The 72,089-nt window shown below is 37.2% G+C and overlaps 2 protein-coding genes and 1 long non-coding RNA gene across 4 annotated transcripts; 2 read left to right on the forward strand and 1 right to left on the reverse strand.

Annotated features, from left to right (window-relative positions):
• Positions 1-7,991: 7,991 nt before the first annotated feature.
• Positions 7,992-11,016, forward strand: LOC107780768 (uncharacterized). 2 transcript variants are annotated; one of them, XR_001646891.2, is made up of 4 exons: positions 7,992-8,537; positions 8,660-8,737; positions 8,858-8,943; positions 9,819-11,016. It is a non-coding gene; the product is annotated as an uncharacterized LOC107780768 (long non-coding RNA). The 2 variants fall into 2 exon arrangements; XR_001646890.2 differs by lacking the exon at positions 9,819-11,016 and having other exon boundaries at positions 8,000-8,537; positions 8,858-9,808.
• Positions 11,017-35,462: 24,446 nt separating this feature from the next.
• On the forward strand, positions 35,463-39,380 carry LOC107780770 (NAC domain-containing protein 67-like). The gene is made up of 3 exons (XM_016601351.2): positions 35,463-35,838; positions 36,750-37,030; positions 38,745-39,380. The coding sequence occupies exons 1-3, from the start codon at positions 35,523-35,525 to the stop codon at positions 39,216-39,218; spliced, it is 1,071 nt and encodes a 356-aa protein (XP_016456837.1). The 5' UTR covers positions 35,463-35,522; the 3' UTR covers positions 39,219-39,380.
• Positions 39,381-41,098: 1,718 nt separating this feature from the next.
• On the reverse strand, positions 41,099-49,275 carry LOC107780769 (uncharacterized). Its single transcript, XM_016601350.2, has 7 exons — positions 49,094-49,275; positions 45,631-45,949; positions 45,488-45,538; positions 43,449-43,500; positions 42,875-42,933; positions 42,401-42,446; positions 41,099-41,547 (listed from the first exon to the last, which is right to left on the reverse strand). The coding sequence occupies exons 2-7, from the start codon at positions 45,736-45,738 to the stop codon at positions 41,417-41,419; spliced, it is 447 nt and encodes a 148-aa protein (XP_016456836.1). The 5' UTR covers positions 45,739-45,949; positions 49,094-49,275; the 3' UTR covers positions 41,099-41,416.
• Positions 49,276-72,089: the final 22,814 nt, after the last annotated feature.

Consider the following 72,089-nt stretch of genomic DNA (forward strand, 5'->3'; position numbering starts at 1 on the left):
GACGGAAAATCCGAGGCTCTAAATAAGTGTGTTGAACAGTATTTACGGTGTTTCATGGCTGATGCACCTCATAAATGGGTAGCAATGCTACCATGGGCTGAGTATTGGTACAATACTTCCTATCACACATCAGCAGGGATGACCCCTTTCGAGGCGTTTTATGGTAGAGATCCACCAACTGTAGCGCGCTATATTATAAGGAGTAGTTCAAATGACTTGGTAGAGGCTTATCTGGTTGATCGGGATGATATTATTTCCTTGCTCAAGCAGAATTTGATCAAAGCCCAAAATCGCATGAAAGAGGTTGCTGACAGAAAACGAGTTGAGGTCTCCTTCAAATAGGATGACTGGGTCTTTGTCAGACTCAAACCGTATCATCAAAATACTGTGCGCCATCAACAACATCCAAAATTGGGCAGACGCTATTTTGGTCCATTTCGTGTTCTCAAACGCGTTGGAGAAGTAGCATACAAGTTGGAACTTCCTGAAGCAGCCCACACTCATCCTGTTTTCCATGTATCTATGCTCAGGCGCTGCTTAGGCGAACCAGACCAGCAGATTACACCATTGTAGTTCACAGACTTTGAACAACTAGAAATTGCATCACCACAGAACCTTGTGGACAAGGTTCTTCTGCAGGAAGTGATATGCTGACAAAGGTGGTGACTGCGGTCAAGTTTCAACATTGTTTGGATTTGATCAACATTGTTGAACATTGAAGATTGAAGATGAAGACACAACCAAAATTTGTTATTGAGAGAGAATTGAAAATGTGGAATTTTGCCAAGGTGGAGATTTGTTGAAGTTTGGCAAAATGCCAAAGTCCCACATTGGTTGGGAGTTAAGTTTGGGGGGATTTTTCCCCTATAAAAGAAGGCCTAATGTTTAGGATTGAAACACACCTCTCATTTGCCTTCTCATCTGTTTAAGGCATTTGTATCTTCTCTCTTTAGTATTATTTCACTTGTATTTTTGGAGTGGAATAAAATATTTGGTTGTGTCCGAGGAGTAGGCGAAATTAGCCGAACCTCGTAAATTCTGGTGTTCCCTTTATTATTGCTTTATTGTCTTATTTATTATTTGGTGGTTGTCATAATTTTTGGTATAGTAGTTGTGACTTATTCACACTCTATACATTTGGCTTCCGCAACAATTGGTATCAGAGCCAAGGTACTGTCTAAGTATGCTCTGTGGTGGCAGCATAGTCTGATCTTCCACATCAGAAAAGATTTATCTTGGTAACTGAGTCAAGGTTCTGTCTGAGTATGCTCTGTGGTTGCAGCTTAGTCTGATCTTCCACACCAGAAAGGAAATAATCTTGATTTGTGTCGTCAGCTATTAAATAATATTTGTGTCAAAGAAGGGAAGATCCAAGTCAAGATCCAGACCCAGCAAAGATGAATGTGCCTTTTGTCGAGAAAAAGGGCACTGGAAGAAAGACTGTCCGAAGTTGAAGAATAAGGCCAAACATAACAATGGAAAGGCCATTATGGATTCAAATGTAGCTGATTGTGATGATTCAGACTTCTCATTAGTTACAACAGAGTCATCAACATCTTCAGACATATGGTTGATGGACTCGGCTTGTAGCTATCATATGTGTCCCAACAGGGACTGGTTCGTGGAATTTCAAGAAGGAGAATATGGAGTCGTCCACACAGCGGATAACAGCCCTCTTACCTCATATGGCATTGGTTCAATACGATTAAGGAACCATGATGGAATGATCAGAACATTGATAGATGTTCGATATGTACCGGATTTGAAGAAGAATCTCATCTCTGTGGGAGCCCTAGAATCAAAAGGGTTCAAAATCATTGCAGAAAATGGAGTGATGAGAGTATGCTCCGGTGCACTAGTGGTAATGAAGGCTAATCGGAAGAATAATAATATGTACCGCTATCGTGGCAGTACAGTTATTGGGACAGCGACAGTGACATCCAGTGACGACAAAGAGGCAGAAGCAACCAAGCTATGACACATGCGCTTGGGACATGCTGGAGGAAAATCCTTGAAAACTCTATCAGATCAAGGATTGTTAAAAGGAGTAAAGGCTTGCAACTTGGAGTTTTGTGAGCATTGTGTCAAAGGGAAACAGACAAGGGTTAAATTTGGTACAGCGATCCATAATACTAAAGGCATTTTGGATTATGTACACTCTGATGTTTGGGGTCCTTCCAAAACACCTTCATTGGGTGGGAAGCACTATTTTGTAACCTTTGTTGATGATTTTTCTCGAAGAGTGTGGGTGTATACAATGAAAAACAAAGATGAAGTGCTGGGAATTTTTCTCAAATGGAAGACGATGGTGGAGAATCAAACAGGCAGGAGGATCAAGTGTATTCGCACAGACAATGGAGGTGAATACAAAAATGATCATTTCAATAAGGTCTGAGAAAATGATGGCATCGTCCGACACTTCACTGTTAGACATACACCACAACAGAATGGAGTGGCAGAACGTATGAACCGGACCTTGCTGGAGAAGGTACGGTGTATGTTGTCCAATGCTGGCTTGGGCAAAGAATTTTGGGCTGAGGCAATTACATATGCATGTCACCTCATTAATCGTCTACCATCTGCTGCTATTGATGGCAAAACACCATTTGAAAAATGGTACGGAAAACCTGCTGTAGATTATAACTCTTTGCACATGTTTGGCTCAACTGCATATTATCATGTGACGGAGTCAAAATTGGATCCAAGGGCAAAGAAGGCTATTTTTATGGGAATTACTTCTGGAGTCAAAGGATATCGCTTATGGTGCCCTATGACAAAGAAAGTAATATTCAGCAGAGATGTTACCTTTGATGAATTTGCTATGGTAAATAAGGTAACAGAAGATACCAAACAAAATGAAGGTGCTTCTAAGCAGGTGGAGTTTGAGGGAAAATTTATTTTTCCTACACAAGAAGCAGAGGAGGAAACAAATGAAGATTACCCTCTGGAAGGAGAGCCAGTAGAGGAGATTCCAACTCAGGAATCTCAACAACAACTTGAATCAATAGCAACCAGCAGGCCAAAAAGAATAATAACGAAACCTGTTCGTCTCATAGAGACGGTTGCTTGTGCAACCTCAATTGTAGCTGATGATGTTCCTACTACTTATAAAGACGCTGTTCAAAGTTCAGAAGAAGATAAGTGGAGGATTGCCATGAATGATGAGATACAGTCCCTTCATCAGAATCATACATGGAGATTGGCCAATCTCCCGAAGGGAAAGAAAGCAATTGGGTGCAAATGGGTATTTGCAAAGAAGGAAGGATTTCCTAACCAAGTAGATGTTCGCTACAAAGCAAGATTGGTGGCCAAAGGATATGCTCAAAAGGAGGGAATTGATTACAATGAAGTGTTTTCTCCAGTTGTAAAACATTCCTCCATTAGAATTATGTTGGCTTTGGTAGCACAATTGGATTTGGAACTAGTTCAGATGGATGTAAAAACTGCGTTTTTACATGGAAACTTGGAGGAGGAAATCTACATGACTCAGCCAGAAGGATTCAAAGTTGCTGGAAAAGAAAATATGGTGTGCAAACTTGAAAAATCGTTGTACGGATTGAAACAATCTTCTAGACAATGGTACAAGTGATTTGACGAGTTTATGTTGCGGCAAGGGTACAAGAGAAGCAAATACGATCATTGTGTGTATTTGCACAAGCTTAAAGATGGTTCCTTTGTATATCTTCTCCTATATGTTGATGATATGTTGATAGCTTCCAAGAATTCGGAAGAAATTGATAAGTTGAAGATTCAACTGAAGAAGGAGTTCGAGATGAAGGATTTGGGTGAGGCAAAGAAAATTCTTGGCATGGAGATAATTAGAGATAGACGTTCAAAGAAACTCTGTTTATCTCAAAAGGAATATTTGAAGAGAGTACTTCAACGTTTTGGCATAGATGACAAGACTAAGCCAGTTAGTACTCCACTTGCTTCCCATTTTAAGCTAAGTACTACTATGTCGCCAATGGATGAAGCTGAACGAGAGTATATGTCAAAGGTACCATACGCAAATGCTGTTGGTAGCTTGATGTATGCAATGGTTTGCACAAGGCCTGACATTTCACAAGCTGTTGGAGTTATTAGCAGATATATGCACAATCCAGGGAAGGAGCATTGGCAAGCTGTGAAGTGGATTCTACGGTATATTCATAATACTGTAGATGTCGGGTTAGTTTTTGAGCAGGAAGACAATCAGTTTGTAGTTGGATATTGTGACTCAGATTTTGCGGGTGATATGGACAAACGAAGATCAACTACTGGTTATGTGTTTACTTTTGCAAAGGCACCAGTTAGTTGGAAGTCTACTTTGCAGTCAACAGTTGCTTTGTCTACAACAGAGGCAGAGTACATGGCTATTACAGATGCTGTGAAAGAGGCAATTTGGCTTCAAGGATTGCTAAAGGAGCTTGGTGTTGAACAAAAAGGTATCACAATTTTTTGTGATAGTCAAAGTGCTATTCAATTAGCGAAGAACCAAGTTTATCATGCAAGGACGAAGCACATTGATGTTCGGTATCATTTCGTACGAGAAATCATAGAAGAAGGTGGAGTCACGGTGAAGAAAATTCATACTATAGAGAATCCTGCTGATATGCTGACAAAGGTGGTGACTGCGGTCAAGTTTCAACATTGTTTGGATTTGATCAACATTGTTGAACACTGAAGATTGAAGATGAAGACACAACCAAAATTTGTTATTGAGAGAGAATTGAAAATGTGGAATTTTGCCAAGGTGGAGATTTGTTGAAGTTTGGCAAAATGCCAAAGTCCCACATTGGTTGGGAGTTAAGTTTGGGGGGATTTTTCCCCTATAAAAGAAGGCCTAATGTTTAGGATTGAAACACACCTCTCATTTGCCTTCTCATCTGTTTAAGGCATTTGTATCTTCTCTCTTTAGTATTATTTCACTTGTATTTTTGGAGTGGAATAAAATATTTGGTTGTGTCCGAGGAGTAGGCAAAATTAGCCGAACCTCGTAAATTCTGGTGTTCCCTTTATTATTGCTTTATTGTCTTATTTATTATTTGGTGGTTGTCATAATTTTTGGTATAGTAGTTGTGACTTATTCACACTCTATACATTTGGCTTCCGCAACAGAACCTTCCTAAAAGTGACTATTCAGCTTCCATATTTTTTGAGTGAACAAGGGTTATTGGTCTTAGGCGTGGATGTACACAACTAGGCTCCATATTCAATGTAAATTTAGTTTACAAGTTAATGCAGTAAACCCACTATTCTATTGTTGTAAAATCCTATTTGTTTCAATGTGCAATATTTTTTTTTCCAACTATACGTGCAGTATATCACATTGGCCTTTTTGCCGCAAAGATCTTGAAATCCACTTTCCTAGTGCCGTGGATTCCAAAAAGTGATACGGAAAAATCAAGGAACGAAGGATCCTTTCAACTACCAAACAGATGAGTTGATAAATAGAGGAAAAAATGATTTAGTTGAAAAATATCAACTGAAATTTCTTTGTATGCTCATGTAGCTATGCGAAGAACTGAAGAGACAAATCGGAGTCCAAGATTGGCTACTTAGAAGAGTTAATTATATACACAAGCTAAGGTCTTTATATTTTAATTGTAGGACCGTCATATGTTTCCCCTAACACCACGAACTGCTCGTTTCTTTCTTCAAGCCATGCATATCTTGTGCCATCTTCTTCCACCTTCACTTCTTTAACATCTGCAATTCCATTCACAAATTAAATTTAATAGTCTATAAGCAAACTATTGTAGCTTAACAGACACAGGTACCTTCTGTCATACCAGAAAAACAGTCATAAGTGAAATCTTGATAGTATGTACAATGACGGCCTACAGATTCCGAGTATGGTGGCCCTAAAAAAAATTGTATATTAGCCTTCAAACACTTTGCATCAATTGTCTTAAGATTCAGAGAGAATAACCTATTCTTAGCTATATGCACTTGAGCAATTAGAATTTCACTTGAATCTCTAAGCCAAAGATGCATATTTTTCATGTGGATGTCATATTCCTTTTCAAGAAGTTGGCCCAAACTCAAAATATTACTTTTTAATTTTGGCACATAATAAACATCTTGAATTAACTTGTGACTACCATCTTTACAGGAGATCAGAATCGTACCTATCCCTTCGATTTGAATCTTTGAGGTATTTCCAAAGGACACATTACCTCTCACCGTTTTATGGATCTCCACAAACTTCTCTTTGCATCCACACATATGATTGCTTGCTCCATTGTCCAAATACCATGAGCTTCAATCATCTCTATCTTCTTCCTTGAGTGCCATCAACAACGTTGACTCAACTTCTTCTTTCCTGTCATCAACAAGGTTAGCTTTTTCTGCAATATTGCTATGACATTCCCCAGAGTAATGGCCAAATTTATGATAATTATAACACTCAAATTTTGATTTGTCATACCTTTGTCCATTATTTTCTTGGTAGTAGCCACGTCCTCTTCCTCCTCTATGTTCACGACCATGACCTCTGAATGTGTGGTAGATTTTAACTTCATTGTTGAAGTTGTTACCATTACTTCTTCCTCTTCCATGACCGCCACGGCCTCGGCCGTTTCCTCGATAGCTCTTTTCACCTCCATAATCCTTGAAGGATGCCTGAGTTTTAAGAAGTTGCTCCAATGGCACTTCTTATCTCCTTTTGATCTTTTCTTCGTGGGCTTGTAAAGAACCTTCCAATTGCTCCACCATCATAGAGTCTAAATCTTTATACTCATCAATAGCACACACCACAAAATCAAATTTAGATGTTAAAGTGCGAAGGATCTTTTCTACCACACAAACATCTTTTATGTCCTCCCCGTATCTTCTTAGTTGATTTACAACAGCCTTCACTTTTGAAAAATAATCCGAGATGCATTCGGATTCTTTCATTTTTGAAACATCAGCCTTTAGTGTTTGAAGTTTTACCTTCCTCGCCTTGTCAACTCCTTGAAGAGAATTTTGTAAAATCCCCCAAGCTTCCTTTGAGGTGGTAACCGGTTTTGCATGCCCTCTGTCTACGATTTCCCATACATCCAGAGAGCCAAGAATGACTTTCATACGTAGACACCATTTCTCTTAATTATCTTTTGTGAGACGGGGGCACTAAAAAGATAGCGGACCATTATTTGCCATGGTTCTGATACCACGATGTTGGGAAAAATAATAATCCCGCCCAGGAATAATATCCATGACAAATGATAATAACACAAGAGAGTAACAGCGACACCAACTCTTTTTAGTCGGGGTAAAATACAATACCCTAGCGGAGCAATATAACCACTATAATATTACAACTTAGTAGTGTCAAGAGACTACTACAACTTTGAAAGAAATAACACTCCTTATTTCAAATACCTCACTACTATATTACTCACTATTTATCTCATGACTGTGGATTACTCTCTCTAACTTCTATTGTTTCTCTTTATTTCGATGTGATTGAAATGAAGAATGGATGCATCTATTTATAGTAAGAGTTTCCATCCAACTACTACAAATAAGATGGCTTGTTGTTGATTTAGTCACATAATTTTTCAACAAAGTTAGGCACCTCCCATCCCATTTTTCTTTTTGTTTTCTTCAAAATGAGCCCCACAATGCATACAATTTTTTCACTTTTTTATGTTTGCTCTTGGATCAGGTAGCCCTAACCCGGTGACGACACTTGTGCGAGTTATGGAAGCTATTTCGATACATGAAAAGTGGCCGCTGATTAGTTTATTTCGTGCTTCTCATATCATAGTTTTTAAATGTAGTTGTTAGTAATTTGCAAAAGTATGGAAGAGACAATATGATGTAGTAGATTATTTCAATTAAAAGAGTACATGCTCTTCACTGATTATGATTATCCTGTTGATAACTGGGAAAAAGATAAAAAATGAGATGCATTTTGCATATTTGTACCAAAAGGTAGCAACTGAGAGTTTCCCTGTTCTCTATTTACAGTTAAGTTGTTTGAGAGTCTCAGATATAAAAAGAATAAAGAAAAAGGAATATCCACATCTTTATAGATGAGCCAAAGTACCTAAACAATGAGGTTACATGAACCGACAATTGGTTTGCGAAGGTTTTAATGTGGCGGTTACTATAACCTCCGCAATCTATATCAAATTGTGGGGTTTATTTACTCCCGCAAATATTTTTTATTTACGGCGGTCGGTAACCTCCGCAATCATTTAAAAAATAGCGCCCACTAATCCCTATATGTTTCCCTTATTTTTTAATCTTTTCCCTCTCTTTTTTTCCCAAATCCCTTTCTTATTTTCGCTTTTTTCATTTTCAGAAACTCTCACCCACTCTCACTTAATCAAAACCCATAGCAATATTCCATTTCTTCTTCACTTAATCAAAACCGCGGATCTCTTTTCCTTCACTTAATCTCTTCCATTTCTTCTTCATTTTCTCCGATTTCAAGCCCGTGTAGTTGCAAAATTCCAAATACAATAGTTCTCTGCTTTTCTTCAACGGCTCCTCTTTCTTCAGCGCCTCCTCTGTTGCAAAATAAAAGAGATATGAAAGAAAACTTTAGATCTATCAATCAATTGGATGTAAGTTTATTTGATTTTGCTCTTTCATACAAATTCCTCTTCGATTTTGCTTTGATTTTGCTTTTTGTCTTTGTTTCTTCGTGCATGTGGGTTTTAAGTTTATTTTCTTTGTTAATTTGTAGAATCGGTGTATTTTGAAGAAATTTGGTAGAATCGGTGTATTTTGAAGAAGGATATAACACTCTTTGTTGAATTGAGATGTAAGTCCTCTTTCTCCCTTTGCATTAGGTTCTAAAATTAAGATTTTTTATGTATTTTGTAGGTTAATTTCTGCGATTTGGGTCTTAATTGAAATATTTTCGTTTCCATGTGTATTTTAGAACTTCTGGGGACCTTCAGAGAAATGCAATTGTCGCCGACTGCTTTTCCTCTTTCTGCTCTACGTTGTGTTTGAATCAGTCTCATGGTATATTTTTTGTTTTTCTGCAGGTTTTGGGTATTTCATTCAATTATATCTAAAAGATTAGCTTCATCTTGTTATGCTAAAAAAAAAAGTTCCTTATGACTTAATGGCGTAATATATGATTCACAAACTGTGTAAAAGTGAATATTGAATCTCAAATTATTATTGACTGCAAATTCTGAACTTCTAGAAAATGTGTAACTCCAGTGAATGCAGTTTGGTCCGAAAGCTAATAGGAGACTACTTCATTGCCATGATGCATTTATTTTCACTTGTAACAAAATCATTAGATTCCTCTTTATTTCTATTAGCTGTTGTGTTTTTCTTGGATATGCACCTTCTGGTTTGTGTACAAAAGACAAATTTCGCAGAATAATGTTCCATTTTCTCTTGATCTTTGGTTCTGCCCTTTTCTCAATTAAAGAATTTTGTCGTTCATTATTTTTTTTTTATCGTTCACATTGAATTTAGTTAGTTAATATCTCTAAAGATGACTGCCAAACACCTTATCAAAAAACTATATGTTGTTATAAAAATAGCATGAGGAATTATTGATCTGTAGAGTAAGCTTGAAGGCTAGATTGGCAAGGAGAATAGAGAAGCTCAATTTATATCCTTAACGAATGTGTGTGATAGACAAACAAACTCTAACAATATCATCGGTAGTTTTATATCCAACAATATTATTGGTAGTTTATTTAGGGTCTTATGTACACAACCTTACGCAGCCTTAGTTGGCATTTATGTACACAACCCATGATTTCCATCTTATTCTTTAACAAATATTTTCCTCTGCCATTTTTTTATTATTACAAAATTTTATAATGTTATTCCGTTGATAGGTTACTAAATCAAACTTTCTCATGGAAATATTGTAGGTTACAATACCTTTTAATGGATAAATCTTGGATTGGAATGCCTAGAAATACAACAAAGTATTTACTTGGTTTGAATCAATTTCTAAATTTTGCATTTAAGAATGCTTCTATAGGAGATAGAATAAAATGTCCATGTCCTAAATATAATTTTGGGAAGTGGCAGACTAGAGAGATAGTGTACGATCATTTGATTAGCAAGCCATTCCCTCAAAATTATGTCACTTGGATTCTTCATGGGGAAACAGAAGTGTTGGAGAACTCTAGAAGCACAAAGGTTATCCCAGATGCACTGCCTCCTAAAAATCCTATGGAATTGTTGATAAATAAAGCATTCTCGAGTTTAAGGTATGAGGGCATTGATGCAGGTCCGTCACAAGTAGTTGGAGAAGAAGATATATTAAATGATCTGCATTCTTCAAATAACAAAGAATTTTTTGAGTTGCTTAGAGATGGAAGTGAAGAATTATATGAAGGGTCCAAGTACTCGAAGCTAGAATTTTTGTTGAAGTTGTATCACATAAAGTGTTTGTCTGGGCTAAGTGACAAGGGAATGACTATGATGCTAGATTTACTGAAGGATGTATTTGGATTTGCAAGGACACCTAATTCTTTTTATGAGGCCAAGAATACCATCAAAAAGCTTTGTCTTGTTTATATCAAGATAGATGCTTGTCCAAACGATTACATGTCGTACTGGGGAGATGATGCTAATGAGGAAACATGCAGGTATTGTCATACTTCTAGATGGAGGCCAACTAAGAAGAGAAACAATAATCATATGTTCTGTAGCCAAGTGATGCGGCTAGCAGATCCATTTCACCTATGGATATAAGAAGATCATCCGGTGGAAACAATCCTAACGACAACCATTGAGGTGCTTGCAAATGTATTAGATAATTACGTATTGTATTCGATTGAATGGCCATAGTAGATCTTTTATCCATAATGGTTGGAATGGATGTTTTGTTTAATGTTAGTTTTAAGACTAATTATAATATTGATGTTTTATATTTAATGGTTGGAGTAGTTGTGTTTAAAGCAAATTTTTGAGACTAATGATAATTTAATTTAATGTATTTTGTGGTTTATTAATATATTGATGTTACTTGATTCCAGTAAGCAATTTATATAATTTGTTGATGATTCATTATTGTGACGACCCGACCAGTCGTCTCATGAGTTACTGCTCTGTTTCCCCCATTTCTGCTTCTTATTGCTTTGTCTATCAGTTTTATATGTGACCGGGTTGATTGGTTCGGGTTCGGAAATGATTTGGTTAGGTTTGAGACACTTAGTCTCTTTTGAGGAAGCTTAAGTTGGAAAAGTCAACAGGATGTTGACTTATGTGTTCGAGGGCTCGGATGTGAGTTCCGATGGTTCGGATAGCTTCAGGAGGTGATTTGGGACTTAGGAGCGTGATCGGAATGAGTTTTAGAGGTCCGGAGTAGGTTTAGGCTTGGATTGGCGAAATTGGATTTTTAGCGATTTCCGGTTGATAGGTGAGATTTTGATATAGGAGTCGGAATGGAATTTCGAGAGTTGCAATAGTTCCGTTGTGTCATTTGGGATGTGTGTGCAAAATTGTCGCACCTCCTTTTCGCCGCGCCCGCAGGGCGCGTGGGGAGTTTTCTCCAATTGAAGGACAGTCGAAACGGGATTTGTTTATTTGTTTTAGAGTCGCCACCTGGGAATTTTAAGGCGTCCCAAGTCACCAATTATAATCCCTGAATCGAGGAGAATATGACTCTGTTTATTATTCTGCGAACCAGAAATCCTGAGTAAGGAATTCTGTTAATCCGGAAGAAGGTGTTAGGCATTTCCGGATTCCGTGGTTCTAGCACGGTCGCTTAACTGTTTTTATTATTGGCTTAATTACCTTGATTTTATTAAATACATTGATGTTACATGTTTTTACTACCGCTTATTGATGACCCTTCTTTGAATCGAATTACGCGTACGTATATTCGTGTTAAAAAAAATTGCGGACTTGTGTCACGCGTACGTGTACACAATAACTTTTTATAATATATTTATTAAGCAATCATTTTTCGAAATTGTGTTGGATCAAGAATATTTGTTTTTCTTGAATAATGAACCGTACATCTCGGGTTTTTATGAAATTGATTTAACGCCTTTTGGAAAAATCCTTTTATTAAATATTCGTTCGAAATTGCGCGTACGCATAATCCGAATTTTTGCTTTTAAAAATATAATCAGGGTACGCGAACGTATCCCTAATTGTGCAAAATATTCGTAATGATATTAGGGATTTTCCACAAATTGTTTATTATATCTATACATTTTTATGTGAAAATCATGATAAATTCCCATTTAAGGTGCCCTTAAATTCTTTGAAAAGAATTTACAATTTATTAAATGTTGACCGTTGATTATATTTTCCGAATATAAGTTATATTCATTTCAACTATTCAATTTCAAAGGACAGAATACAAATATGATTAATATTATTTTAAAAAAACAAATATGACATATATATATATATATATCAAAGAATAAATTGCATATAAAACTGAAAATGAATGATTCATAAAGGAAGGAAATATTTTCCAAATTTTTTTTTCATGATTTACTTAATGCAAATTCTATTTCTAATTACCATTGATATCAAGTGTTGCAATTGGTACTTATACATCTCGTTTCATTCTCATATAATCGCTTTTAATCTAATAAGCCTAATTATTTGATCAATTTGTCTTATGAAGGTATATAGGTATCGAGTTTATAAGAAAGGAATTATTATACAAGTTAATTCAATAAAATTACCTTACATGCAACTTAACTGTATATCGTAAACATTCATAACATTTTAACATTGTAACAAGCTACATCATATCACCTTTCGCCAACGTTTATACACACATCTATTATCTTATAAAAATATACCAACAACACCATCTTAACCTTATTTAACAATAAATATCACTACTGTAATTTTCTTGGCACTTCTACATCACTTCTTGCTTAACTAACAACAAAATTAAATAATGACCAACATTCATGCCATATTCCCTACTTTGACAATTTAATATGATTAAAATAATGAGATAATGAGCTAATATTATTACAAATCTTTATACGAACTTTCAAAGTAAGACAATTAGCTCATAGCTATCAAATTGAATTCACTACTAATTAACTAACATAAAACAAAAATGAAATTTAAATTGATGAACTTGGACAAATAGAAAACAGAATTTCAATTCAAACTTCATTGATGAGTCATGTTGAATCTCTTTCCAACTTAAAATTTAAAAGACATGTACCTGGTATTGGAAAACAAGAGAAGATGAAGCTGAGAAGCAGCAACAGTAGTAACAATGTAGCACAACAACGACAGTCCAGCAACACAGGAATAGACCAGTAACAGTAGGAATAGTAGTAAACCCAGGACACTATAAACGACTCCAAGTATAGAGAAGAAGTAAAAGGCAGGAAGGTTCTGACTATTTCAGATCTTAAGCGAGGCAATGAAACAGTAACTATTCTTTTCAACTTCAAAACTCTCCAAAATGAATTCTGTCCCTGTATATTCAGTGTATCCAGAATGTATATCGGGTGTATACTTCTCACTCCGCCCCCTCTTTTTTTCTTCTCTCTATCTAGTTTTTCCTCTCTTTTTTTTTCCACCCTTCTTCCTAAATTTTCTCTTCTATTTATAGCAAAATTTTCGAAATTTTCAGATTTATTTTTTATTATTTTATTATTTTTTTTAATTAAAAGAAATCCCACTTACAAATTGCTTTTATTTTTTTAGAAAAAGAAATCCCACCTTTATTTACTTTTATTTTTAAAATTCCAACTTTAATTACTTTATCTTATTTAAAATCCCACTTTTTATTTTTTTTAAAAGAGAATCTCACTTTATTTAACTTTTCTTTAAAAAACAAACCACTATCTTTTCTTTTTTCTTTTAAAAATGCTACTTTCAATTACTTTAAATTTTTTTAAATTTTCAGATACCTTTATATTTATTTTTTAATTCCAACCTTCTTTTACTTTTAAATTTTTTTATTTTTTTTTTAAAACTTTTTTTTTTTTAAATTTTCTACATTCTTTTACTTTTTTTTTTTAAAAAAAACATTCCCGAAATTATTATATATGTTTTTTTTAAAAAAATAAAAAAATAAAAATAAAAAAATAAAATAAAATATTTTCGGATTTTTTTTATATATAAAAAAAACAAAAAATAAAACTATTAATAGTGATAATTCACCTTTTATTTTTTATTTTTTTGGTTTTGTTTTGTGTTGGACAAAAATGAAGATGGGGTGTTGGGTTAATGGAGCGGACCGGGTCGACCCGGTTTGAAACGGACCGGGTCATGGGGAAAGTTGGGCAATTATTTGGGCCTGTGGTTTGAAATTGAAGAAGTGGCCCAATCCGATTTTTCTTTGTATTTTTGTTCTCTTTTCTTCTTTTATTTTTCTAAAACTAAATTATAAAAGTACTTAAATTATTATTAAGAACTAAATTAAGTTATAAAAGCGCAAATTAACTTCCAATAACAATTAACGCACAATTAAGTAATAATTAAGCATAAAATTGTTCATTTGGACATTAAATGCTAAAAATGCAAAAGATGCCTATTTTTGTATTTTTTTATTAATTTAACAAATAAACATGTATAGACAAACATACAAATAGTTACACAAAATATCACAAAAATTGCACACCAAGAAAAATTATTTTATTTTTTGAATTTTTTGGGAGTAATTCTCATATAGGGCAAAAATCACGTGCTTACAACTGCCCCTCTTTGCCCGAAGACACGAAGGGTTTTCGTGCAAAGATAAAGCGAGCGATTTTTGCCCATCCGAGTACTCAGTGTGAAGCATTTTTTTTATTTTTTTTATTTTTTTTTTGAAAAAGATTTGACCGAACCTTTGCTTCAAAGGTTTCCTACATATCCTGGGCTAAACAGGAATCAGGTCAATGTAGTTCGGGAAGTTTTGGTAGCTGGGACTACCGTGGGACTGTGATGTTACTGCTGCTTCGTGCTGTTTTTACTGCTTGCTGACCTCCTTATTACACCTTACTGTAAAGGAAATACAAAATTAAACTAGACTATGGTACATGAATTATAAAATCTTATCTAGATCATGCTCTCGCGTTTCTTGTTGTCTTGATATCTTGGTGACTCTTGGGCATTGGTCTTATTCCGTATTCCTTTTGGAACTCTTGTTGTTTCTTGTTGGGGATCTTGTTGGACTCCTCTGTTTTATTGATTCTAAGTGTGCTCCTTTTTCATATGAGCGGGCTTTTGATTTCAACATTTCAATTGCATTTCCTCGTTCTTCAGGTGGGTGCCTCGACTGCTTCTTTTCTTTCTTCATCCTCATTTTCCAGGTGGACGCCTGATTTCTTCTTTTTCTCATCCTCATTCTCCAGGTGGACGCCTGACTTCTTTAATTCTCATCTTCATTCTCCAGGTGGACGCCTGACTTCTTCAATTCTTATCCTCATTCTCCAGGTGGACGCCTGACTTCTTCTTCTCTCATCCTCATTCTCCAGGTGGACGCCTGACTTCTTCTTTTCTCATCCTCATTCTCCAGGTGGACGCCTGACTTCTTTTTTTTCTCATCCTCATTCTCCAGGTGGACGCCTGATTTCTTCAATTCTCATCCTCATTCTCCAGGTGGACGCCTGATTTCTTTAATTCTTCATCCTCATTCTCCAGGTGGACGCCTGACTTCTTTTAATTCTCATCCTCATTCTCCAGGTGGACGCCTGACTTCTTCTTTTTCTCATCCTCATTCTCCAGGTGGACGTCTGACTTCTTTAATTCTCATCCTCATTCTCCAGGTGGACGCCTGATTTCTTCTTTTCTCATCCTCATTCTCCAGGTGGACGCCTGACTTCTTTAATTCTCATCCTCATTCTCCAGGTGGACGCCTGACTTCTTCTTTTTCTCATCCTCATTCTCCAGGTGGACGCCTGATTTCTTTAATTCTCATCCTCATTCTCCAGGTGGACGCCTGATTTCTTTAATTCTTCATCCTCATTCTCCAGGTGGACGCCTGACTTCTTTTTTTTCTCATCCTCATTCTCCAGGTGGACGCCTGATTTCTTTAATTCTCATCCTCATTCTCCAGGTGGACGCCTGATTTCTTTAATTCTTCATCCTCATTCTCCAGGTGGACGCCTGACTTCTTTTAATTCTCATCCTCATTCTCCAGGTGGACGCCTGACTTCTTTAATTCTCATCCTCATTCTCCAGGTGGACGCCTGACTTCTTTTAATTCTCATCCTCATTCTCCAGGTGGACGCCTGACTTCTTCTTTTTCTCATCCTCATTTTCCAGGTGGACGCCTGACTTCTTCTTTTTCTTTACCAGGTATTTCCTGACACAAATATTGTTTTTGCCCCTGTTTTAAATCAAAGAAAACTTCGTTAGTTTAAAGCAGGGTGGTTGGCTGTGGTATTCTTGCAGATGGTGATGTTTCTCTTCGTCTCTCTTTATTGCCTTGGAATGATTGAAAAGACTGTTTTGTCTTTGTAATTGATCCTTGACTATAGGATTCCCCTCTGTGTGTTTTCCTTCAAAACCTTTCAACTGTAATCATGTGCCTCTTCTGACTTTGCTGATCCACTTTTGATTTCATCTTTCTTACACCCGTATTTTATCTCCCACCTTTCGTGGCTGTATTTTGTAACCTTGAATCTTGGTAGTATACCTTGACATTCCTTCTTATTTGTTTGGAATAAAACTTATCTCAAAGCTTGGAGAAAGTAAGATTATTAGTAACGAAATACGCTGATTTCGACAATTATAGAATGAAAAGAAAAATCCAATTTTTTGGATGACTGTTGGAAAAGGAATAAAGGACTTATCTGATTGGAATTACTGGCACCAATGATCAGGGTATGCATTTCGGATTAATCAACCCAGTCTTTTAATCCATCTCCTCTCAATTGTCTCAAGGAGTTTTCACCGATAAATTTTCCTCGTTTTTCACTTCTTCACTTCCTTTTCGCCTTATGGTGCCTGTGTGGGTTTTCACCTATAAGACTCTCTCATTTTACTTTTCTCTCAACCTCCGTCGCCTTATGGTGCCCGTGTGGGTTTTCACCTATAAGACTCTCTCATTTTACTTTCTTTCCTTGTTTGTACCAGAGTGTTATGAACCACTTCATTTGCTTGCCTCAGCATTTTTCTAAGATTGATCAAAAGGTCTTTTTGGTATTAAGGTTAGGAATGGAAAAGGTATTAAAAGCTAAATAGCTTTGGTATGGGTTTAAAATTACAACTCTTGGAATCTTTTCTTATTTCCAATACAATTCCTGCCCCAGTTTCTTGATTGGGGTCTCTTAATATTTCTTTTCCGTGCACATTGTGCATGTTGTGCACCCTATGACCGAGCCGTGAGGCGCCTACGTATCCTTCTTTGAGGAATCAGGTCAAACGTAGTTCACTACATAATAGTGAAGATTTTGATCTTTTTTTTTTTTTTATTGATTCCAAGAGAGGGTAGGAAAGAAACAAGTATGGCTCAAAGGGGAAGCAAATGGTATAGTGTTTGGATAGCAGAATAAATTGCCTTTGTCATTTCAATCTTCGAAATAGTGCTAAATACAAACATTCAAAAAGTTATGCATAATATCTCTTTACCGCGTCAGAATTGATCGCCATATCTATGCATTTGCCTTCAATATCTGTTAAACATAGTGCACCATTCGATAATACTCTGGTCACAATGAATGGTCCTTGCCAATTCGGAGCAAATTTGCCTCTTGCTTCAACCTGATGTGGAAGAATACGTTTCAGCACATGCTGACCTACTTCAAACTTCCGGGGACGCACCTTTTTGTTGTATGCTCTTTCTATTCTTCTTTGATATAATTGACCATGGCATACTGCGGTCAATCGTTTTTCGTCAATCAAGTTTAACTGTTCTAGACGGGTTTTGACCCATTCATCATCATCAATCTTTGCTTCGGCGATGATCCGAAGGGAAGGAATCTCAATTTCTGCAGGAATTACTGCTTCAGTGCCGTATACCAACAAATAAGGAGTTGCTCCTACTGAAGTGCGAACAGTAGTGCGGTATCCCAATAATGCAAATGGTAATTTTTCATGCCATTGTTTTGAACCTTCTACCATTTTCCGAAGTATCTTCTTTATGTTTTTGTTGGCTGCTTCTACTGCTCCATTAGCCTTGGGCCGATATGGGGTAGAGTTACGATGTGTAATCTTAAACTGTTGACATACTTCTTTCATTAAGTTGCTGTTGAGATTAGCACCGTTATCTGTGATGATCACCTTCGGGATTCCGAATCGACATATGATATTTGAGTGGACAAAATCGACCACAGCTTTCTTGGTTACTGATTTGAATGTCTTGGCCTCAACCCATTTGGTAAAATAATCAATAGCTACCAGAATGAATCTATGTCCATTGGATGCTGCCGGCTCAATTGGACCAATCACATCCATGCCCCAAGCAACGAAAGGCCATGGTGCCGACATTGTGTGCAACTCGGATGGTGGAGAATGAATCAAATCTCCGTGTATTTGGCATTGATGACACTTGCGTACAAAACTGATACAATCTCTCTCCATGGTAAGCCAATAGTAACCAGCTCGGAGGATTTTCTTTGCCAACACGTATCCACTCATGTGGGGTCCGCAAACTCCCGAATGTACTTCAGACATGACAGTTGTAGCTTGTCTGGCATCTATGCATCTTAACAATCCAAGATCTGGTGTTCTTTTATACAAAACTCCTCCGCTCAAGAAGAATCCATTTGCTAATCGCCTAATGGTCCTCTTTTGATCTCTTGTGGCTTGTGCGGGATATATTCCCATTCTGATATACTCCTTGATGTCGTGGAACCATGGTTCACCATCAAATTCTTCTTCAACCATATTGCAATAAGCGTGTTGATCGTGGACTTGAATATGTATCGGATCTACATAAGCTTTGTCCGGATGGTGCAACATTGATGCCAGGGTAGCCAATGCATCGGCTACCTCATTATGGATTCTTGGAATATGTCGGAATTCCACTGATTGAAACCGCTGACAAAGATCATGTAGACATTGTCGGTATGGTATGAGCTTCAAGTCTCGGGTTTCCCATTCTCCTTGAATTTGATGTACCAAAAGATCCGAATCTCCCATGACTAAGATTTCTCGGATACCCATGTCTGCAGCTAGCCTTAACCCCAAAATGCAAGCTTCATATTCAGCCATATTATTGGTGCAATAAAATCGCAATTGAGCCGTAACAGGATAGTGACGCCCTGTTTCAGAAATGATTACAGCTCCTATTCCGACTCCTTTCATGTTGGCGGCTCCATCAAAGAAAAGTTTCCAGCCAGGTTTTTCGATTTGTTCCACCTCGTCGATATGCATTGTTTCTTCATCAGGAAAATAAGTCTTCAACGGCTCATATTCCTCATCGACCGGGTTTTCGGCTAAATGATCGGCCAGTGCTTGAGCCTTCATTGCAGTTCTAGTCACATAGATGATGTCGAATTCCGTGAGCAATATCTGCCACTTTGCAAGTCTTCCCGTTGGCATAGGCTTTTGAAAAATGTATTTCAAGGGATCCAAACGAGAAATGAGGTAAGTAGTGTAGGATGACAAATAGTGTTTCAATTTTTGAGCTACCCATGTTAGGGCGCAACATGTCTTTTCCAGATGAGTATACTTAACCTCATAAGCTGTGAACTTCTTGCTAAGGTAGTAGATGGCCTGTTCTTTTCTGCCAGTGAGGTCATGCTGCCCCAATACACAACCAAATGAATTTTCCAAAACCGTCAAGTAAAGAATCAAAGGTCTTCCTGGCTCTGGCGGGACCAACACGGGTGGGTTTGATAAGTACCCTTTTATTTTATCGAACGCTTCCTGACACTCATCGGTCCATTTGACTGCAGCATCCTTTTTTAACAATTTGAAAATTGGCTCGCAGGTTGTTGTGAGCTGAGCAATAAACCTGCTGATATAATTTAACCTTCCCAACAAACTCATTACTTCAGTTTTGTTTCTTGGGGGTGGCAGTTCTTGGATGGCTTTGATCTTTGACGGATCTAGCTCAATGCCTCGTCGACTGACTATGAATCCCAGCAACTTTCCGGATGGAACTCCAAATGCGCACTTGGCAGGGTTAAGCTTGAGGTTGTACCTGCGAAGTCTTAAGAAGAACTTCCTCAAATCCTCAACGTGGTCGGCCTGATGCTTTGATTTTATGATCACATCGTCCACGTATACCTCAATCTCCTTGTGTATCATATCATGAAACACTGTGGTCATTGCTCTCATATAGGTTGCTCCGGCGTTTTTTAAACCGAATGGCATTACCCGATAGCAATAAGTTCCCCATGGTGTGATGAATGCCGTCTTTTCTGCATCTTCTTCATCCATTAGAATTTGATGATATCCGGCATAACAATCCACGAAAGACCCTATATCATGCTTGGCACAATTGTCGATCAAAATATGGATATTGGGTAATGGGAAATTATCCTTTGGACTTGCTTTGTTGAGATTGCGATAGTCGACGCATACTCTAATTTTGCCGTCTTTCTTTGGTACAGGAACGATATTAGCCAACCAAACAGGATATCGAGTGACTCGAATGACCTTTGCTTCCAATTGTTTGGTGATTTCTTCCTTAATTCTCATACTCATCTCAGGCTTGAATTTTCTCAGCCTCTGCTTGACAGGAGGCACTGTTGGATCGGTGGGCAATTTGTGGACCACTAAATCAGTGCTCAAGCCCGGCATGTCGTCATACGACCAGGCAAAAACATCTTTGAATTCTATGAGTGCTTTAATTAACTCCTCTCGGATCTTTGGCTCCAGATGGACACTTATTTTAGTTTCTCGGATATTACTCGTGTCCCCTATATTGATGTCCTCGGTATCACTCAAGTTAGGTTTGATTTTTTCCTCAAAGTGAATTAACTCTTTACTAATCTCTTCAAAAACCTCATCTTCATCATATTCTGATTCATAATCACAATATATTTCTTGAATTATTATTTCGGAACCAGATTGATTTTTAAGACTGGGCTGAGGATTCCTCATGCATGCCATATCACTAGAGCCAGCGTAAAAGGAACTGTATAGGAAAGAAGAAAAAGAAAAGAAAACTATCAGGAACGATAATAAAAAGGAAACTGCTTTTTATTGGATGATGAAAAATAACAAGGTTTGCACACTTCAACCAAACTGTAAGATAAACTTTGGGATTACAACCTTGAAATAACCCAAACAAACTGAAAGAAAATCAAAATAAACTACCAAGACTCCTTTCGAATTGGGAGAGGAGTGGCTTTCCAATTATTGAGCTTTGTTTCTGGTCCAACGAATTGAACTTCTGCGTTGCTACACCCTTCTCCGCCTTCCAACATATTCACATCACTAAACAATTTCTCGAACCTTTCAATTAATTCTTCCTCAGGATTGACCTGGGATTTAGGAATTGTTGTTATCGGGCGATTTTTAGCACCGGTCTTGACAAAAGACTTCGACAGCTGTGGTACTGGTTTTGGAAGAAACCATGCTTGGTGTTTCAACTTCCTGGCCCTTATCACGTCATTGGCGGTAGGTGTGAACCCTAAACCGAATGTTCCCCAGTTCTCGGGGAGAGATACTGGTTGTACAATTCCTTGCAGAGATAAGCCCAGACCTTTGCCGGGTATAAAGCCATTCTTCAGCATTTCATAAGCTACCATGACTGATGCAGAGGATATCTTTGGATTCGAAAGGTGTTTCCCCTCTGGAATTTTCTCTACCGACACCGTGTCGGACACTTGGTATACCCATGGTCCTTGGTCAATTTCTGTTCTCTCGACCGGTACAATGGTGCTGTTGTGAGCATTTAAACTTTCTTCTCCATACACGACTACTTCTTGATGATCCCATTCAAACTTGACAGCCTGATGTAGTGTTGATGGGACTGCTTTAGCAGCATGGATCCATGGTCGACCCAACAACAAGTTGTAAGAAACAGTCATGTCCAACACTTGAAATTCCATGGTGAATTCAACTGGCCCTATAGTTAGTTCCAATACTATGTCGCCAAATGAATCTCTGCTTCCACCGTCAAATCCTCGTACGCAGATACTATTCTTTTGGATCCTCTCCTCTTTAATTTTTAATTTGTTTAAAGTGGAGAGAGGGCATATGTTTGCACTGGACCCATTGTCAACCAATACCCGGGTTACTACGGAGTTTTCACATTTCACGGTGAGGTAAAGAGCTCTATTATGCTCGGTACCTTCCGCAGGCAATTCATCATCGGCAAATGTAATTCTGTTTGTCTCAAAGATTATGTTGGCTATTTTTCCCAAATGATTTACAGAGATCTTTTCAGGAACATGAGCTTCATTCAGGATTTTCATCAACGCCAGACGGTGTTCCTCTGAATGGATCAGTAAGGACAATAATGAAATTTGAGCGGGGGTCTTCTTTAATTGATCCACCACAGAATAATCATGGAGTTTCATTTTTCTTAAAAACTCCTCCGCCTCTTCTTCCGTCACAGCTCTCTTTGTTGGCATTGGATTGTTTTTAGTTTTTCTCAGCTCTTCGGGAGTAAAACATCTTCCCGAACGAGTCAAGCCTTGCACCTCACACACTTCTTCCTTGATTTCTTTGCCCTTGTACATTACGGTCATCCGTTCATAGTTCCATGGGATGGTTTTGTTGTTGATGATCGGCAGCTGGATTACAGGTGCAATAATAACCCGATCTGTACGTGCTCCTTCCACGAATACAACGGGTTTGTTAGCAACCCCTGGTACTATCACTTTTGGCCTTTCTTGTTTTGCGGAAACTTTGCTCGATGATCCCTCATCGACTATCATAGACGGTTCATCACCATTTTTGTTCTGCTTAGACACCGGCTTCTCCTCCATTAACTGCTTTTCTGGCTTGGTTTTATGAGACTTGATCATCATGACAGTTTGTGACGGCTTCTTTGTCTCCCCATTAGCTTGTGTGATTTCTATCATGTTAGCCTCTTGATGGGCTGGCATTGGATTTCTATTGATATTTGGAGCTTCGGGGTTTTGAACCTCGATTTTATTAGTATCAATCAGCTCTTGTATTGCATTTTTCAAATGCCAACATTTCTCCGTATCATGGCCTGGTGCACCGGAGCAATATTCACAGCTAATGGTGTAATCCAGATTCTTTGGAGGAGGATTGGGTAGTTTGGATTGTATTGGTCTCAACATGTCTAGCTGTCTCAGCCTGTGGAACAGACTAGTGTAAGACTCTCCCAATGGAGTGTAAGTTTTCTTTTTCTGTTCCCTTTCTCCCCTGAATGCTGGCCTAGGCCTGAAACCTGGTCCGGGATAGGCTCGTGGGTAAGTATTTGGTGTGACAGGAGCACGCCAATTGGTGTGAACATGTGGCTGATTGTATGCTTGAGCATGGTTAATGGCAAAATGAGGCTCTGAAGAGTGATAGTAGTGTTGGGATGAATCATGGTGGTAAGCTGATTGGCGAGGTCGTTGTTGATTATAGTAAAGCGGTGAACCTCTGGGTCCCGGCCAAATTCCTGAATCAACTACGGTTGCCTCCTCCCTCTTCTTTCTTCCGATTCCTCCTACCCCGCCTTGAATAGCTTGAGTAGTTGCCTTAATTGCTGAATAGCTCATGATTTTATTTGTCTTGAGGCCTTCTTCCACCATACCTCCCATCTTCACTACCTCGTTGAATGATTTTCCAACTGCTGAAACCAAGTGGGCATAGTAAGTTGGTTCCAAGGCTTGGAGGAAGTAGTCTACCATTTCGCTCTCCTTCATAGGAGGATCCACTCTTGCTGCCTGTTCTCTCCACCGAAAACCATACTCTCTGAAACTTTCATTGTGTTTCTTCTCAAATTTGGTCAAAGATAATCGATCTGGGATGATTTCCAGATTGTATTGGAAATGGTATGCGAATGCCTGTGCCAGGTCATCCCAGGTGTACCATCTTCCATGGTCCTGGCGTGTATACCACTCCAAAGCTGATCCACTTAGACTTTGACTGAAGTAAGCCATCAATAATTCATCCTTTCCCCCAGCTCCTCGCATCTTGCTACAGAAACCCCTTAAGTGGGCTACTGGGTCGCCGTGCCCGCTGTATAGGTCAAATTTGGGCATCTTGAAGCCAACTGGCAATTGTACATTAGGGAATAAGCATAAATCTTTGTATGCTACACTGACTTGCCCACCTAATCCCCGCATGTCTCGGAACGACTGTTCTAGACTTTTGACCTTCCTGAACATCTCTTCTTGTTCAGCATTTTTGGCTGGCTTGTCAATTTCGGTTGGGAGATCAAACCGAGGAGCAGTTGAATTGATTTCGGAGGCTTTGAAGGTGGGCTCCGGGGGTAATATTGGTTGTCTTGGGCCTGAAATGTCGGCTCACTAGGAGATTTGTGAAATGTAGCAGGGGGAGGTGCTACGAAAACAGGAGTCATAGGTGGAGGAAGGTACGGAACTGGTTTTGGAGGTGGAGACTGTGGTGTCTGAGAGGTGGTGCCTCGGTAGTGCTGATAAATGGGGAAACTTGGGGATAATTCAGTGGTGATATTATCCTGAGTTTGGATCATTGATGGAGCAGGGTTATTTGGGTAAGATGGGGGTAACTGTCCTGTAGACCAAGCTTGGTACATTTCAGCCATTTGCTGCTTGAGCTTAAGCATCTCTTCTTTCATTTTCCCGACATCCATCTCTTCTATCTCCATACCTGTGTCAACATCTGGGATAGACATACTTTCGGGTATTGGTCCTTTTGATCTTGTGTGATAGTGATAATATGCCAGTATACTCTTTAGAAAAACTAACTGGTTGAATTCTGAAAATGAACAAACTTGTTAGTCTTGAGAGTTTAACACATATATAATCACATGTTGAGATGCAATGCTCCTAGACAAATAATTCCTTTCTATTATGCATTCGCTCGGTTGCTTGTGTTGTCCCAGCTTTCTTGAAATTGAAAAATTGTCATTCGCTTTTATTTACTACATATATCTTTATCGTGGTGGTCGAATCTTAGAGATTGCCTACGTATCATGCCGAACATAAATCAGACCTTGCGTAGTTCAGAATAAAGTCAATCACGTTTATTTATTACACAAAGATGGAATTACATTTGAAAACTTTAAGAAAATAGCTTGAAACACACACGCTTAAATCAAAATAAAAGATACAATTCATAACATCTCACAACATGCCCCACTTTCCACTTTTGTTCTCTAATATTGGATTATCTGCTCAATGTGGGGCTTGACCTGGATGGCCTCCCAGCGTACGATACATCCTTTCCAACTCCATTGCTAGATGACGAGCAAAAGTGGGCGCATGCTCTGTAAACCTTTCATAATCCATTCCTTGGCAGTTTACATAACTTTGAGATGTGAAGACTGCCAGGTCGTGGATTTGTGCCCTGAAACCTTGGAGACGTTGGTCTTGATCTTGCAATTGCTGCTGACGAGTGGTGGCTATATCTCTGACACGGTTCTCACGATCTAGAGCTGATTCTAACAAAGCTCGGAGTCTGGCCTGCTCTAATCTTGCTTGCGCTCTTTCCTTGTCGAGGTCTGCTTGTTGGTGTTCTTTGTTGCATCTTCTTGCCTCTTCTAGTTGTGCACGAAGCTGGTCTTCTGATCGCATCCAATAGTCTTTTTCCTTATTGAATTGTGCCTTGTCTTTTTCGGACTGCCTATCTTGGCGTTCCTTGTTAGATCTGGCTTCTTCGTTTAATTGTTGGATCTTTTCTTTTGCTTTGCTCAATGCCCTTTCATTTTCCGCAAGAATGAAATCATAATCTTGCATTCTTTCAAAGAGATTGGCGATGGTTTTTTGATCCTTCCAGCTCCTCTTTGGCGTTTCAGAAATCCTTTTCATTTTTTGGAATCGAGCATGAAGATTTTCATTCTCACAAGATAGACTCTTTTTCTCGCCTTCGGCTTCTTGTTCTTGCAAATCTTTCTCCAAACTGAGGCTTCTTAGATTTTCTTTTAGGGCATGGATAGTTGCTTTGTACCCTTTTTCTTTTTCTCCCCAGATCAACCGCTCTTGGATTTTATCATTGAAGTTTTGAACATGGGGTCTTTTTGTTGGCCTTTTTAGCTCAGGTTCTGGTACATCATCCACGCGAGACCGTTTTTCGAACCACCTTGCATATCCAGGATTCATCTCACCCTTTGTAGTGTCTGGGACTTGAGTATCACTTTTCAAGTATCGACATCCATTCCACATCTGCTGAAGTAGAGCTTCGGGAATAGTGGCTTCTGGGTGTAATTCGATTACTTGCATACTCAAATCTTCATCATCAGGAACTATTTGATATCTCCCTAGTTGCCTTAAGACTCTTAGTGGTGCATATGGCTGAATGCTTCTTAATCCCAATAGTAGTAGATAACTATTTGAGGTTGACATATGTATTACTTCCCTCATCGGGAGCCATCCCAGAGTCCATTCAATTTGATTTGCCGTTAAAGCCTTTAGATGAGATACCCATGCTTCTATCCCTTCTGGAGCTTGATAATTTTTTGTTCTTTCCTCATAGCTCTCGACGCAATTATCATTTTTTGACCCATATTGTATGATCTTGGGCTGTTGTTGGAGATGCTCCATCACCCACATTTGCAACAAAATTTTGCATCCTTCGAAGACCGTTGCTCCTGATTTACATAAAGTCAGAGCCCGATAAATATCTGATAGAATGATGGGGACAAGGGTGTGATTTTCTTTGGTGGTAAGGATTTGCACAACTTTTGCGGTGCGAATATCAATTGTTCGCTCTTTATTTGGGAAAACCATGACTCCTAGAAAAGCCACCATGAAAGCAAATCGACGGTGAATCTGCCAAGTGTCTTTGTTTTGTTTATTAGTAAGGCCTTTTTCATGAATTTCAAACCCATCTGACTTTCCGAACCTTGAATACAAAAAGTTGAAGGAACAACATCCATTAATGACATTGCTTTTCCTGATTTGACTGCTGATGTTCAAAAGACCGAAGAATCGATGTACTGAAGGAGCCTTTGTGAATATCAAGCTTTGATTTCTTAAACTTCCGTCAAAACCAACATAGCCAGCTATCTCCTCTAATGTAGGAGTAAGCTCGAAGTCAGAGAAACGAAAAACATTGTGAACAGGATCCCAGAAAGTTACTAATGCCTTAATCAGATCATCCCTAGGCTTAACTTTCATAATGTCCGTGAGATTTCCCAAATGTTTGACGACCCATCTTTGACCGTCTTCGCCTAAATCATACCACCACATTTGAAGCTGACATAGAAATTCCTCCGTACTTGTGGATGAGGGGCTTTGTGTAGTGCTCATTTTGTATCTGAAATTTAATTTTAATAAAATCAAAATTTATTTTGGAAAAATTTATACTAAAAATCATTTTCGAAATTTTTTCTTTTATTTATTAAATATCTTTATTTCAAAACTATATTTTTTCGAAATTTTTAAAGCAACTCATTTTATTCCTTTCTTCTTACCAAGCTTTTATTTAAGCTGGTCAACAAGCATGTTTGAGGCGAATAAATGCACAAATAACAAGTAGGATGCATCATGATGGTCTTTTAATTTTGGGTTCACCTGTCCTAGACAGACCCAACCCCTGTGTTGAGTCTCCAAGGCCAAATGCATATGATGCAAATATTCGTTCCTACTAGGGATCCGGTACATGGCTGAGTTATTCTAAGTGTAAAACCTTAGGTTGATTGTTCTAAACCTGGCTTACCCAAACGGACAGTTTGAGCCGAAGTGGGGTAACGTACCGGGAGCACGAAAGTCTGCCCGGCCTAGTTACTTGTCCCAACTCCGTCTTATTTGGTATGACTTTAACAGAAAGGTGGGTCACGCGCACGTGTACACCATAAATTCAGAAGACTCAGAAAGAAGGGGGTTTCGTAGCAGTTGTATATATTCACAATTCAAATAATATTAAAGCGGTAAAAAAAACATTTAGCATATTAGCATATAAACAGTTGAAAATTATATAGTAAGTAAAGCCAATAAAAACAGATATTTTAAGCTCGAATTCTTTAAACCCTGAACCAATGGTTCTGGGTTCGTTCCCCAGCAGAGTCGCCAGAGCTGTCGCACCTCCTTTTCGCCGCGCCCGCAGGGCGCGTGGGGAGTTTTCTCCAATTGAAGGACAGTCAAAACGGGATTTGTTTATTTGTTTTAGAGTCGCCACCTGGGAATTTTAAGGCGTCCCAAGTCACCAATTATAATCCCTGAATCGAGGAGAATATGACTCTGTTTATTATTCTGCGAACCAGAAATCCTGAGTAAGGAATTCTGTTAATCCGGAAGAAGGTGTTAGGCATTTCCGGATTCCGTGGTTCTAGCACGGTCGCTTAACTGTTTTTATTATTGGCTTAATTACCTTGATTTTATTAAATACATTGATGTTACATGTTTTTACTACCGCTTATTGATGACCCTTCTTTGAATCGAATTACGCGTACGTATATTCGTGTTAAAAAAAATTGCGGACTTGTGTCACGCGTACGTGTACACAATAACTTTTTATAATATATTTATTAAGCAATCATTTTTCGAAATTGTGTTGGATCAAGAATATTTGTTTTTCTTGAATAATGAACCGTACATCTCGGGTTTTTATGAAATTGATTTAACGCCTTTTGGAAAAATCCTTTTATTAAATATTCGTTCGAAATTGCGCGTACGCATAATCCGAATTTTTGCTTTTAAAAATATAATCAGGGTACGCGAACGTATCCCTAATTGTGCAAAATATTCGTAATGATATTAGGGATTTTCCACAAATTGTTTATTATATCTATACATTTTTATGTGAAAATCATGATAAATTCCCATTTAAGGTGCCCTTAAATTCTTTGAAAAGAATTTACAATTTATTAAATGTTGACCGTTGATTATATTTTCCGAATATAAGTTATATTCATTTCAACTATTCAATTTCAAAGGACAGAATACAAATATGATTAATATTATTTAAAAAAAACAAATATGACATATATATATATATATATATATATATATCAAAGAATAAATTGCATATAAAACTGAAAATGAATGATTCATAAAGGAAGGAAATATTTTCCAAATTTTTTTTTCATGATTTACTTAATGCAAATTCTATTTCTAATTACCATTGATATCAAGTGTTGCAATTGGTACTTATACATCTCGTTTCATTCTCATATAATCGCTTTTAATCTAATAAGCCTAATTATTTGATCAATTTGTCTTATGAAGGTATATAGGTATCGAGTTTATAAGAAAGGAATTATTATACAAGTTAATTCAATAAAATTACCTTACATGCAACTTAACTGTATATCGTAAATATTCATAACATTTTAACATTGTAACAAGCTACATCATATCACCTTTCGCCAACGTTTATACACACATCTATTATCTTATAAAAATATACCAACAACACCATCTTAACCTTATTTAACAATAAATATCACTACTGTAATTTTCTTGGCACTTCTACATCACTTCTTGCTTAACTAACAACAAAATTAAATAATGACCAACATTCATGCCATATTCCCTACTTTGACAATTTAATATGATTAAAATAATGAGATAATGAGCTAATATTATTACAAATCTTTATACGAACTTTCAAAGTAAGACAATTAGCTCATAGCTATCAAATTGAATTCACTACTAATTAACTAACATAAAACAAAAATGAAATTTAAATTGATGAACTTGGACAAATAGAAAACAGAATTTCAATTCAAACTTCATTGATGAGTCATGTTGAATCTCTTTCCAACTTAAAATTTAAAAGACATGTACCTGGTATTGGAAAACAAGAGAAGATGAAGCTGAGAAGCAGCAACAGTAGTAACAATGTAGCACAACAACGACAGTCCAGCAACACAGGAATAGACCAGTAACAGTAGGAATAGTAGTAAACCCAGGACACTATAAACGACTCCAAGTATAGAGAAGAAGTAAAAGGCAGGAAGGTTCTGACTATTTCAGATCTTAAGCGAGGCAATGAAACAGTAACTATTCTTTTCAACTTCAAAACTCTCCAAAATGAATTCTGTCCCTGTATATTCAGTGTATCCAGAATGTATATCGGGTGTATACTTCTCACTCCGCCCCCTCTTTTTTTCTTCTCTCTATCTAGTTTTTCCTCTCTTTTTTTTTCCACCCTTCTTCCTAAATTTTCTCTTCTATTTATAGCAAAATTTTCGAAATTTTCAGATTTATTTTTTATTATTTTATTATTTTTTTTAATTAAAAGAAATCCCACTTACAAATTGCTTTTATTTTTTTAGAAAAAGAAATCCCACCTTTATTTACTTTTATTTTTAAAATTCCAACTTTAATTACTTTATCTTATTTAAAATCCCACTTTTTATTTTTTTTAAAAGAGAATCTCACTTTATTTAACTTTTCTTTAAAAAACAAACCACTATCTTTTCTTTTTCTTTTAAAAATGCTACTTTCAATTACTTTAAATTTTTTAAATTTTCAGATACCTTTATATTTATTTTTTAATTCCAACCTTCTTTTACTTTTAAATTTTTTTATTTTTTTTTTAAACTTTTTTTTTTTTTAAATTTTCTACATTCTTTTACTTTTTTTTTTTAAAAAAAAACATTCCCGAAATTATTATATATGTTTTTTTTAAAAAAAAATAAAAAATAAAAATAAAAAAAATAAAATAAAATATTTTCGGATTTTTTTTTATATATAAAAAAAACAAAAAATAAAACTATTAATAGTGATAATTCACCTTTTATTTTTTATTTTTTTGGTTTTGTTTTGTGTTGGACAAAAATGAAGATGGGGTGTTGGGTTAATGGAGCGGACCGGGTCGACCCGGTTTGAAACGGACTGGGTCATGGGGAAAGTTGGGCAATTATTTGGGCCTGTGGTTTGAAATTGAAGAAATGGCCCAATCCGATTTTTCTTTGTATTTTTGTTCTCTTTTCATCTTTTATTTTTCTAAAACTAAATTATAAAAGTACTTAAATTATTATTAAGAACTAAATTAAGTTATAAAAGCGCAAATTAACTTCCAATAACAATTAACGCACAATTAAGTAATAATTAAGCATAAAATTGTTCATTTGGACATTAAATGCTAAAAATGCAAAAGATGCCTATTTTTGTATTTTTTTATTAATTTAACAAATAAACATGTATAGACAAACATACAAATAGTTACACAAAATATCACAAAAATTGCACACCAAGAAAAATTATTTTATTTTTTGAATTTTTTGGGAGTAATTCTCATATAGGGCAAAAATCACGTGCTTACAAATACAAGTTAGCTTAGAAATTTACATGTTCGAGATAGCAAAAGCGTAATTTAGAAGATTTTGGAAACTTAGGCTTGAATTCGATGTGTTTTGGTTGATTCGGTGTTGTTTGAGGTGTTTTGAAGATTGATACAAGTTTGAATAAGGTTTTGGGATATGTTGGTACCTTTGGTTGAGGTCCTGGAGGCCTCGGGGTGATTCCGGATGGTTGAAGAGTTTGGGAAATTTGAGAAACTGCAAATTTTTCTGTTCTGGTATTTCCGCACTTGCGGGTTGGGGACCGCATGTGTGATGCTGCAGGTGCGAGGAAAAGACCGCAGAAGCGGTCAAGGAGGAGAAGGGTAGGAGCCACAGATGCGGTTGGCTTACCGCACCTGCGATGGCGCAGGTGCGGTTACTTGGTCGCAGATGCGGTTTTGGACCATTAAGTAAAGGCCGCAGAAGTGGCTAATTGACCGCAAATGCGGTACTGCAGAAGCGGTATCTGGCCGCAGGTGCGGAATCCCTGGGCCAGAAGGTATATATTATTTTCTTCGCGAAATTTTGCTAAGTACACCATTTTTTAAGACGGGAAAGAGGCTAAGGCGGTGGATTTAAAGAGAAATCAAGGGATATCAGTTGGGTAAGTTCCCTAAGCTTCATTATTTGGGTTTATAATCATTTTTTCATTGTTTAATCATGGTATTAGGGGAGATTAAGGAAGAAAAATTGGGGATTAGGGTTTGAGATTAAGAGACTTTAAAATGGAAATTTGAGGGGTCATTTGGACTCCGATTTCAGTGTTCTTGGGTATGTATGGACTCGTGGAAGGATAAGGATTACGCTGATATAATTTTTACCGAGTTCCATGACGTGGGACCGGGGGTCGGGTTTTGGTAATTTCGGGATTTATGTTGTAAATTGATTATTTTCACTTGGGCTTCGTTCCCTTAGCATATTTTGACGCCTTGATTCTGATTTTGGATAGATTCAATGCGAGTGGAGGCCGATTCGAGTGGCAAAGGCGTCGCAGAGTAGTATTTCAAGCGGTTTGAGGTAAGTAACCATTGTAAATCTGGAACTGAGGGTACAAAACCTCGGTATTTGACTTGTTTTGATGAATGCAATGACGCACATGCTAGATGACGAGTGTGTGGGCGTGCACCGGTAGGGATTGTAACTTGGTCCGTCCCGTAGCGACTATAAAGCCGCGTATTTGATTTGGAACCTTATGATATTTCGTACTTTAGTCATTTATACTATATTACGGGTTGTATGCCATGTTTGGGGCCTTGTGCCGACCTGTTGAGACCTTTAGGGGCATTTTTACTGTCTTTCCTCACTTTACTTGTTTGAAAGTACATCCTCAGTCATGTTTTACCTGTTTATTGTTTAAAAACTGGTTTTATCACTCTACTTCTTAAATGTGAGGACTGTTTGGACTGAGTTCCCTAAATTCCTATTGTTGTGCCCGAGAGGTTGTGAGGTTAATGATTGAGAGAGTTTGAGAACCCAATGGTGAGGATACCTATATATGTATGACTTATGGATCGGGTTGCACGCCGCAGCGATACTTATATGGATCGGGTTGCACGCCATAGCGATATATATATTGGATCGGGCTGCCCGCCGCAGCGATATGACGCTTGGGCTGTAGGAGCCCCTCCAAAGTCTGCACACCCCCAGTGAGCGTAGTCGACTATAAATTATGGATCAGGCTGCACGCCGCAGTTATTATTATTGTTGTTGTTGTTGTTGTTGTTGTTGTTGTTGTTGTTGTTGTTGTTGTTGTTGCTGCTGCTGCTGTTGTTATCACGAGTGACTGAGAGGCTGCCCGAGAGGCCATATTCTGCGTGATACCTTGCCCGAGGGGCCCAGTCATCATATTTTCACTGATTTCACTCTTCTTCAAAATAAGCCTCTGTTGAAAAAATTTGCTAAGTATGTGATTTCAAGTATTTCAATTGAAACTGAATTTTTATGACGAAACTGGTTTTAAACTGTGGGGTTTGATCTGTTATCCTGTTGTTTACTCATTTATATGATTTTTAACTGCTCGTCACTACTTTCAGACCTTATTTATTTTAGCTACTTACTGAGATGACATACTCACATTACTCCCTGCACCTTGTGTACAGATCCAGGTGCCCGAGCGGCAGAGTGAGGGTCCTCAACTTATCCAGAGTTTGCCGGAGATTGCAAGGTAGCTGCATGGCGTCTGCAGCCCTGCTTTTCTCCTTCCTATCTTGTTCTTTTCCGCACATTTTTAGACTTATGATGTATTAGACAGTTGGTTGTGTACTAAAGGCTCTAGACTCGTGACACCAGATGTTTGGGCTGTTGTCTTATGTTTTATTGATTTCCGCATATTTCAGTTGTTTTAAACACCTCTTTGTGAAATTGGTATTCAAACCCGTGTTAAAAAAAATGATTTTATGAAAGCCAGTTGGTTGTGGATATATGATGGTTAGGTTGGCTTGTCTAGTAATATGATAGGCGTCATCACGATCAGTCATTTGGGGTCGTGACAATTATATTAATATAATTAAAATTGGAACAGTTATGGAGTAATATTATATTGCAGAAAAAAATATTCAATAAATAGCGGAGGTTATAACTGCCGCTATTTAACCTATAATAATATTGTGTTATAAAATTTGTAGGTGTTAAATAAAGAAATTGCGGGGGTTTAGACCTCCTTTATTTTTTTAATAAGTGACAGCCAAAGCTACCAAATTGCGAAGGTTATACCACCGTCAAATACTCACCGTTATATGATAACGGCGATCTGTCAAAAAAATCCCGCAAATTGGTTGCGGCGAACATTATTGCGGGGGTTTTGGAAACCGCCATAAAAGTATATTGCAGAGGTATTAGACCGCCGCAATATGTAAATAAAACCTCCGCAAATTCAGCATTTTTTTGTAGTGAATTATCGGTGCATTAAAAAAAATGAAAAAATAGAGAAAATCTCACCACAACTCAACCAATTAAAGCACATATCTTGGAACTGAAATTGAAAAATTAAAAAGAAAAAGACTCATCTATAAATGCACGTACAAAGTTATTTTTTATGCTCTCTTCGATTTTTCAAGATTCAGGCTGACTGCAATGATTGATGATTGAATTTTCAAGGTGTTGTACAACACAACTCAGTGAACATATTAAACTTTGATTTCTTTTTCTTAGAGATTACTGATAAGATTTGTGCCGTTTTGTTCTTTTTCTTTTCAACATTGAACGAAAAGAGCTTGTTCCTGCAAAGATTTTGAGCCCATGGCATGCAAAAATCAATCACTCAAAAAGTCAAATTTGCCGCATCAAAGAAAATTTTTAGTATTGAAGCCTAATATTAATAAATCATTGTCTTGAGGCCCGGAACTAAGTTAATCTATGCAGGCAAATAAAGAATAGAGTAGTGATCATAACAAAGAATTGAAACACTCAGCAAGATGAAATAGAGAAATATGATGGAGAAGTGGAATCAGCACCGGTGAGAAACCAAAGATAAATATAGAATCAATCAAAGCCCAAGTCCCAGCATGTATTACACAGAAAAAGTTCATGATATTTTCTGAACTCCCTACAAATAGTCAAGATGCAAACACCACCGTAACCCTCTACCGCCACAGGTAAAGAAAACTTGGGTGCATGCTTCTTTTTAACAAAACTTAAAGCCGAAATTTAATAAGCGACTTGAGTTTATACTAATAAGATTCGTATATCTTTTTATTTGAAGTTGTTTATAATGGTAATGTTTGAGCCATCTTGCACAGATCTCTTCCATTCATGAAAAACATATGTAATATTTTAGAAAACAATAATCAAGGTTAACCTTATATTTGTTTTAAAATAATTTTATACATTTTTAATAGTTCAAATCTATTTGAAGTAAAAGAAATGCTTTGTATGTGTATTTTTTGGTCGAGTGTGAGAAAATACCAAATCAATTAAAATTCAATATACATACTGTTTTTACCGACAGAGTCGGTCGATTTTTAATGCCCACCAAGTTTTTTTTTGTCAAACCCAATATTCAGTCGGTTTTCCGGTCGGAAATTACCTTTTTTAGTAGTGAAATTTATTGCTTAATATTTATATTCACCCGCATTAATTTTAATTTTCGTTCTATTATATTCTTTTTTTCATGGCAGTGTTCGAAAATTTGTATTCCATAATCCATAAAACAATTTATTACTTAATTTGTTAATTCTCAAATAAGATAAGTAAAATCCATATGCAAGACTAATCACAAAAAAAAAAAAGGAGGCAGGGGGGGGGGGGGTAAAAACAAGGTTTAGCATTTTTCGGTAACAGATAAGATTCTACATTAAAAAAAATCTACCCTAATCTTAACAAATTTTATCGGATATCTCAGATTTATAGGTCTCTATAATAAATAGAGTCCATATCAAAGCTATTTTTCAACTGGATTCCTTCTTGTAGTCTAACAATGGAGTTTGATGAGCAAACTAAGGCGCATCTGAAGGCCAGTCAAAACCCTAAAATTCTTGAATTAGAAAAACAAAAACAAGTAGAAGATGAAAAGGGTTTGATCATAGTAAAACCAAATTACAATATCATAAGTGAGATTAGCAGAGTTAATTATGTTGATGATAGTTTTGTTTTTCCACCTGGATATCGTTTTTGTCCACATGATGAAGAGCTTATCATTCATTATCTTAAGAAGAGAGTGATGAATGAACGTTTACCACATGACAAAATCAAGGAGGTTAATCTTTATAAATATAGCCCTCAAGAGCTTTCAGGTTATATTTTGTTTTTCTTAATCTATTTTCATTAATTAATCTCTTACAATAGAATAATCATGTTTAGTTTCTTGTATGTTTCATGACTAAGTAACTTTAATTAGGGTTTGTGTATGTTAAACTTAAACTTCAAAGATCTTGGTACTTAAAGAGTTATATTAATGTAGTTTAACTCGTTCTGATGCCTGCAGTGATGGATTCAGAATTTAGAATAAGACTATATACTATATTTAGAAGCAATGGATTCGAACGATCTATTGCGTCTTCTACACTAAGAACTTGTGATTAGGGTTTGTTGTTTTCACTTGGATACTAGATAATTTTTTTTTCTATTTACCTTTATTTTCGGGTTTATACAAAATATAAATCTAGATTCCTGATACTAAAAGTTTACTTTAGCATTAATCCTGCTATTTAATCTATGGTATCTGTGGTTTTGGATGGTTCAATGATATTGTAACATACTTAATTTGAACCTTAATCACGAGTGAACTCTATTTGTGTTGCTTATCCTACTTAATTAGGGTTTTCTTTGATCATTTTCTATTATAGAGAAGGTAGTTTAGTTCTCTTTGTATGATCTCTTAACGATTGTATACATTTTTTATATGATTTTATCTAATTGAATTTTGTATTACTCTATAAGCATACATAATTGTCCTTTTTTTTTTAAACTTAGTTGTCATGTGACCAGGAGGGTCACGGGTTCAAGCAATGGAAACATCCTCTTGTAAGGCTGCATACAATAGACTCTTATAGTCCGGCCCTTCCCCGAACCCCGCACATAGCGGGAGCTTAGTGCATCGGGCTGGCCTTTTATACTATTGCTTAATACTTGACTATGTGACTCTTTATAGCTACTTAGTTCACTAAAATGTTCCTTTGTTTTTCCTTGTTTAACATGCAAATAGAGAACTATTCAATGCTGGGAGACAAGGAATGGTACTTCTTCACTCCAAGGGATAGAAAATATCCAAATGGTAATAGGCCAAATCGAGCAGCAGGAACAGGTTATTGGAAAGCTACTGGAGCTGACAAACCTATAAAGCACAATGATATTAAAGTTGGATTTAGAAAGGCTTTAGTTTTTTATGAAGGAAAACCTCCCAAAGGTGACAAAACAAATTGGATTATGCATGAATTTCGAGTGAATGAATCTCGCAGGCTCAAAAGACATGCACAAGACATGAGGGTAAGAATCTTATTTTTCATAAACTTTTAATTTTAGTTAGTTTCAATTGTATTCAACTTAGATTATGAGTCGGACTAGCTAGGTAGAAACAAACGAGGATCTATCAAAGACAGCCTCGCTGCCTGCACAATGTAGGAGTAAGACTGCATACACACTACCCTCCTCCAGAACTGACAGTGGCGGAACCGGAATTTTCATTAAGGGAGTTAAAATATAAAGAAATAAAGTCAACAAGAAGTCAAGGGGTGTCATTATATATATAATATTTTAAAAATACCGAGCTATACAGTATAATTTTCCGATGATGGGTATCGGTTGACACTCCTTTGACGCATGTGACTCCACCACAATATACCGACCATATTGTTGTTGTTGTACAAGCTAGCTAGAAATTCCAGATTCTTAACTTGAAACGTTTGTGGGTATTAGGAGTTTTATTTAACAATAAAGTGAGTCTACAACCAGGGGCGGATGCAGCCTATTACATGTAGGTTCCCGTGAACTCAGTAGTTTTTGCACATAGCTTATATATATGTTATAAAATTCACTAAATATCTATAAATTTTTTATTATGAACCCAATTATTTATTGTATATATACTTAAGGTCACTATAGGAACTCATAAACTTTAAATACTGGATCCGCCTCTGTCTACAAATAAACTTTTTCAACCTTTCTATTTCTCTTTTTCCTTTTTGGTCTCTTATTATTTAATATGCTTTAAGTTATACGCATTGACAACATAAAAAACTTTTAACTTTTACATTTTAAGTATAATTTAACCTTTATAGCATGTTATCAACTTTCTTTTCGAGTTATTAGATAAAATAGTTACGTATTAATTTGTTATTCCATGTAACTTAACCTAATGGTGAAAAAATTATACAAAGTACACATAATACTTAAATTCATTTACTATCATGCAAATATTTAGATGAAATTCACAGTTCTTTATAATCGAGGACATGGTTAAAAAATATTCAAATACCAACGACATGACCCTCGATAGAAAGGTGTGGAGGTCGAAAATTAGGGTGATGAATTGATAGACAGTCTATAGTTTTGCATTGTCTTATCAGTAGTAGTACTAGGCGTGTACCTTCCTATTCCTAGTCCTTTGTTTCTATAGGGTATGTTAGTGTTAACGGTAGGATGGACACTATTCTTGTAGTTTCATATCCCTGGATCTCTGTCATTATTCGTTGTATTATTTGCTTACACTATCTTATTATATTATTGTTGTTATTGTTTCTCTATTGATCCATCTTTTTTGGTTCTTGAGCCGAGGGTCTTTCGGGAAACAGCCTATCTACCTTCATAGGTAGGGTAAGGTCTGCGTATACACTACCCTCTGTAGACCCCACTTGTGGGATATTCTACTAGGTGGTTGTTGTTGTTGTTTTGGTAAGAGGGGAAACCCGCAACCGTTACAACCTATGCCACAGTCTCTGCCCTTCGGATGAGCACTCTGTGGTGAGCACTTTGTACGTACCGGGTAAACCTCCCCTGTGTGCTAACCTGCAAACCACACGGAGGATGAAAATCGCACTAGGCAAGTCCTGTGCGACAAAGCTCAACCCAGGAGACATTGAGGGGAGATTTGATCCTAGCATGGATGACCACCCTCCAAACTAACTAGGCAACTCCGAAGAGTTGTTGTTGTTGTCATCGTCGTCACAGTTCTTTATAAAGTAACTTTTTTTTGTTGTTGCAGCTCGACGATTGGGTTCTATGCAGGATTTATAAAAAAGTTGACAAGTCATTCAAGAATGCCCGAAAGGAACAAGAGCAAGACGATGCAAGCATAAGTTGTTCTTCTATTGGTAAGATGGAGAATTGTGACTACGAAGGAACTACAGATTCATATGAAATTGCGAGACAAAATTTAAAATTACCTCATCATTATGATATCACTTTCGACGATCCTGGTTTCAACATGGATTATAACAAATACAGTCTTGATAATTTTTCACATTATGGACCAAGACCAAACTATGGCATGCCTCTTCATCCATCATTTTCTCCTGGAAATATTTTTTGGGATCAAAGAGGATATCAAGAGAACTGCAACATTTTGCCTATGAATTTCGACGTGAATAACTTTTATGAAGATTCTTATGATGAAATTCAATCCCAGAATATTCTTGATAGTCTTCTTGATGAGAACTCATCGATCTATAAAGATTGATCCTATATTGATCGTCAATAATGAGGTTTTAGGCTTTAGAATTTAGATTAAGACCTTAATTATAGCTAGTTCATTAGCTTAATTCCACTGTTTTTAGATAGTATTAGTTTTTATGACTTCTTGATTGAAGTTCGTTTTGATGTTTGACTGTTTAAATATTAATTTTCTTCGTCTTGTGCTATAGTTATATCTCTTTTCTTTTTCAATCATTTGCTATACTTGTTATTAAGTTAGAAAAATGACATTGTACAGCCGCGGTAAAAATAATAGCCGAAAAAATGTATAAATTTGTATATTTTTTTTGTATATATATTATATAAAAAAATTATACAAGTTTTATACACTTTTTCGGCTATCGGTGTAAATAATTTATGGGACGGGCTAAAGTGATAATACCCCTATTAAGTTTGTGTTATTATTATTATTATACCACTAATTGATCTTCTTATATTGGAGATTTCTGCGTAATATATACTTTGCTTTATACAGTTTATATGGTTTTTTATTCTAATCTGATTTTAACAAGTCTTCTGATAAAAAATGATTTTATTAATCAAAATCAATAATTGGTTATCACGGTTTAAAATCACATTTTTATCTTTACTCACTTATATTTCTCTAATGGAATTAGTTTAATAAAATTGATTATTTAATGATTATCTAAGTATTATATTTGATCAGTTCTATAGTCGAAACAATCAGGATATTCTTATGTTATGTAACGATTGTCTAATCTAGCGTGCTGCTTTTTTTTTTTTCCCTTTTCAATTAAGGAAAAAAGCTTATACTTCTATGTCTACTTGCGAAAAAATATTTTCCAAAGAAAGAATATATAAATGGTGCAACTTAAAGCACTTATGGATTTGCCAAAAAAAAAAAAAGGAAGAAGAAGAATGAAAACCTTAGGGGATTAGAATATATATATATATATATATATATCATTATTCAATATGCTTTTCTCTTATGCCTTTCTTCGGTCATGGTTCGATATTCTGGTGTCCGAGTCGTAGAGGAACCACACCATCCATTCCGATCTTGATGGTTAAACTCTACTGCGGTGACGATACTATAGGGGAGGTCTTGCGGGAAAATAGTTCAACACCAGAATAATAAAAAGCTTAACATCTCTCATTCTTATTACTTTTTCAATACGAAAACAAAAAAAAATGAAAAATCAAAAGGTCATTTTATTCAAAACCCCAATTGTGTCATCCCTTCTCTCCCACTTCATACTTCGGAACTCATATAGAGATAAACGCGCTTTATATATATATGGTGAAAATGGCAAAAGGGAGCATTCTTTAGCGGTGAAAATGTAAATAACTCTTAACAATTATCATTACTTTGACCCGAAAGGGGCATAAAATTTGAAAGTAATCGTCATTACTCGTTATATATAATCGTAAAGTAAGAAAAGAAGAAAGGACAGAAGCATCATACTTTTCATCCCAACTGCATTTCAACAGGCTTCTCTTCAAACTCGACAAAAGTAAATTTAATAAGATAAATTGAATATAAAAAGTGCAAGTTGTTTGAGAAAGGTTGTTGCTCCTTTTTTGCATCCTAGTATCCTCCCGACAATAGTAGAAGCAAGCAAACTGTAGTAATAGCACAGAAGTCATAACATTCAATATTCCAGTCGTCAAGGGCAGTCCGATGTATTAAGCTCCCGCTATGCGCGGGGTCCGGAGAAGGGCCGGACCACAAGGGTCTGTTATACACCGCCTTACCTTGCATTTTTACAAAAGGTTGTTTACTCGGCTCGAACCCGTAACCTCCTAGTCACATTGTCAAGGCAACAAGAAAAAATGGAATGCATTGTCAATAATTCATAAATGTTTGTAACTTTCACCTAAGAAAGTCGCAGGCAGGCCGCGCAATTAATGACAATAAAAAAAATAACTTTTCCTGAAATTAATCACTTACAACTGAAATGCAGTTCAATGGAGCTGGACACATTCGCAAATTTGCTACTTCCACTGTAAAATTAAGGTTGGAATTTACAAAATAAACAACTCATTACATGGACAAGTTGCACATTCTCTCAAAAGGAAAATAAATCACCAGAACAAAGCAGAAATCTTAAATGTAGCCAAAAGCTGGTAAAACAAACAGGAGAGGGAGGACTACAGCCAACTAAGATGATCTGCAGAATGCACAGGATCTGATAGTAAAAACATCTCCTCTTAGTGTTTAGGCTACAGAGTTGAAGAAGTTCTAGATTTTCTCATCTTTTCATCTTGTGAAACAGTAGGTGGTGACGAGGAAGATGAAATCGCGGCATGGTAAGACGAAGATGCTAGCTGAGCAAATGCTGGAACAGCACCACCTGTAAGGTTTCAACCATGGAAAAGCATGTCAAATGGAACAAAATAAGGGAAGAGAGACAAGGTTTCCAAACTCGCAGTCTAGATAAAATAATAGGTAACAGAAACGAGTTTTTGTTCCAAAGGAGGGAACCTCTTGGATCTCCCTCCTATCAAAGAAACCAACACAAAGTACAAGCAGACAAAAAATGAAAGTGGAATCCAAGATTTTCTTTGTCAAAATTCAAATTTCCATTATCATCTCATCCTAGTCCAACCAATATGATATGAATAAGGTTCAAATCGGCAAAGGATTTCATGAGACAGATCTAGCTGAGGATTGCCATAATTCAAAGTAGTTACAGGAGCAAAGGAAGAAAAAAGGATCATTTCTGCTGCTCCTTGGCATATCCTCTTCATCCTTTCTAAGAACAACTCACTGATTCCAAAAAATAAATACTACTCCCACCGTTTCAATTTAGATGACACACTAGTATGTTCAGCTTAGGTTCATCTGATATTCTGATGAATGGAAATTTAGAGTCGTTGTAATGAAAGCTTTTCTACTTTATTGGTGCTTTCAGTTTTACATAAGAGAATTAACCATCTTACCAATCTGCCAACACTAAAGCCTACAATTTTCTTCATGTTCTTAGCTTGATGTACTCATGATGAACAATATAACTTGCTCTCATTTTATGTCGATTCGAATGCAACGAAAGCCCTAAAATTGTCCTCCATCAATGCTACTAAGTACTCTCTTCTAATTATTCAAATATAATGAACGTATTAAAGGGAATAGGCTATTTCACAGAAGGCTTTAAAAATCTGTAATAGATTAGACAATCTTAAAGGTTTGAAAAAGTAAGTTCAAACCTGCTAACCCTGCACATGCAGATGAGAAAACTATCACAGGAGGGGCCTGCATAAACAAAAAGAAAAAGTAAAAATATAGCAGGTAAACCACCAATATAAAGTCCACCACTATAAAAGTGAGAGAGGCAGACAACTAAAGAATAGGAACGAGTGAATCAATTCCTTTTTTGTCTGATAAGGGAGAAGTCTATTATATTTTTACTTTACATGTTCTATACTTTTGTCATGTACGTAAATATGCTTTACTATTGTGTAAAACACTTATGACTTAAGGTTGTGTTGATGATAGAGTTCAGAAAATTGGCACATTATCGCTCCTAGACTAAAGTCTAGTGCTTTAAAATTTTGCCGTAGCAATGAATGCTAGCATCTATAAGCTTTCGGAGACATTATTAGAAGTTTCTTCTGGCCTTCTGGGTCTCCTTAAACATTCACATATTACAGCATGAGGAAGTAGGAAAAAAGAATACTTACACCAACAAGGAAATGCAACCACATAGGTCCTTTAATCCACCTTCTAACGATCGGCATCACTGCAAGTAGAAGAATGAGATATAAACAGGACTTGTCGGTTAAGATTAACATGATCACAAGCAACATTGTCACCTCACTGTGGATTCCAGATGCATATAACACGAGTATAGTACTTAGGTAAAAGTTATCCCTCTCAGATGAACATATCAGTATCTTTTACTCATTTATTTCCACAAAGAATTCAAATTCAAAACGAATGATAGTATGCCGGACCAATACCCAGATGGGTGGTGTTATTTCATGTTACAGCATGGTTTGGTTGTAACATGAAGCAGAGCATACAACAACAACAACAACAACAACTAAGTTTTAGTACCAAGCTAATCGGAGAGACGGAGACAGCTATACGAATCCCCAGTATCCATTTGCTCCTTATAGAGAAAATTATAATCAACACAGAGCATTAACCTCGGGAAAAAAAGTATATAAGTGACACGGAAAAGCCGTTAACAAGAAGAATCACAAATGTTAACCAAATATAGAAAGTAAGGATGGTCAAAACACAGGTTCATACCATGGTTGAACCCATAGAACGCACTTGTAGTCCCACCAACCGCAGAACCAATCTGAACCATTAAGTAAGTAGTTAAGTAGCGGGGAAAGAGTGATGAATTAGGACAAGCAGATTCAGAGACAAAACAGGCGATTTATATAATACATTTTCTATTGGCGATTTCATAAAAATTTTAAATGGGGATTTCAGATTTACATTTAACACACTTCTAAAAGTACAGGTACTACTACTATTCTACGTAACTCTCATATGTTGCAACATTAAAGAATTAAAATTTATTTATACATTCAACTTAAATACTAATATTTTTGGGGTAAATTTCACAACTGGTTATAACTATGACTTTTTTTATCAAAGCCATATAAATATGTTTTTTGCACACAAAAATCATAAAACTTTTACTAACTCACAAAATCATAGGTGACCGGAAAACACAACTTTTCGATAGTATTTTTTTTATTCCATATTTTTTTCAGTCGAATAAATAATAATTCAATTAAAACAAAAATGACCCAACCCGACCTCACGTCACCTGACTCAATGCCCATATATGTAAATTAAAATAATACTAAAAGTGAATCCTCCGAAACACGAAACTTCTAACTTTTATTTCTTTTCAAGATTTTCATTCAAATTGATAGCGCTATTGTTTCAAGAGCTCTCTAATTGTCCATACCTTTTTTTTCCTAGGTCAGAATCTCACACATTTCAAACTAAATTATTTTTGGGGGAAGGCCTCACTTTTAGTATTATTCTATTTATGTATAAGGGTATTGGATCGGGACAGGTCAGTCCCTCTGTCCCGATCCAATATAATTGACTGATTGATCGAAATTAATTGCATTCGCTAGCCAAAAAGTGGATAGAATATGTAAATTTATGTATATAATACACATATATGCAAAAATATACATATTTTTATTATTATATTTGGAGGCGGCTATATATATATATATCTCCTATTTTAATTGGGTTGTTATTTATTAAACTGACAATAAAAAAATAATAAATGTGGAATAAGAAATACTGCCGAAAAGTTGTGTTTTTTGGTCAATATAATTTTTGTGTGAGTTATTGAATGTTTTATGATTTTTGTGTGAGAAAACATAGTTATAGGACTTTGGTAAAAAAAAATCATATTTATATGACCTTTTGTGAAATTTACCCAATATTTCTGCTATAAAACCAACTTTAAGTATTCTTCGTATTTTCTTTTCACGGCTACCAGAGCCAGCTCCAAGGTTAGAAGTAGTAAGGCTTGTGTTTTAGGCCCCCAAATTTGGGGGGCCCATTTGTTTAAAAATAATAGGTTCATAGGCATTTAAAAAATAATATTTAGTACTTTTAATACAAAAATAGAGTTTATAATAAAAAAAAAATTTAGATTTATAAATAAATTAATAATTTGACTTACTAAAAACTGGGTAGATGAATATTTTTTCCAACGTTTCAATTTTCCACTTTTTACTCCATTAAAAATTTTACTCTCTTGCTTAATTTGTCCAAGTCAATCTTTATTTTTCCCTATCTCTTTATATTTCAGAAACACCTACAAATTTTCTATCTTTCTCTTTGATATTTTTACTCACCTTCTTTCTCCAAGATTTCACTACTCACCTTCTTTCCCCAAGATTTTATTAGTTCAAGTGTTCAACAATACTTTCAAACTTCCAATAGTTCTATACTTCTATTGCTCTATAAAATCTTATCTAAGATTAATAATATCTCAAGAAAGATTAAATGAGTTGGCTATATCATCAATTGAAAAGGAATTATAAGAGAAAATCGATTATAAAAAAGATTATTAACAACTTTGTATCTCAAAAAGTTAGAAGAATATACTTCAAATAAAAACATATTTTATAACTTTCTTTTAAAAATTTAGGCCTCATATTAAACTTTGTCTTTAGGCCCTGCGTAAGCTCGAGTCGCCCTGACTGCTACTAACACAATCCATATGCATGTGCAATTTAACTTGTCTACTCATGGGTAAAAAAGTAGTATTAACATAATAATTAATTGAAAATCTGAAATCAAACCATAGAAAAGCTATCACGGATTAGAGGGGGAACCGTCCACTGGCTTGTCTCCTGCAAAAATGGAATGAGAGAAACACTCTCATACATATACACATATAATACAGAACTAAACGAAAAAGGAATAGAGAAAGGGTTGTTTTTACCATCTCCTTAGAAAGAGGACCCGCACAGTGCGGGCATCTCATATTACTACTACTACTACTACCGCTATTATCTTTGTCTCTTCTCTGGTTTGGTTCCTTCATCATCATCACCAATTCATCAATTCTACAGAGAATCTCTGATTTATGCGGTTGGGGCACTGGAGCAATAGGAGTCACCAAATTCTTGCTTTTTGGAGAAGAAGATCACCTAGCTCTTTTTTCCCCAAATTCTCTGGATTCTACGGACTCGTTTAATTTCAAGTATGGGCCTCGCTCCAGTTAAGACCATGAATTTATCTTACCATCTTGCTTCACAACCCTGTAAGGCAACATACCTTAAGTTGCTCCATAATATATAGCCAATGATAGAACGAATGAACGGCCATATCATTTGCTACTACTTCTATCAAGTTCAAAAAATCAAAAGACTACTCGATCCCACGATCTAGTTAACTGAGCAACTTCAATACTATAGATAACTTCATTTGTTGAAATGACATAATTGGCCGAATAAATTAAATAAACCTGAAGGAATTCAAGAAGGCAAAGCTTCTGTAACTAGTAAAAATATTCAGAAGAGCAATTGTATTGCCGCAATCCATTAGTATAATTCCACATGAAATTCCAACATTCCAGGTAACTTAGATTTCATTGGATAACCTTATGTATCATTGTAATTAGTATCATGTCATCCTGTAGTGGTTACACTGCATATTCTTTATTTAACCAACATATTTTCAAAGTGCAGGTAGGTTGTCACACCTGCAACATTGAAATGGGACAAAGACGTTATCACCTCCTTTTTATGGGGAAAGGGAGTTTTTCCACTTTAAATGACATCATTGAAATGGGATTATGTATTTAACTTTTAGAGTCGCCACTTGGAATTGTTTATTACGGTGTTCCAAGTCACCATTTATTTTAAATCTCAATTCAAGAAAAATTGACTCTATTTAGGTCTATGAAATGCAGAAGACCAAGTAAGGAATTCTGTTAACCCAGCAGAAGATGTGAGCCATTTCCGAATTCCGTGATTTTAGCACGATCATTTTGCAATTACACTCGGCTTAATTATCTGATTATTACATGTTTTAGAACCTATGTGCTTTTGCCTTTACCGCTTTTAATTATATAATAATAATAATTTAAACAATTATGAAATTTTACCCAAAAAAAACAATCATGATATTTATGATGTCGCACACTTGTTTTTGTACACATTGCAAATCACGTCACGTGAGACATACACATGATTTACAACATGTTCATTTTTTTATTTATTTGAAGTTGGTTGGTCAAATCGCATAAATGCGAACTTGAATTTGGATTTACATATCATAGTTATGCCACGAGAACCGTACTCACAACCACGATAATTAAATTATTGTTGAAGTGCGCCTAAAAGCAACTAACGTGTTTATGAACACTATCTCTTATAAATTCGAGATATTTATTTTTATGTCTATTTCATCCCCCTTTTTTTCGCGACGAGTCTTGAATTAATTTGGATATACCCTTTCATTTACGTAATAAACTTTGGATATACCGCAGTCTACATCACTCACTAACAATTACTCTATTTCTACTTATATAATTAATCAAGTAGGCCCAAAGTTGCATTCAAGCCCAATTCATCTTAAATCTTATCAACCCCAAACCAATCCAAACATAACCAAGCAGATCCTAAAAACCAATTAGCTAAACAAACTTACTGCGATACTATCGAAACAAGCTAATACATCACTCTAACAATTGGATCAAGCACACGACTAAACTCAACGAAGCAAAAGATTGATATGAACTTATCCAAAAGATTTCAGTGAAGCTCATAAAGGAAGTACGTATCTTCAAGAAAACAGATAAATGAATTAAGACAATGAACAAAGACAAAATAACACCGAAGAGATTGTGTTTCATGGCTGATTTTGCTGGGTTTGGGGCTGTTTTTTAAGCCGGGTTTTGGTGAGTTTCAGGACTGTTTTGGGGTTGGTTTGGGGTGTTTTGTGGGCAGGGTTCAGAAAAGCGCCCGCTTCCTCGCTTTAAGCGAGAAGCGAAGCGGAGCGGAAGGTTGGGCGCTACTCCAATTAAAAGCGGCTCAGGTAAAGAAAAGCGCCCGCTTCTCTCTAAAAAGCGAGAAGCGGTGAAACGGATCGAAGCGGAAGAAGCGGTCACTTTTCGAATTAAAAGGTCTAAAGTTTTTTTTCAAGTTAAAAGACCAAATCGCTGACTTCTGTTCCAGACCCAGTAGTTTCTTCGACTTCTTCAGCAGCAAACTAGGGTTCTAAACTAGCGATTTCTTCCTCACTAAAACGGTAAAACCAGCAATTTCTTCAAGCAAACTAGGGTTCTTCTTTTCTTCTTCAACACTACAACAACAGCTTTCAAGTTTCAACAGGTATGTTTTGCTTTTGCACTTTTTATTTTCATTCTTCTTCTTCTTTTTCTTTTTCTTTTTCTAAACGTCCAAAAAGCACCGAAATGCTGGTGAATTTTTTTCAGAAAAATTCTGCCCAAATTCTGCCCAATGATAGTGGAATAAAAGAATTTGACAATCTTGTAGAAGAATAGGATGCTCATTTTGTGCTTTAATTGATGCTACTCTTTAGCTTTTTAATTGAAGTATTGAATATTTGCTTACAATTACATGTGTTGTCTATGCCGTATTTATTTTAATTTTTTTTTAAAAATTCTGCTTCACTTAAAAAAAGCGGGCGCTTCGCTTCTCGCTTTTCGTGAAATGGGGGTTGTCGCTTTTCCTCGTTTCATGCTATTTTTAACACTGTTTGTGGGGCTGTTTTAAGGTGAGTTTACAGCTGGTTTGTGTGGGTTTAAGGTGGAAGAATAAAGCTGTAAAAAGGGAAAACTCCGTGCTCCTCGAGCAGCTACTGCTGCTGTGTTTTTGATGCTGGAAATTGGTGGTTTTGGGTGACGTTTTCAGCATTTTTTGGGGGCTGTTTGGTGTGAGTTTAGGGACTTTTTCGAGCTGCTTTTAGGGGGATTTCTTGGCTGGAAACTGGTGAGAAGCTGCTCCAAGCACGCATGATTTTTCACTCCTCAAATAGAATCTCAATTTACCAGAAAAGGAACACCGGACTATTCAAGGCAAATCAGAACTCTGTGCATATTACTTCAAACGTTCAAGATATAAAATCGAAATCTAACAACCGAACTTCGAGATTTTTGAACATAACATTAACTACACCTCAAACTAACAACAGTTAATGCTCACAGATTGCTCACACAAGACGCAGCATCCGTTTCCATACTTGTTTCTGTCATTATCACTTAGATCCACAGCATGTTCCAGGTATCAGTTAAATCAAACACTTCAATCAAAGTTATAACATTGCACTTATGCTAAAACTAAATTTCAACAGATTCAAACAATTGAAGCACATGATTTAGAAGTACATCCAAATTTTCATTACGAATCAGAGAGGAGATACATGATTGAGATATGTACCTGGTCGCTTAGGAATCAACCTAAAATTGCCAAATAAAAGCTAGAAAGGAGGAAAAGTTGGAGTTCAGCTGCAGTTTATTTGCAAAACAGCTTCAGTTACCAGTTGAAATCAACTTGAAAACCCAGGGAAGTGTGAATAAAATCTTCAATCTTCCAAAAAAAGCTTTTGTTTATGTGGGAATTTGAGGGGAGTTGTATGAATTCTACGGCGTCGTTTGCCTGGTCCTTGGGCTGGGGCGTAGGTTATATGTTGAAATTGGGCCTAGAAAAATCGGCCCAGCTGCTTAATTGAGGCACATAGCAACTAATGCATCTTTTATGATTTTTATGTATTTTAATAATGCAATTAAAGTCTAAAAATGCAATGAATGCAAGATAAAATATTTTTGATAATTTTTTATGTTAAATTTATATACATATGACGGTGTAAAAAAGGTTTACACCATTAGTCCAGTTTAACCCGTTATATTAGGTTATTACTTTATTTTTCAGGTTACCATATTAGCTTGCTATTAAAACTTACTTCCAATCTTTTTTAATAGTGAAAGAAAAGTAAAGGTCATATTGTTCCTCATTTTCTTCCAATATTAAAGGGGTTGAAGAGAAGCTGATATGAAAGAATTATCAAACGGATAGTCACCCCAAAACCTTAATTCTATGCTCTTATGAGAAATTCACATACAGTCAAACCTCTTTATAATAACGTTATTTATTCCGAATATTTTTGAATGTTATAGCGAAGTGCTGTTATATAGAAGATATTGTATACGGTCAAAATCATATGCCTCCGATTTTGTAGCTCGAGAAATCGCATCGAGGGCAAAAACTCGATATAGATCAATCTCGGGCTCAAAGGTAGAATAAGAGGCCCGAAGACCTAAGTGCTCGAGGAACATCGGAGTCAAGTACGACCGACTCCGAGACAGTGCCATTATGAGTTTGTTACAGAAGGACAAGATTCCCCCACGTCTCCAAGATCATGGCGTAAATTTCGGAATGGATTTGTACGAATTAGTACAAATCCGTACTAGGTGGTTATACATATGCCCTAATAAGATTCCTTACTGTAAATAGAAATGTACCTTATTTAGGCTTCCCATATTATATAAAGGAGACCCCAATCACTTAAAAAGATCATCTAATCATTGGCAAAGAATATACTCTCTTAATTTTCTTGCTCATTGTTCATCAGAATTGTCCTTTAGCTTTATTATTCTTGCTTTATTGTTCTTGACCAATCTCGAGGTCACTTGGGCTCGAGGTCAAGGCTGGCTTATCTATTGCTTAGGTATTACTTATTTCTTTCATCTATACTTCAGATTTCTTGATTATTAATTAGTGTTGAACAAAATCACGTATCATTAAAACCACAAATCAAATTTAATTGTTACTCGTATTTTCGAGGTAAACAATTTGGCGCTCACCGTGGGGCTAAAGATAACAGTGATGATTTCATTACTAATTCTCATAACATACGTTATTTTACACTTTTTCTTGTCAAGAATTTTTTGATTCTCAGGATTAAACATGTCGAACTCGCAAAATTCACATGTTCATGACAATGAAGGTCTTGGATTTCATGGGGAAAACAACAATGTAGGGGTCGGTGTACCACCGATAAACCCTAGGGAAGTACCAAATGTGGAACCAGTTGATGTTAGTTCACATATTACTTTTAATGCAGATTTAGGCGCAGACCCCAGAGGAAGCGTACGCATGGAAGCCCGTTCTAGGAGCCAAGGAACACAAGGTATAGGAGAAGGGGGGAGTCAGCCTCCAAGTGATATTCGAGATGTTGCAAGCTCAATAGATTGCCATCGCTCAACTTCAGAGTCAGAATAAAACTCCGAGTATAGCTGAATCGAAAAACACTCGACGTGCTGAACCAACGCTAGAGAGGTCAAACAAAAATGGCTCGGGGACTGACCCCACCATTATGAGGATGCTCGAAGAGCTTACCAAGAGAACCGAGTCTGGGGAAAAGAAGATTGAGGACAATGACAAAAAGGTGGAGACTTATAACTCCCATGTTGATCAAATATCGGGGGCACCCCTGGTCTTGAAAGGTTTGGATGCCAAAAAGTTCATACAAAAATCATTCCCTCAGAGCGCGGCTCCATGCCCATTCCTAAAAAGTTTTGCATGCCTGATATACCCAAGTATAATGGGACAACCAACCCTAACGAGTATATTACCTCATATACTTGCGGAATTAAAGGAAACGACCTAAATGATGATGAGATCGAGTCAGTATTTTTGAAAAATTCGGGGAAACTTTGTCAAAAGGAACCATGATTTGGTACCACAACTTGCCCCCGAACTCTATCAATTATTTTGCTATGTTAGCAGACGCCTTCGTGAAAGCATATGTTGGGGACATAAAGGTGGCGATGAGGAAATCAGATGTCTTTAAGATAAAACAGAGGAACGACGAGATGTTAAGGGAGTTCGTGTCCAGGTTTCAAATGGAGCGAATGGAATTACCACCGGTCTCGGATGACTGGGTAGTACAAGCTTTTATGAAGGGTTTGAATGAGAGGATTTCGATTACTTCTCGACAATTAAAGAAGAATCTGATCGAGTATCCAGCCGTGACGTGGTCAAATGTGCATAACCGTTATCAATCGAAGATCAAGGTAAGGACGACCAGTTGGGAGCCCCTTTGGGCTTAGTTCATCCTAATAGATTGGCAGCCAAACCCCCGAGGGATATAGACAAGGAATCAAGATCTAACAGGGAACGGTATCAGCCATATGTCGATCGGAGAAACAACGGTCCAGGTCGTAATGCTCCTCGGAACGATTGAGAAATGATCGAGGTCAAAACTCTCGGGGACTCATGAGTAAGAATGGGTTTGATAAGTGTACCGAACCCGCAGAGGCACCTCGATTATCGGAGTATAATTTCAATATAGATACATGAGGGATTGTGTCGGCTATTGGAAGAATCAAAGATACCAGGTGGCCCAAGCCTATACAAACTGATCCCTCTCAAAGGAATCCAAACTTGATGTATAAGTATCATGGCACATATGGCCATAGAATCAAAGACTGCAGGCAGCTAAGGGAGGAGGTAGCTCGGTTGTTCAACGAGGGTCACCTTCGAGAATTTCTCAGCGATCGAGCTAAGAATCACTTTAGGGAGAGAGATGCAAGCAGAAAAAATGAGCAGGAAGGACCACAACATGTAATCCACATGATAGTTGGCGGTGTTCGTGTCTTACAAAGACCTGTATTCAAACACAACAAGGTGTCGATCACCAGAGAAAAATGGACTCGGAGCTATGTGCCCGAGGACGCCGTATCATTCTATGACGAGGAAGAAGAAGGCATTATTGATACCCAATTTTCCCTATATATTTTTTATAGACATATATACTTTAAAAATAGCATATATATGCATATATAAGCATGCACATGGTTTTATAATTTTGTATAATTTTAAAGTCTTTAAAATGATTTAATTCTTCCCTTTTTACTTATAAATTTCCAATAATTATCCTTCAATTTATTGTTGCGGTAATTTAACCATCTAAATCCTATATTTAGGCCAAAATAGTGCTTAATTATTTTTTGTGCATTTTTATAATTGCATTTGCATTTTTAAAAACTAATTTGCATATATTTGCAATACTAGCCCTATTAACACATAGTTACGTTTATATGCATAAAATAATCTTCTATATTTTTAAAATATTAAATATCTATTTTTAAATTATTTAGTACACGAAATTATTTTTTTAGAAATTATCTATTATTTATTATAAATTATATAAGGTTAAATTGGCTATTTAAAACTTAGCCAAATTGTATTTCAATTTTAGCCTAAATTCAACCCAATACCCCAGCCCAATTACTAATTGAATTACCTGACCCAGACCCCAAACATATCCTACCTGACCCAAAACCCATCAGATCATGGCCGTTGATCTAAAATATCAACTGCCCTCGTTTGTTCTTTCCTTTTTAATTCCAAACGACCCCCGAACCCTAATCATTTCTCCACATCCACCGCCCTAAGATCATTTCCTCTCTTAAAACACTCTCAACCTAACCCTAATCTTCAACCGCCAATCTCCCATCTCCGGTCATCTCCAGTGACCTCTCATCGTCTCTTAAGCCTCCAATGGCTTCTCTCATGCCATGCTTACCTTCTCTAAGGTCTTCAAAGGCCCAGGGCCATGCCGACTTGCATCTAGGGTTCATCTCCTGCCTGTTCTTGGTTATTCCAGTGTGATTTCAAGCAAAAACATTCTATATTTGCTACGATCTTTGAGTTTCTCGACAGGTTTCTTCATCGATCTAGGACGATCTGAGTTTGTTTCTTGGATGTTTTACACTGTCCTTGAGGTTCTTTACAAGAATCATGTGGTTTCAATTGTTTTTCATCTTCTTCTAAAATAAGGGTTTTCGGAACTTCTTTTAAATCCTTATTTAACCGATTCTTTGTGTTTAAACTTCTATTTCTCACATATCTTGACTGATTCTATGAGTTTACTATATCTTTAACTCGTCTATTATGAAAGCCCTAATTTTAGGGTTCTTTGTTTGGTTCTATGTATCAGCATGATTGACCGGTTCTCGTTCTTGAGTTTCTGTGATTTCTCGTGACTATCTTTACTTGATATGTTTCTACTGAGTTTCTTAGCTTGAATTTACACTGATTCTATATGCTTATGTTCATCATGACTGTTCACATCAAGACTTGCATCTTTCTCACCGAATCAGTATTGTTTGACTCTCATATTTGCTAGAGTCATATGTCGACTCTTGACTATCCATGTCTTACTTTATTTATATGCTAAATGCTAACTCTTTTCATGACTTTCTCTTTGATTGATTCTGAATTCCCTGTTTCTTGGTCTGATTTGAACATTTTCCTTTAAACCTTCGATTCTTATCTTTCTACTCAATTTAATTGATTCCCTTACCTTGTCTGCATTGTTACTTGATTCTTAACGACTATCTCCTTAATTAGAATTTTCTAAACCTGGCCCTAATTGTTTACTCTATTCCTACTATGTTTGAATTATTTCCTTTTCTGATATGCTCCATTTACATATTGATTTCTTTCCTTATTTGCTACATGTTCTTACCTTTTGAACTAATTCCCTTAATTAAGGGAGTACTTGTACTGATTTTGCTCTTATTGGTTCTGAATTCCATAACTACTTGTACAATTGTGATTTTTGCCTTATTTTACCTAGCTTCGAGCTACTATTATATATACTCTCTTCTCCTTTCACTACACACACGAACACATTAGTTCAAAACTCTCTCACACTCAAAACTTTCCTGCTCTCTCTCTCTTTGGTTACTTGCTATTATTCTGAGTTGGTCGGCTGCAAGCTAAGGCTAACTATTGTGCTCTCCTATTCCTCACTTTGTGTTTACTATCTCTCTACTGGTATGTCCTGATTTCAATTCAAGTCCCAAAACCAATATGTTTCTTTTACTGCTTCAGTTTATCATGTCTCTAATTTGTTTCTATCTGTGGTTCTGTCGTTCAACATGCAACTGACATGTTTACATTACCACTTCATCTAGCATGCTAGTATAACCTTCTTAGGTCCTTTTAGGACATGTTCTACCCCCTCCCCCCTAGTGGTATGTCTCAACATGACTCTACCCTGTTTTGAATGCTTGTCTACTTGTTATCCAGTTTTGATATGCAAGTTGATCTGTCACTTTAAATGGTTGATTCTATGATTGTTTCTAAAATTTCTACTGTGTTGGTACTAATAGCTATCCCCTAATCCCACAAACCCCACAAGAACTGCTATGCTCATGTATACTATATGATCTATGTGTCCCCAATTCCCATTCCCTTGTGTGAAGGACTATTATTTGAGTGTTGCTGAACTTGTTTGACTGACCTGTTGTCTGTTTAACTACATAACTGTTTTCAAAAGCTGTTTTACTTAACAACTCTCTTGTTTACAAAATTATTTCAACTAAGTCTCTTTTTACATTGCTTTCCTTCTAAAACCTTTTTCAAAACTATGTCAAGCAATCTCACTTTACTCCTAAGTCCCTAGGTTCTGCCCCCTCCCGTGTGTGTACTGCCTTGGGATCCTTTTGAGATCCCTCTAACTCTGGCACACTGAGGCTGGCCTTTCCACACTGCACTTACTCAATCCTTGTTATGGAAAGTCTAGGTGTGAGCACTAACCGGGATCCTTGAGATCCTTAGGGAACTCTGATGTACCTAGACAATGATATTGTCTATGGAATTTGGCATTTGAGGCTACTGGAGGCTTGGGAAAATCATTTGGGCCTATTTTCAGTCTCCCTATAGTGTAACTTCTTGTTTTCTTTTCTACTTATGTAATTCATGCAATGTTGGTCTGTAATAATTTATTGTAAACGAACATTTGATTTGGCTAGTGAAAAAGGGAAGGTAGTCATATATATGTTATCCATATCAACGGGTAAAAACCATGGCTTAAGTTTACATTCCCCATAAGTGCATTAGAATCCATGTTTAGGACCAATATATTCCAAGCATGCCATGTATTAGATATCATGTTCTTAGGTTTACTGTTTCAACATTTCGCTTGACATTGTTTTATCACTTAGAAACCCTGCTTTAGGCTAAATAATAGCACTAACATAAAATTGTTGCTATTGTACACTTGACATCATGCTCTACAATGCTATAACCTTTATGCATTTAGAAATCCTACTTTTTAGGAAGTTCTGCAACCATGTTGTGCATTTAGAAGTCCTGCTTTAGGAATCTTGCATATCAATCACTCTATACCTTATGTGTGCATATTAGATACCATGTTTAGGTTCTTGTTCATCCTCACTCAGCTACGCCGAGTTAAACTATTGATGCATGAAAAGGAATATAAACAGTCCCATCCTGCTTTAAGCAAATTAGTAATAACCCAGTATCTTTGTAACACCTAGAACAACATGCTCTTAGGAAAAAATGGCTTTTGAACTTCTAATGGTTCTGGTAATGACTGTGCACTATCCTACGCCTAGGCAAGCCTTGGTATTCAACTCTTATAAAATTGGAAACTGTCTTTTGTGTGTACTGCCTCATGATTAACAAGCTTAAAATCAGTAGGCAAAATGATTAGGGCCCTGCTTCTGGGTTACAAAATAAAAACTGCATATCTCATGTGTTCTGATATTCACATAGACAGCATGTCTTAGGATACTGTTTAGCAATAATTCCTTTATTTGTGTTCTAGTCGTGCTATTTACATGCATTATCTGTGGAGGTGAACCTGAGCCTCTTATTTGCTATTTCATGCTTTTATCTGTTGAAGTCCTATGTGTTCTTGCTTGTCGCTTTAGTATTTTCTCCTTTAAACCTTGGGGGTCTGTCTAGAACTGCCTATAGGTAGAGGTCCTAAACTCCTCCCGGACCACTAAGAAGGGACGGGTAACAGCACGCAATAGAGATTGCTAACCAACACTCGCTTTAATAACCGCTAAGGGGTGGCAAAGGGTAGATATGGGATATGATGACTACGCGCTAATGTCATGTATAGCCCCTCATTAAGGAGTGTTTACCGGGCATTACGTGGGGTGATCCTATAGGCTAACCAACCTAGGACCCCTCTTTCCCAAATTCTTTTTGATTAAAACTTTATATATACACAACTTGTTTAAATCCTTTGTCTCATTATTTGAGTCATGTAATGTCCAAAACTTGCTCTTATTTGCAATATTGTGTTTAAAACTATTTATTTGTTAATGGACTAGTTCTCAAGTATAAGTTCGGCTGGGACCCATCGTTGTGGACCGAGAGGGGTACCTAACACCTTCCCCTCAAGGTTATTTCGAGCCTTTACCCTAAATCTCTAGTAATGCAAACCAATCCAAGAGTTAATCGCTCTAGGTGCCCTAACGCACCTTAATTCATTAGGTGGCAACTCTTCAAAATACCCAATTCCCAAAAGAAAATGAGTTACTACCCCCCATGTAATGTCGAAACCTGGACCTCTCTCCGCGGAGGGAAAAAATGGGGCGCGATAGCATGGCGACTCTACTGGGGATAACTTTAGGCTCTTACCATAACGAACTTATTTTTTATGAATTAGTCAAAGCATGCTTTATCCTGTACCCTTCTCCCTTATTTGAATTTAACTGTCCATTTTCTTTAAAGTATTTATGATCCTTTATCCCTGAAACTGACTTATCTTTTTGTTTCTTTTTCCTGTAATTGTCTTTCAATTATTTAAATACTGTATTTATTTTTCCTACGTGCAAGTACTTGACTACATGTTATTAATTTCTACACAAATCATGTTCTACATCATATTCCACTCGTGCGTATCAAATCCTATAACAACGCTTAAATGAGTGGTTGCGCTCTTCCTATTTATTACCCTTAAATTTGGAAAGGCTTATTTGCGGTAAAACCAGTCGATCACTGGTGCAGTCGACGGTTCTGTGCCTTCCTCTTCAAGTTGTCCTCTAGAGGGTACTAGTCTAAAACCCCATAGAAACCTTACTCTGTCTAAATTGTGCATGCATCATGGTCAAACCTAGTCGGATCAGTTATGTCGTCCACAAAATGATCCTTTAAGATAAGCCTTATCCAAAAGTCCATCAGGTTTTCCATAATCCCAATGGACACAATCACGTTCTGTGCATTAATTTAGAGAACTAAATGCCAATATGCTAATCGTAAATGTATAAATAGTCAAGTCTGGTGGGGGTAAGGCCTAACCCTTTTGTTTTGTAGAGAATGAGGCACGAGATCCCCAGATTCGGTATGGTTAGCAACATCCCACCATTGCTGCTAGATTGGTGGGAGGACCTTTCCTCAAGTGACAAGAAACATGTGAGAAAGTACCTGGGTAACCTGCCTTCCTTGCTAGATATTGAGCCAAACAACAAGTTAATCGAGGCTGTCACTTTATTCTAGGATAGTGAAAGGGTTGTGTTTCGTTTCGGCGACATAGAATTAACACCGCTTCTAGAAGAAATTAGATGGCTTGGTGGATTGACTTGGGATAGTCCCGGGTTATTGGTACCAGAAAATCATACTGGCGGGGGATTTTTAAAGATGATGGGGCTGAAGAAGAATGTCGACCTAGTGTGCTTGAAGGAGTCTTACATACCTTTCGAATACCTGTATGAGAGGCATGGCCATAGCAAGTCTTTCCGTACCTACCATGATGAGATCTCTCTCACTTCTCTGGGTCACATCCACCGTAGAGTGTTCGTATTCATTGTATGCTTCTTAGGCCTGATAGTGTTCCCAATGAAAAAGGGAAAAATCCACAATAGCTTCACCATGGTCGCCAAGACTTTGATGGAAGGGATTAATGGACAGACATATGCCATAGCCCCTATGATCATAGCCGACATATACAGGGCTCTAGAGCGCTATCAAAGAGGGGTCAAGCATTTCGAGGGTTGTAATTTGTTGCTGCAGTTATGGTTGTTGGAGCATTTCCAAAAGGGTCACTATCGCCAAGAATTTTCGCAAAGGGCTTGGAACGACCATATTGCCTTCTATTATCCCAAACGGATGACTTACATTCTAGATAGATTTGCTCATCCAGAAAGTGCCAAAGAATGGGTAGAGTTCTTCGACAATCTGACCAAGGAACAAGTGCAATGGATGTTTGAATGGTTCCCAACAGACGAATTCATCATCAGATCCAGGGATGCTCCGCACTTGGTGCTGATCGGGTTGAGAAAGATATACCCATATGTCCCTATCTGAGTTATGAGGCAAGCAGGAAGGAAACAGGTTGTACCAAGGGTTGTCAAGATGAGTCATTTCAGGGCAGACTTTCAAGACGATGACGTCCCTTACAAGTGCCAAGCTCAGCACATGTGGCACTGCAAAATCATTGTGGAGAAGAACACCATTGAGCCAGACATGTATCATGTAGGGGGCGAGCCTCTCTACCCGACATGGTTAGAGGACAATCTGAAAGGAATGGTGACACCAGGGGCCGGTCGAGGGAATAGAATCATAGATAAAGAAACTGAAGCTCAAGTCAAATACAACAGGCTGCGCAAGAGGGTCCACGACTATGAAAATGAACACCGGGAAATACATGAGGGGAATGCGAGGTTGATCGAGGAATGGAAAGAAATGGCAGTCACTTCAAATAGGAAGTTGGAATATCTGGAGCGAGGAATAGTGCAGCTGGAAGGAAAAGTCATAAAGAGGATCAAAGATTAACAGAATGCTGAAGGAGGACATCTGGCCAGAGCCTACTTGCTGTTGGGTCTGCGTGAGCTGGGAAACCTGTATGATGGAGTCAGGAAGATAGAATTTGGGAAAGGTCCTTCTGGGACCAAATAGGCTAGATTTATTTGCTTTCCTAAAATGTAATAAGGCTAAGTGCCAGTAATGACTTATTTTTATTATCTTAGTGTCGTTTTAGGATTTGTCTATTTTTTATGATGAAATAAAGCATTTATTGGCATTTAAAGTTCTCCAAATTTATTTGTCGCTAGGCCTACCTCGGGAACAACGGGGTTCCCAAAGTAGGACATGAATTTACATTTCCACAATATGTGTTTAAATACTACAAACATTTCAGGATCCTCACTGACTTGTTACCTTTTTGTTTTGTCTTATTTTTATTATTATTCCCATTTCCTTAGGTTGGTTCACTCATACTGGCCTTGTTAACATACCACACCAGATCTAGAGGCCCTCCACCACCTCCTCCTCCCAGCAATACAGAAGGCAGAGGAAAAGCAAAAATGGATAACTTAAGTGGTATTCGAGAGGAGAATATTGAGAATGCAGAAACCTCGGATGGCCGTAGTACTCCAGCCCCAAATGATCTAGTTTTGAGACTAGTACAAAAGATACTGGAATTGCAAGAAGAACTTGAGCAGGTTCGCAACTTGGCAAACCTGTCACTCACCCTAAATGTCCCCGACATCCACCAACAAAACACAAAGAACCTAGCACCTCTTCAGAACATACAAAACCAAAATCCTCCCGTTCCAAATCAATATGCAACTCCACCCCAAAATCTCAATCCACTGCCAATACCAACTCCGCCACAACATCACCATCAACCAATTCAGTACCCACTAACCACCACTTACCACACTCCCCAGAACACACCATAACCCATTCCCGATCCCGAAATCTCCACCAATGACCATCGTTACACCCAAGTCCTTGGCACCCATCAAAGCAATCCTATATATGTGGAAACTGTACCTCACTCTACCCAACCAATATCCTATACACCAGAATCTTCCGAGAAGGACCTGCTCATTAAAAACATGGCTGAAGAACTCAAGAAGTTAACAAGCCGAGTTTAAGGTATTGAAGGCGACAGAGGAATAGAAGGTTTAAACTATGAAGACCTATGCATACAACCAGATGTAGAACTGCCAGAGGGGTGAAAACCTCCTAAGTTCGAAATGTTCGACAGCATAGGTGATCCCAGGGTTCATCTAAGGACCTATTGTGACAAGCTTGTCGGGGTCGGGAAAGATGAAAAGATTCGGATGAAGCTATTTATGAGGAGTCTTACTGGGGATGCTTTGTCTTGGTATTGTAAGCACGTGATTTTTGCCCTATATGAGAATTACTCCCAAAAAATTCAAAAAATAAAGTAATTTTTCTTGGTGTGCAATTTTGTGATGTTTTGTGATATTTTGAATAATTATTTGTATTTATCTGTGCATGTTTATTTGCTAAATTAATAAAAAATACAAAAATATGTCGCATTTTGCATATAGAATTTAATTCTACAATTGTTAGTAATTAAATTTGTTTTACAAAAATTAAAAATTACAAAAATAGGCATCGTTTGCATTTTTAGCATTTAATGTCCAAATATACAATTTTATGCTTAATTAATACTTAATTGTGCGTTAATTGTTATTGGGAGTTAATTTGCGCTGTTATAACTTAATTTAGTTCTTAATAATAGTTTAAGTATTTTTATAATTTAGTTTTAGAAAAAATAAAAGAAGAAAAGAGAGCGAAAATATAAAGAAAGTCGGAATTAGGCCTCTTCTTCAATTTCAAGCCACAGGCCCAAAAATGGCCCAATCTTCCCTACGACCCAGTCCATTTTGAACTGGGTCGACCCAGTCCATAACCCAAAAGATCCAATACCCCTATCTTGCATTTCAAAGACACAAAACAAAAGAAAAAAGAAGAAAAAACCCTAAAAACTAAGGAAAGCTATCCGCCCCCCTCCCCTTGTCTTCTTCTTCTCCATCTCCAAAATAGTGAGCTGCCATGGCTACCCAGCAGCCACCCCCCTTCGTCGAACACCACCCAAGCACCGTCCAAACACCACCAAACGACACAACCTCTTTCGCGACCCCAACCCCAATCACGCCGGAAAAACCCTCGACCAACGAAGGAGAAACCCCATCGTTGCGGCTTCCTTTCCTCCGACCAGCTGTTCATGTTCCGAGCACGTCGAGCTGCTGCCATGGTCGACCAGCTGCTCCTGTTCCGAACACGTCAACTGCTGCCCGCGACGAGCTGCGACGAGCAGCCATGAGTGTTCAGTTGCGAAGAGCTGCGACGGGTAGCCATGAACGTTCAACTGCGACGAGCTGCGACGAGCAGCCATGAGCGTTCAGCTGCGACGAGCTGCGACGGGCAGCCATGAGCGTTCAGCTGCGAGGAGCTGCGACGAGCAGCCATGAGCGTTCAGCTGCGGACTGCTGCTCCTTCCTCTCCATCTTCTTCGTTTATTCGTCGTTGTTTCGAATCGGTTAGTTGGTTTATATTTCCAAATTTCGTCCATATTTTTTTGTTGTTCGTTGTTTTTCGGATTCAAAATCGATAAATGATTCAATGTTTGTTTTGTTTGTCCGTAGTTGAAATAATTTTAGTTTGTTCATATGTTTCGTTAAATTAATTTTCAGATTTTAAAATGGAAGTTTAATTAGTTGTTTTCATGTTTATTTCATGTTTGTATTATTGTTTAAGTAAGTATTTGTTAGTTTGATGTTTGTTAGATTCAAATTGAAATTTAATCAACTATTTCTTCAATTTGTTTCATGTGTTTATGTATTGTTAGAAATTGTTAATATTGCTAAGTTCATGTTTAAGTTCATAATTGTTTCTTCGTCGATCTTGTTATTTCTTTAAAGAATTTAGTTGTATTAAAGGAATATATTGTTTTAATCGTTTAATCCGTCATGTTTGTTGTCTTAAAATAGATTCATTCATGTTCATACTTTGTTTGGATGATCTTGAATCCGAATTTTGTATAGTTTGATTTCTTGTTTACCATTTATGATTATTGCTTGAATTGTTCTCATAATCTTGTTTTAAGTTTAATATAAGAATTATTTGTTGTAATGTTGTTAGAGTTGATTTTTAAGTTCAATATGATTGAATTTAGAAATCTTCATATTTTGTTTGTTGTTGTTTGTTGAATCCGAAAATAGGATTGTTTGTTGCTAAAATATTGTTCAATCATAGTTGTTCTTTGTTGTTCAATTCGTGTTCATGTGACTTGTTGTTGAAATGTTGTTAAAATCGTGTTCATGTGATATTGTTGTTATGATGTTCATCCATGTTCATATTGTTGTTTGAACATTGTTAGAAATTGATCATATTGTCTATATTTTGGTTAAGTTTGATTAATTGATGTGTTATAGCTGATGGGTAGTTTGGTAAATTTATAGTACGTTCAGGGGTAGTTTGGTAATTTCAGTAAGGTCGGAGGGGGTAGTTTAGGAATTGTACATTTTGAAATTGTTTATTTGAAGCATGGGGGACAAAATGTAATGGGGTGGGTTGTGATATGATTATTTAATATAAAGGGGGGACAAGATTTAAATTAAAGGGGAATCTTGCATTATTTTAAATAAAGCATGGGGGACAAAATATAATGGGGTGGTGTGATATGTTTATTTAATGTAATGGGGATGAGTGGGAAGATAATGGGTTGGGTAGAGAAAAATTATTGATTAAAAGATTTATGGGATGGGATTATATATATGTGAAGTCTTGAACACAAGAAGGGAAGAAGAAATACAGAGAGAGAAATAGGGAGAGAGATACGAAAAAAAATACACACACAGATAGAGAAAAAAAAAACGGACAGAGAATAGAAGAGAGAAAAATTCCGAAAAATATTTAAGCTTTCAAAATAAAAATAAAAGCTAAAAAAAAATACTGCTTTCTTTCTTTGTGTGAAATTATTATTAATGGTTGTTGTTACATTTAAAGCTTAAAGCTTTTGTTTTTGGGATTACTACTCCACCGGTCTGTTACTGGGTTGTTACTATTGCTGAGCAGTTGTTGCTATTGTACTGTTATTATTGCTGCTGATTCTCATCATCATTTTCTTTTGCTTCCAATATCAGGTACATATCTGAAAATTCATGTCATGAAAAGCTTCAACATGGCAAGTAAATGAAGTTTGGAATTATAAGGATGTCTTCTACTCATTTAGATTTTATTAGTTTAAATTTCAGTTTTGTTTTAGTTGGTTAATATAGTATTAAATCAATTAGTAGATTAGTTCTCTTTCTTAATAACTAATGGCTTAGTTATTTTAGGAACGCGATCAACTCATTTCTTTTAATATATGAAATAATGTCAATGATTTTTTTTTACAAAATATAGAGTTAAGTTTGCAAATAGTCGCATAGGCAGAGAATAAGAATTGGTTTATTTATCTCAAACTCAATCTTTGTAAACAAATTAACCAAACAATTATAACTTTGGACTAAAAACAAGTATATGAGAAGGATATGGGATTTACAAGCACGAATTGCAACATTTTATGTCAAGGATATGTAGAAATAGAATTCACATTAAATGTAACAATAAAAGTTCTGCAGAAACTATTAATTTGTTTATCAAATTAATTCTTTTTCCAGTTTTATATGCGATTCAATTTTTGGATATGTTAATGTTGTATCCACGATAAAAATGGCAGTATTTTTAGTTACATGTTGTTTGTTTCTTTTTCATATCATTAATTCTTTAAAATTTGAATAGTTTTGAGGTATATAATTCATACGCGTAAAATAAGACTTGTAGCAACGCCTAATAAATTTTGAATTCTTTGTCAAGAAATTTGGTGGCATCCCAATCGGTAATTCTCCACGATTCTTACATTTAAAAATAGATGGATGCAATAAACATTTATGGAAAATCTATAATACTATTAAGATTCTTTTGCGTGATTAGGGATGCGTTCGCGTAACCTGATTATATTTCTAAAAGCAATTCGGATTATGCGTTCGCGCAACTTCGAACGAACATTTAATAAAAAGGGGACTCTTCAGAGAATATCAATATTAATTTCATATAACTCGAGATGTGCGGTTCAATATTTAATTATACAAGAGCGACGAACGTTCTTAATTTTATTTTTAGCACAATTTCGAACTTAAGTCTTTTTTTATATAATAAAAAATTTCGAAAAAAATAAATAATAATTATTATATTGTGTATACGTACGCGTGACACGATTTTCACGTTAAAAAATATTAATATATAAAACGAATACACGTACGCGTGATTCGATTCGAAGAAGGGTCTTTAATTATAAACAATTTAAATAGAAGCGGTAACAATAAAATCATGCAATAAAAATGTATTTAATAAATCAAAATAATCAAGCCAAATATAACAGTTGAGCGACCGTGCTAGAACCACAGAACTCGGGAATGCCTAACACCTTCTCCCGGGTTAACAGAATTCCTTATCCGGATTTCTGGTTCGCAGAATAATAAACAGAGTCATATTCTCCTCGATTCAGGGATTAAAATTGGTGACTTGGGACGCCTTAAAATTCCCAGGTGGCGACTCTGAAACAAACAAACAAATCCCGTTTCGACTGTCCTTTAATTGGAGAAAACTCCCCACGCGCCCCGCGGGGGCGGAAAAAGGAGGTGCGACAGGTATATCAGCCAAGATCCCAATAAATTGTCCAATTAGGTAAATATGGCGTCAGATTTCATGGACCGGTTCAGGTTCAACACAGAGAATGCACCAGATGTTTTCTACATTCAGAATCTTAAGAAGAAACCTATTGAGACTTTTCGTGAGCTTGCTACTCGTTGGAGGTCGGAAGCGGCCAAGGTCAGGCCATCTTTGGACGAAGAACAAATGAACAAATTCTTCTTCAGAGCATAGGATCCGCAATATTATGAAAGTTTGATGGTTATCAAAAATCATAAATTCTTTGATATCATCAAGCTTGGAGAAAGGATCGAGGAAGGAATCAAGAGCGATGGTAACAATTTTTGAGGCATTGCAGGCCACAAATAAGGCATTACAATCAGGCGACATATAAAAAAAGATGTTGGGGTAGTAATGGGGGCTCAGGACCCAAAATCTCCACTTATTTATCAAATACCTCCTCCCACATATCAAACACCTCCACCAACATATCAAATACCTCCATACCAAGCATCACTGCCTACATATCAACCTTCATCTCCCAGATATTCCTAACCAGCCACTGTCTATCACACCTATAACTCCCAACCATACCACTTCCAATCCCCACCAACTCGCCCAAATTATCCAAGACCAAGACCCAATTTAGACCGCAAACCACCCAAATAATACAATACTATTGCTGAGCCCATCGACCAATTGTATGAAAGGCTAAAAGTCGCGAGTTACATCACTCTTATTCTCGCTGTGGCATTAGAAAATTCATCTCAATGGGTCAATCCAAACAAAACTTGTACGTACCATTCCGGTATGAAGGGGCACACCACTGCTGAGTGCCAAACATTGAAGGATAAGATCCAGCGCTAATTGATAACAAGGTCATACAAGCAAAGGAAACCGCACCTAATGTCTGTGACAACCCCCTCCCTGATCATAGAGGTGGTGGAGTACATGTGATAGAGACGAACAAAGAATGGGACACCGAGGGGTCAATTGGGCTTATTCGAGAAGGTGATGACTTTAAAGTTGCAGTCATACTTACTTCTATCGTGGTACAGACCCAGTCACCAATTGAGGTTGAGGTAACTGCATCAGTTCCATTCGAGGTAGAGGTGGCTCCACCTGCGGCCACCCCCGCTCCATTTGAAGTAGAAGTGGTCACACCTTTCACTATGATAGTATCAACCACACCTTCCTTTAGGGGTGGGCATAAAATCCGAAAATCGGAATTCCGAACCGGACCGAATTAATTCGGTATTTCGGTATCGGTTTATTCGGTATTTTGGTATAATTCGGTATCCATTTTTTGGTTATTCGATATTTCGGTACGGTCCTCGGTATTGAGGTTTCGATATGTCGGTATACCGAAATACCGAAATACCGAACAGTTAGAATAGATTGTTAAACATTAGTCTTAATTTTTTTAATAAAAGACAGTAGCTTCTTGTTATGGAATGAGCTGTTTGTCCATGATTTCTAGAATATCATGGCAAATTTTGGACAACTCCTCTTTTACCTTCCGCCTATATCCCTTAATCAGCTTTACATTGTTCTCGTTCCCATTTGACTCTTCTTTCTGCTCAATGGATGATATAATACGCCAAAAAACCCTTTAAGCTCCAATATAATAACATTCTTGTAACCAACAGAAAGCATTGAGTTTTACCACTTTCTTCATATTCTCAATCATTTTTTAGAAGCAATATGAATCTGAAGTTACCAGACAGAACAATGGTGCAAAGATTTTTATATCTCATTCCCAGTACATAGTTTTGTCTTGCTTCCTTAGTTTTATCATAGAAAATGATGTCTGCATGTGAATCAGAATAACCTCCCATGGACATGTGCTAATCTAAATTTGTATGTTACATATGTATTTGAGGTGTTTATTTACTGAATCTGTTATGCAAATTACCACTCCTTCACCGAATCACCAGTGGCCAGTGCCACTGCTTGTCAAGTTAGATAGGGATGATGCGATACCGAAACCGTACCGAACCGAACAAAAAAATACCGAACTGTACCGAACTAATTTGGTATGCATAATTGATATATCGAATACTGAAGTACCGAACCGTAATTCATAAATACCGTACCGAAGTACTGAATGCCCACCCCTACCTTCCTTCAACTCAAATGCAATACCCTGGGATTATGTTGACGAGTCTCGGCGAAAAAGGAAGGCCAAGGTAGAGGAATCTGACGCTGCACAAGGAATGACTAGAACTGGAAGAGTCTATACACCGGAACATTTGGGAGGATCAAGTAAGGATGCCACTACTAGGCAGCCTATTATTGAGATCGGGCCAAATGACCTGTGGAGGAAAGTACAGGCAAAGGAGTATTTTGTTGTCGACCATCTGAACAAAGTCCCTGCTCATATATCTATCCTGTTACTATTGCAGAATTCAGAGCACACAAGAATGCTTTAATAAAAATGTTGAGCGAGGCTTATGTACCCAATAACATCACTGGTGGAGAAATGGCCAACATGGTTAGGCAGGTACTAGAGAGTCATAAGATCATCTTCCATGAGGATGAGCTACCACTTGAGGAGCTGAATCACAATCAAGCATTGCATATTACGGTGCAATTCGAAGACAAGTTCATCGCCAGGGTCTTTGTTGATAGAGGTTCGAGCCTAAATATTTGTCCATTGGACACTCTGAAAAGGTTGGACAAAGGTTTTCATGAAATACGAGTAGGAAGCATGAACGTGAAATCTTTGATGGGTCCCAAAGGGCAACGATCGGGGAAATCAACCTTTGCTTACAGATGGGGCCAACTTGGTTCGATGTCAAATTTCAGGTACTCGACATACCAGCCTCATATAACCTTCTGTTGGGCCGACAATGGATCCATGTCGCTAGGGTCGTACCTTCCACACTACATCAAGCCGTGAAATTCAAATGGAATCGTTAGAAGGTGATCATTCACGGAGATGGAAGTAACCCCATCTACACTAGTCAAACCATCTCGGCCATTGGACATAGAAGAAGGCTAGTAGGGGAAACCTATCATCACATTGAACGAGTCAATGCCATCGAAAAGGATAAGTAGTGGAGTAACAAAATAGAAAGCATACTAGCATGGTCTGGATATGAACCTGGCAAAGGGTTGGGAAAGAACCTTCAAGGTATCACTAAACTAATACAGCTGAAAACTCATGGTACCACCTTTGGGCTCGAATACCAGTACACAAGGCAAGAGTACAGGGATTGGTTGCCTCCATGGCGTGGACCATATTACCATCTTGAGCAGCCAGTGCCACCTTTGGAACAAGCTTTTCACCAGGCTGATACGATATGAGGGACTATAGAAGAAGAAGCACTTGCTGGGTTGAAGAATTTGTTCTTAGAGGATGAAGACATGGATTGCAATGCCATAATTGAGGAGGAAGAGGAAGAAGGCCCCACTATTTAGACTGTGAAGAAGGGAGTTGTTCTCAGAAACTGGACCGCCACACCATTCTGAGCCCGCCGAGTCTCTGGCATTATTATTACTTTTCCTGATGGACCAGTGACTGTGACATGTAATGAGGCAATGCAACATGAGAATAGTGATTCAGAGGAAGAAGATGAGATACCTGAGGAAATTGTTAGGGAGGTCGAAAATTTTGAGAATAAGCCTAAGTCCAATTTGGACGAGATCGAAGTAGCAAATTTAGGAGACGCCGAGACCGTCAAGGAGACCCGCATCAGCATTTACTTGCCACCAACCGAGAAGGAAGAGTACATTCGCTTCCTAAAAGAGTATGAAGATACTTTTGCACGGTCATATGATTACATGACCGGTTTGAGCATATCCATAGTGGCTCACAAGCTGCCTACCAATCCCATGTGTCCGCCAGTAAAACAAAAACTCAAAAAGTTCAAACCAGACATGAGCCTGAAAATCAAGGAGGAAGTTACCAAGCAGATCAAAGCCAAAGTTCTCAGGGTGGTTGAGTACCCAACTTGGTTAGCTAACATTGTGTCAGTTCCGAAGAAGGATAGGAATATCAGAGTATGTGTTGACTATCGGGATTTAAATAGAAGAAGTCCCAAGGACGACTTCCCACTGCAAAATATACTCCAATCCTTTGTAGATCCTTTGTAGTCCCAAGCATGAACTCCAATCCTTTGTAGATTGCTTCGTGGGTTATCACCAGATTTGGATGGATGAAGAATATGCAGAAAAGATAGCTTTCATTACACCGTAGGGTGTATACTGTTACAAGATGATGACATTCGGTCTGAAGAATGTTGGGGCCACTTACATTAGAGCCATGACAACCATCTTCCATGATATGATACACAAGGAAATAGAGGTGTATGTGGATGATGTCATTATCAAATCCAAGAGGGCCGCATATCACATAGCGGACCTGAGAAATTCTTTGACAGGCTAAGGAGGTACAATTTGAAATTGAATCCCGCAAAGTGTGCATTTGGGATTCCTGCAGGAAAATTATTGGGATTCATCGTAAGTCGTCGAGGGATTGAGTTGGACCCGTCTAAAGTCAAGGATATTTAGGAGTTACCACCACCTATGAGCAAAAAGGACGTGATGAGCTTCCTAGGACACCTCAACTATATCAGTCGCTTCATAACACAGTCCACAGTCATATGTGAACCCATCTTCAAGATGCTGAGGAAAGATGCTGAAACAAGCTGGACAGAGGATTGTCAGAAAGCTTTTGACAAGATCAAGGAGTACCTGTCCTAGTCTCGCCAAAACCAGGACGACCTTTGCTACTCTATCTATATGTATTAGATTGAGCCTTTGGATATGTTTTGGGACAACATGACTAGACAGGAAGAAATGAGCAAGACATATATTACTTGAGTAAGAAGTTCACACCTTATGAAGCACAGTATTCTCTACTTGAACGCACTTGCTGTGCTTTGACCTGGACAGCTCAGAAATTGAGGCATTACTTCTGTGCCTACACCACATACCTCATATCCAGGATGGATCCTCTGAAGTACATATTTCGGAAATCCATGCCTACTGGGAAGTTGGCTAAATGGAAGATACTATTAAGTGAGTTCGATATCGTCTATGTAACTCAAAAGGCAATTAAGGGACATGCATTGGCAGATCATCTTGCTGAAAATCCGGTAGGAGGAGCATACAAGCCTTTGAAAACATATTTCCCTGATGAAGAAGTGTCATTCGTAGGGGAAGACATTACCGAAGCATATGACGGTTGGAGGATGTTCTTTGATGGAGCTGCAAATTTCAAAGGAGTAGGCGTTGGAGTAGTTTTGGTATAAAAAATGGGTCAGCATCATCTGGTGTCTGCTAAACTCAGATTTCTCTGCACAAACAACATGGCAGATTATGAAGCCTGCATACTAGGACTCAATATGGCAGTTGACATGAACATTCAGGAGCTGCTGGTGATCGGTGACTCAGATTTGCTTGTATACCAGGTACAAGGAGAGTGGGCCACCAAGAATTTCAAGATATTGCCATATCTGCACCATGTGCAGGAATTGAGAAAGAGGTTTACAAAGATAGAATTCCGACATGTGCCCAGAATTCAGAATGAGTTTGTGATGCATTGGCCACTTTGTCATCTATGATACAACATCCAGATAAGAATTACATTGATCCCATTCTAGTGAGGATCCATAATCAGCCGGCATATTGTGCTCATGCTGAAGAAGAAACAGATGGAAAGCCTTGGTTCCATGACATCAGGGAATATTTATCAAAAGGAGAATACCAGAGTATGCAAACCACACTCAGAAATGCAAACTCCGGAGATTGTCAAATCACTTCTTACACAGCGGAGGGAACTTGTACGGAAGAACTCCTGATTTGGGTTTACTAAGATGTGTCGACACAAAGGAAGCTTCTAAGGTACTTGAGTATGTGCATGCTAGGACCTGTAGCCCGCACATAAATGGTTTAGTCTTGGCTAAGAAGATACTTAGGGCTGGTTACTTTTGGATGACCATGGAAACAGATTGCATCCAGTATGTCCGCAAGTGCTTTCAATGTCAGGTGCATGCCGATATGATAAAAGTGCCGCCAAACGAGCTCAATGCAACAAGCTCACCTTGGCCATTCGCCGCCTGGGGAATGGATGTTATTGATCCGATTGAGCCCACTACTTCAAACGGACACAGGTTTATTCTGGTAGCCATTGACTTTATGAAATGGGTAGAAGCGGTATCTTGCAAAGTCGTAACCAAGAAAGTCATCGCAAATTTTATCAAGAATCGAATTGTTTTCCAATTCAGAGTTTCCGAGTCCATTGTTACAGATAATGCCGCCAACCTCAACAGTGATATGATGAAAGCCATGTGTGAAACTTTCAAAATCAAGCACAAGAATTACACAGCCTACAGACCTCAGATGAACGGAGCCGTAGAAGCTGCCAACAAAAACATCAAGAAGATACTAAGGAAAATGGTAGAAAACTACAAACAATGGCATGAGAAGCTACCTTTTGCTTTTTTGGGATACCGCACTACGAGTCGCACATCAACCGGGGCAACTCCCTACATGTTAGTTTATGGCACCGAGGCTGTCATTCCAGCTGAGGTGGAGATTCCTTCTTTAAGAATTATACAGGAAGTTGAACTCAGCGATGCAGAGTGGATAAGGAGTTTCTATGAACAATTGGCTCTTATCGATGGAAAGAGGATGAACATAGTATGTCACGACCAACTTTTCCAGAACAGAATGTCTAGATCTTTCAACAAAAGGAAGTCAAAGGGAAATTCTCTCCCAACTGGCAAGGTCCCTACATGGTTCACAGGGTGCTAACAGGTGGAGTACTTATACTTACAGAAATAGATGGAGAAATCTGGCCAAAGCCGATCAACTCAGACGCAGTGAAGAGATACTATGCTTAGATTATCTACATTTTTTATATGATGTACTTGAACTACGCTTGACCTGATTCCCATTTAAGAGAGGATACGTAGGCAACCCTATGGGTTCGGTCATATCATAATAAAATTTAAATTTCCCCCAAGCTCAGAAACTGGGGCAGAATTTTGAGGAGGGCCCTCAAAATTCCAAAGCAAGTCCAGCCAACGCCATCGCATGCCAGAAAGTCAGTAATTAGTTAAGAAACTGGGGCAGAATTTTGAGAAGGATTCTTAAAATTCCGAAGAAGATTCAGCAAGGCTTATTATCCGCAAATAGTCAGAAG

The sequence above is a fragment of the Nicotiana tabacum genome, chromosome 18 (assembly GCF_000715075.1).
Source record: "Nicotiana tabacum cultivar K326 chromosome 18, ASM71507v2, whole genome shotgun sequence".
In the NCBI taxonomy this organism is placed as follows: domain Eukaryota; kingdom Viridiplantae; phylum Streptophyta; class Magnoliopsida; order Solanales; family Solanaceae; genus Nicotiana; species Nicotiana tabacum.

Coding starts and splice junctions, on each gene's coding strand:
- LOC107780770 (XM_016601351.2), top strand. CDS start 35,523: ATGGAGTTTGATGAGCAAACTAAGGCGCATCTGAAGGCCAGTCAAAAC. Junction 35,839..36,749: donor TAGCCCTCAAGAGCTTTCAG/GTTATATTTTGT, acceptor ACATGCAAATAG/AGAACTATTCAATGCTGGGA. Junction 37,031..38,744: donor GACATGCACAAGACATGAGG/GTAAGAATCTTA, acceptor TTGTTGTTGCAG/CTCGACGATTGGGTTCTATG.
- LOC107780769 (XM_016601350.2), bottom strand. CDS start 45,738: ATGATGATGAAGGAACCAAACCAGAGAAGAGACAAAGATAATAGCGGT. Junction 45,539..45,630: donor GTCCTCTTTCTAAGGAGATG/GTAAAAACAACC, acceptor CCATTTTTGCAG/GAGACAAGCCAGTGGACGGT. Junction 42,447..42,874: donor GGTTGCATTTCCTTGTTGGT/GTAAGTATTCTT, acceptor TTGTTTATGCAG/GCCCCTCCTGTGATAGTTTT.